Source organism: Alligator mississippiensis, chromosome 1 (genome assembly GCF_030867095.1).
Source record: "Alligator mississippiensis isolate rAllMis1 chromosome 1, rAllMis1, whole genome shotgun sequence".
In the NCBI taxonomy this organism is placed as follows: domain Eukaryota; kingdom Metazoa; phylum Chordata; order Crocodylia; family Alligatoridae; genus Alligator; species Alligator mississippiensis.
The window spans coordinates 70786470-70858201 of record NC_081824.1 but is presented as its reverse complement, the minus strand read 5'-3'; the positions used below and the strand labels follow the sequence as shown (position 1 = coordinate 70858201).

The 71732-nt window shown below is 44.7% G+C and overlaps 1 protein-coding gene and 1 long non-coding RNA gene across 4 annotated transcripts; one reads left to right on the top strand and one right to left on the bottom strand.

The window, feature by feature from the left end:
* Window positions 1-33171: 33171 nt before the first annotated feature.
* LOC132251595 (uncharacterized) lies at window positions 33172-56694 on the bottom strand. The gene is made up of 2 exons (XR_009463609.1): window positions 56608-56694; window positions 33172-35195 (listed from the first exon to the last, which is right to left on the bottom strand). It is a non-coding gene; the product is annotated as an uncharacterized LOC132251595 (long non-coding RNA).
* TENT5A (terminal nucleotidyltransferase 5A) lies at window positions 55877-65816 on the top strand. Of its 3 annotated transcripts, XM_059731511.1 has the most exons (4): window positions 55877-55971; window positions 57134-57264; window positions 58840-59307; window positions 60739-65816. In XM_059731511.1, exons 2-4 carry the CDS (start codon window positions 57136-57138, stop codon window positions 61516-61518), a joined length of 1377 nt encoding a protein of 458 aa, XP_059587494.1. In that variant the 5' UTR covers window positions 55877-55971; window positions 57134-57135; the 3' UTR covers window positions 61519-65816. The 3 variants fall into 3 exon arrangements, with proteins under 3 accessions (XP_059587494.1, XP_059587504.1, XP_006262100.1); XM_059731521.1 differs by lacking the exons at window positions 55877-55971; window positions 57134-57264 and adding an exon at window positions 58110-58255; XM_006262038.4 differs by lacking the exons at window positions 55877-55971; window positions 57134-57264 and adding an exon at window positions 58582-58674.
* Window positions 65817-71732: the final 5916 nt, after the last annotated feature.

Below are 71732 nucleotides of genomic sequence, written 5' to 3'. Positions count from 1 at the left end.
TTTCCAAAATGTCTGTGAATTACTGAAATACAAAATAAATGTGCATGTAGCCTTCACTTCCCCCCCTTACTATTATGTTGAAGATAAAATAGAGGCACATCAGATTAAAAGCATCAGAGTTGATCACACAATAAAAGCAGTAAGTACTTTAAACTTAACAAGACTTCCAGGCAAGTTTTGCATACTCAAAAACCATTCAAATGTTGGAGTACCTATCCAAGTAAATTTGTGAACCTTTTGAGGGGTTAGAAGGACAGAAGCCAAACCCAATTTTCAGACTGCCCTAATTGAAACAGCATTCTTTAATAATATTTAGGACAATATTTCTTCACCTATTAAGTGTAAACCTACAGAAAGAACAGAACCAAGTAATGCTAAGTTACCCAGTCCTGGGGTGCAGGTAGGCTATTCCAGTTGTCATCAGATCAATGGCTGTGCCTCTTAGCCTGTGCCTTATCATGTATTGCTCCACGATGCCGACATCTTGTGGACTGTTCCAATGATCTCCCTTTAGCAACCACGTGTATATAAACTGTATCTTCCATACATTTTTCCTATTAATCCAGTCAGGACTTTTTGTATTATACAAATTATCCAATCAATTTCTGAACATGTTTATTACTTACAGTTTCTTGAAACAACTTGGTAGCTCTTTACCTTAGGAACTATCCTTTCTGTATTGTTTTAGTAATATTTTCCTGCTTATTTTTGTTTTGCAGGACAGGCATACAACCCTTAAAAGTTAATGGGGCCTCAGAAAAACAATTGCCATTTTTACAAACCTAGGGTGAAGCTATATAAAATTCTATGGCCACTCAAGTACTTTAAGAGTCCTGTTCAGCTTATCATAATTGCCTTTTATTATAAGCATTTACACACGTTATCTATGTGAACATAACTAATAAGCAGTCACACAACCAATTTTAGGAGATATTTTAGTTTACTTTTCCCTTAATCATTTGTTACCTAACAAGGTGTCACTTTTAAATGCTATCTTCTGGAATTATCACAGGTCCTACAACATCATAAGACCTTTATTTCCTGAATGCTGTTCACCCAAATGTTTTATAGTTACTTTAATCAAAACAATACAATCAATTTTAGCCTTTTAAAATGTCTTTCACTTAGGGTTTTCCCATTATAACATAAGCTATATGCTTTGACTTTAAATCTATTCTGTGACCAAAGGATTTTGATGTGGCCATATTTTTACTACATACAGCAATTCAGAGTGTATTGCCAGGTAAATTGTAATTTTACATTTCATGATGAGAAATGGGTAGGAAATGGTTTTCCCCTCTTGAACAGTCTTTCACTTCTTTGTGAAAAATCAGAGACTGATTCTCATCCACCCATTCTAGCTGCTGTCCCAACATTTAAGGCACTAACTTAAGATGTAAGAAACTAATGTTCAGTGTTCAACTAATGACACAGTGCTCCAGATATGGCCTCAGCAGTGCCAAATAGAGGGGAAGAATTACTTCCTTTGATCTACTGGCAACACTTCTACTAATGCAGCCCAGTATGCCATTAACCTTCTTCTCAACAGGGGCACACTGTTGGGGCTCTTTTCAGTTTATTGGCCACTGTAACCCCCAGGTCCTTTTCTGCAGAGCTGCTGCTTTGTCAGTTGTATGATAGTGGTCTTTGCCATTGTAAAAATAAGAGTTAAGACTAAAACTAAGAGTAAATAAGACTGTACATTACAGGAATGATATTCAGAAAAATATAAAATAACTGTTTTTTTTTTCCCATTGTAAACTCTTGTTCTTATTGTAGTGTTTTTACAATGGATTGGCCTTAAACTTGGCTATTGCTAAGGGAATGTGCCCCTTTGAACAAACAAACTTTTAATCTTTTTTGTTTGTTTGTAAAGCTTGGCAAGCAAGGGAGCCTAAAAAGCCTAATTAAAGTCAGTTGCAATATGAAGAGTCAAATAATAGGGCAGCAAGTCAAACTGGAGGGCAGAAAAAAAAAGCAAGAGGGAAACTTTAAACACTTGTGTTAGGCAACTCCTATTGACTTTAGTAGGAGTTTCAGGCAATGCTAGGGGAAGAAGAAAACGCATTGCAAAAAAAATTCTTTATACTTCTGAGAAAATATGTACCCCATTAATGACTCATCTGATAAGGAAGGAAAAGTAGGCTCTCTGAATTTGCTCAATGATATTGCTGCCATAATGTATTAAAAGGAAGGGTTTTTTTATAACAGATGCATAAGTTTTATATGAAATACTGGGTGCACGTGTGAATTTCCTTCTAGAACCATTCAGGGCTCTCCTGATTTTGTTTCTCTATTGAAAAGCTTTTACTAAGAAGCTGGTGTTTCTTCTTTTTGAGTTAAACTTAACTCTGTTTTTAAGTAAACTGTGCGTTAGGTAAAGTGTATTTTTAATGGAGCTGTTGGTTTTGCCCAAACTCTAAATGTAAACCACAACATGGGTTATTATGGATCCCATGAATCAAAACCAATAAGATTTTCACAACTCCAGGTGAATTCTCATTTCCAATCTGCAGCAGCAGATACAAGTAATAGGTAACCAAGGCTTAAGTCAATTCAAATACATTGGTTTATTTTGTGATATTTTGGGGCTTTTAATGTACTCTATTAGATGTTATCCTAAAAAGGAAGCTACTTAACATTATTTAATTTCCTGCCATGTAAAAAGGACCTAACTGCAAGCACAAATACCTTGCTCCAAAGCTGATTGGTTTCATTGGGGTTTGGATCAGGCCCTTACTCCCCACTGAGCAGAGTATGCCACATTTACTTGAGTAGCCTGCCTAACTTTAGTAAGGGTGGAGGACTATGCTTCTAATTAGTATGAGCATGCTGCAATAAATCTAGTAATACCCTGCACTTTTATTAATCTTTGAAATATACTATTGGGGCTCATTCTGTGTTACTAGGCTAAAAAGGTTGTTCTGGGAGCAAACAAATGCTCGAGACTGGAATGATGTTTACCCTTGCTGTCATTTGTGCTATGATGCAGTGCCAGCGTTAGATTAGGCAGAAGCAGCTGGCTTACATTTTTTGCCGGTGGACATCTCAGTTATACAGTCAGGCCTCAGGGTTAATTCTCACCGTGAAATTCTTCTACTGATTTTAATATTTTAAAAAGTAAACCTTTAAAAATTCCAAGTCTGCAAATCTGTGAATAAAGGTTGTATTTTGGGAAGAAAGCCTTTTGTTCATGCCCATTGTTCTACTTCAAGTACCTGTGAAGTACTTGGCCAAAATGAGCTAATAGTTTTTTCCTGGGACATTGCTGTGTGTAAGTTAATTGTGGATCACTTAATTGTGGTTCATTCCAGGGGCAAGTGTGTCAGGTTCTGTTCTCTCCCTGGCTACCCACTGACAGAGGAGCTTCAATGCAGCTTGAAAGGGCTATGTATATAACAGGCTGGACTACTCCTGCTTCTATCTGGGAAAGTCAGGACTGCCTCAGATTAGATATCTATTTACAACCCAAATGTTCTGAAGAAAATGGTGAATTTTTTTAAAAGTGAAATATCAACAGAAAACAGTATATAATGGGAAGAGAATAATTCTGTACCTGAAAGATAACTAGATCTAATAAAAAGAAATTAAGAGATAATCATGGTATTATCAGAGCATGAGAACTTCGATATCAAGGGATCTGCTGTTCATTAAATGATGTTCAAAAGCAAACACAAGAGTTCTCTTTAATGTTAGTAAACACTGTGTTATTACCTCTAGTGCAGAGAAAGCTGCATATTCTTGTGTCAATATATTTTTTAAAAACTCTGAAGTGCTGTGATACTAGTATGCAAAAGCAAATATTAATGTTTTTAGATAGATGGATATGGTTGTTTAACAGGTTTCTGTAGCGCAAATATTTGTGCAGCACGTCTTTAAATACACTTAAAAAAAAATTTGGTAATTTTCTTTTCCTCTCTAATCAATCTTCATTCTATTTCTGCAAGGCCAAGGCATTGCTTGGTTCCTTGATCTGTTCTTTTAGAAATAAAGGCAAAAGCAATTTTATTGCTCTCGTACATGATCACATGCTACAACCTTCCTGCTGAACCTTCAGCAAATAAGTTAGGGTAAGATTTTTAAAGGTACTTACGTGCCTAAAAATGTACCTAATCCCTTTTGAAAATCCCATTAGGTTCCAATTAGGTACCTAATTACATTGACATCAACAGGAGCAAGGCACTTAACTGCTTTCAAAAATGTCATCAGGCAATTTCTTGAGGCACCTACATAACCTTAAAAATCTGGCCTCATCTCTAAAATAGCAATACTTGCCTTCCTCATTGTGGTGAATGTGGATGAACCCTTTAATAGTCAATTACACTCATTAATAAATATCTAGTCAGTTTGCAGAATAGTATAGATCTGCAGTAAAAATTCTTTGCCTAGAATGAGGTACGTGTACCTTTGCAAACTCTCATGGTAGTTTTGGTGTGCTTGTGTGTGTGTATGTGTGAGCACAATGCACATGATAAACCTCTAATCTCTGCCAGATTTCTGTCCGGTCTCCAATTTCATTAAATGGGCTCACACTCTGTAAACTTGAAGAAGGAATGGGTGATCCAGGGTATTGATAATGTTTTATGAAGCTGCTTTCTTCAAATCCAAAGCAGCATTTTTTCCCACCTGGCTGGTGGCTTTTTCTGGAATTGAGACCTAATGGAGTAGACTGAAGAGAAAGCTGATCATCCTGGTCCAGCTTCTATAAGAGACCTGACTGTATTACAAAATGAGCTCTGCTCTTGGTATTAATTGGTCCTCATGTAGGCAGTCTCAGCAGAGGCCAAAGAACTGAAGAAGATTACTGTTGTTTCCTGAGTAATACAGGACCACATCATAATAGAAGGAGACAGAGTGAAGACAGCAGGCAATATTGATGACTTAAACGTGCAACCTAAACATTATTGTCAAGGAATTATTGGTAGATTTACAGTATACATATTTACAATTATCTGGTTAAGAGGGGAGTGTTCAAGACAAATACTTGACTGACAATACCCATTGGGTTTGGAGAGAATTGTCTCCAGATCTCTGCTTTCTAGTTTGGAGCTATCTGTAATATTTTATTCAATCTAGAAATTTAGAAATTGGTTTTATTTGCTTTAAATAAGTATTCAAAAAACAAGAAAGCATTCCTGCACGGTGAGACTTGTAGTGTCTCTCTAAGTGGAGAAGGCAGAAGACTTAGTTGCAATGAACACAAAAGTTATTCTCTATTGAAGCTATTGAACTCTTGTAGCCTCTGCAACATTTTGACCGCATGCACAGAAGTGAAGAATTCATCAAGATTAAATAAGTGTAGTGTATCCTGAACAGCTGTGTCATTGAGGTGTTTGTCTAAATCCTGGCCTGAATTCTGCAATCATGGAATGGATTACTGACTAGGCAAGAACTTAGTTTATGTTTCCAATGAAATGGGGATCCTGGTTTTCTCTGTTTAAACATCACAGATTCACTGATAAAAATCTCAAATTATCTTATTAAAAAAAAAAATCTGCAATTAAAATGGAACACCACTATATATATATAGGTATCAATTGAACATGATGTTTTATTGATATATTTACAATTTTAAAGCAATTTGGAATCCTACCAGTGCCTTAATCACTATAATAAAATTAATTCTAAGTACCTATAAATTTAGGTATTTGATTTTGGTTTTTTTATCATGAAAAATCAGAGCTCCCTCTGCTCACCAGGACACAGTTCCAAGCCTCTCACTTCTGATCCACAGCTACCCAGCCCTACTGGTGCCCCTCACTCCCCACCCACAGCGACCTACCCTCCCAGCCCTGCCCAAGGGGACGTCCAGTTGCCAGAGCTAAAGGGTCAGGGACCTAGGTCTGCAGCCCTCCACCCCCACAGCCATGCCCAAGCCCCAGCTGCCACCCACGGGAGGCAGTGGCTGCTGTGGCAGAGCGGACAGTGGAGCCTGGCTCCCCTTCCCTCATGGGCAGTAACAGCTGGATCGCAGCAGATCTGGGGCCGATCTCCATGCCACCATGGTGAGGCACCCCCCGCCTGCCTGGCAGCAGTGAGGGGCACAACTCCATGTCACTGCCCCTGCTGCTGCCAGGCAGGTAGGGTGCACTTTGTCATGGTGGTGCAGGGCTTGCAGCAACAAGAAGCTTCCCCACCTGGCCCCGCTCTGCCCTGCTGCTCTGAGTCCCACCTGCTGGGCTGCAGAGGCCCTGGGGGAAGGCAGCAGGGCAGGGAGCCTGAGCCCACAGTGGGCAGCCTTCCCCTGTCCCTGATCCCTCCCTGTGCACAAATTTGAGGGGCACATGCCCTCCCTGCTCCCTCCAGGAGTACCCACAGTGACGGCGAGCCAGTCCTACCCCCCAGACCTCCAAACGAATTGCCCGCAGCTCCATCCCACTCCCCACTGCAGCCCTACAGCTGCACATTTCAGCCTTGGGCCCCAAGCCCCATGCACCACCCCAGCTTGGCAGCAGCCCTAGCCCCAGCCTCAGCCCTGCCCAACTCCCTCCTCCCTCCCTATGGGGGCCTCAATCCCCACTCTCCCTGCTCCCCACTAGACTTACCTGCAGGAATTTCTTTCCAAGCTGCCTGGTGGCCATGCACATATGCAAGCGGACACGTACACATGGCGTCTCCTGCCTGACTGCCCTTCTCCAGCTCCCATCACCCCTTGCAGGCTGGAACTCTGCCAGCCTGTAGAGAGCTCTTTGCAAAAATGGAAAATACATGTGTTTCTCCATTAAAATGAAAAATCTACATTTTTCTTGGTTAAAAGGGAAAATCCATGTTTTTTTTTTCATTTTCCCACGGGAAGCAGAAAACCCAGATCTGCTAACAAAGAGCTGTTGGATAGACTTATAAACTCTGTGGATCAATTCCCACCAAACTGGCAAGATCATTGTCTGATTTGTTTTTGAGTAGAACATTAAGCAAAATTTGCAACAGCAATTGTGGCTCAGTGTGGGTAATGTTATAAAACAGGGCTTTGGTCACCGGAACAGGCAGAAAGACATAGCTGGCTATGTTAGTTTGAAGTCAAGGAGAAGGCAAGATAAATCTGCACCTTATAGATTAGCTAAAATAGATATATATAGCACAAGCTTTCATGTGTTAGAGGTTACTTCATCTGATTCTCTTCATCTGATGAAGTGAGCTCTAGCCTGTGAAATCTTGTGCTATCTATCTATCTGGAACAAGATACATAGCACAAGCTTCATATGTAAACAATCTTTAGCAAATCTATAAGGTGAAAAACCCATGTTTCTGCCTTCCACCGGAAACATGCAATAAATGCATTGCTTATGCATTGTTATTGCTGTTCTCAAATGTAAACTACATTACTATCAAGACTCAAATCCAAAATAACCTGTCAGTACAGGTTATTTGCTGGCCATTCTGTTAGACAGTGGACCATTTTAGCAATCAACCCAAAAGTTTTAGTTCTGTTGAAAAGTTTTTAAAGCATTTGATTGTTTTTGATTAAAGACAATACGTTGAATTCTCTTTTAAAACTCTCTCTCCCTCTTTTTAAGAGTATTGTGACATACAAACATGGTTCTACAACCTTCCTTACAACTGTTTCTGGTTAAGTACAGACAATCAGAAAGTCTGAGATGGAATTGATTCAATCTATACAGGTTTCTCTAAGCTGCATAGATTAGACCATTAATGAACAGAACTCATGCTCACTCTTTGGTCGGCCAAGGCAGGCATATGCCTGCACTGACCATGTCTAGAAAATGGAGGGCGCTCCCACACTCCCAGCTCTGTTGGGTTGTGACCACCTCAGACCCACCCCCTCACCAGCCCCCTACCTTTGAGGGGGACAGGAAAGGGGGAATGGAGACTCCCTGCCCAGCCCCTGCTGTGCAGACTCAGGGTGGGGGGACAGGGCAGGGGTCCATTCCCTCCTGTACCCTTTTGACTGAGGCAGGGGGACTGACAAATGGATGGGGCTAGGGTGGTCTCAGCCTGGCAAAGAAGGGGCTTCCTCCCCACTGTGCAGACCCCAGCTGGGGGGGTGGGGGCTGGGGTGTGGGTCCATTCCCCCCGTTGCTCACCCCCATGACCAAGCTGAGGAGCAGAGGCTTTGCTGCTTCAGCTCTGTGACAACCCCCAGGCAGGGCTGCTTGGCTCTGCTGAAGCAGACAAACTGGGGAGGAGGTTAGCCCACGTGCCCTGTGAGGAAGGCTGTAAAGCATCCTGGAATGCCAGGGGACTGCGACTTAACTTGTGTCAAGAAGGGCTTTGGAACGGAGGTTTGATAGACTGGTCTAACCTAAAGTGATTACATAGGAGGCTACATCCATCCATGTCTATTTGAAACCAGATTTTGCCATTTTGAAATCAGTCTATATGCACTGAACTTCTGTTCTGTTATAGGTTTAGATCAATTTCCAATCACTTATACTGATTTATGTGTAATTTCTGTCCCTAGCCTCTCATTTGGTTTGATTTATGTGTTGTCTTTATGCACATTAGGCAAAACAGGAGGATTCAGTATAGTTTAGTAAGGCAGGATCTCAAGGCACAGTCAATATTTTTAAAAGATGAAATGACAGAATGAAAAGAGTTTTTTCTGGTGACACAAGATTCTGACTCATGGCTTTTATTCATGTGATCAAAAACATTTAGCCTGAAAGTCTCATAGAAGTCTGTGATTACATTTGAGGCAGAAGAATTTTTTTTTTTCTGGAGAATAAACAAATAAGGCATCCACACTGTAGCAAATGACTGTAGTACTGACATGAATTCTGAAATCACTGTGTGTAACTAAAAGGAGTTCATTAAAAGTAAATTTTATCCTATCAACTTTAAGAAATGCAATGACATAAAAATGCAGCTATTCATTTTTCACTTGCAAAAAAGCTGACTAATTTGCATTTTTCTCTCAGAGAATGGGCTTTCACTGACCAAATGTATGTAAAAAATAAGGGTTCTTTAATTATTAGTAAAAATATGGGAGACTGATTTTATGAAACCTCCAGTACTTTACAAATGTAACCCAGGTGGTATGCGGAAGGTACCCCCTCTCCAATTGAAGGGATGTCAGCAGGTGTGTGTACACTGTGGGCGTGTAGCTGCCTAGTTGCAGGCCAGCTCACTCACCTCCTTTTCCTATAGAGCAGAGCAGAGACCAAGAACACCCAGTGATATTTAACTATGTACAGGTTTAATGATACAGCATAATATATATAACCATGAACTTAAACACATATATCTATATATATCTATATACATATGTTATTTACAGATATAGGTTTACACAGGCAATAGCTCTTTTCAACCCTGAGCTCAGGTACAGGTCTAGTCCTCTGTGACCTTCCAGTTAGTCTGCATCCTCTGTCCCCTTGACAGGGCCCTCCAGGCAGCAAGTGAAGGAGCACTTAACAATAAAATGCAGGTTAATCAACAAAACAATGACAGGGATATCTGGCAGTGATGGGACAATAATTATACATACACAATCAGGTTACATCTGCTGAGTCACAAATATTGACAGATAACACATACAATGAGTTCAGTTATAAAACAGCTTACATTCCTCTCCTGATACAACAATAAGGACACAACAAGAATCCCAATGATATAAGGAAACAGAGCACAATAATGGCACAGCAACTGTGCCCAAAGAAGAAATGGCACCCGGGGAAGGATCCCGTTACCTAATAGAATATTAGTGCATGGGGCTGGTAGAGCTGAAAGGGACCACAGTGGCTGCATGAGGCAGTGTGCATCCCCAACCCAGCATGAGGCAGGAGCCAGGCCCTCGGTGCATGGAGCAGTGAGCAGGGCCATAGAGCTGATGGGACACCGCAGCCATATGAGGTGACACAGGTCCTCATTCCTGCCCAAGGCAGGCACCCCTTTGGTGCACAGGGTGGTGCATGGAGCGAGAGAGCCTTCTCCCGGACCCTCTGTGCACCGACACCACAGGTCCCTCCATGCTGGGGGCTGGGACACAGCCACTTGCTGCTTCCCCAGTTGACAAAGGCATCTTCTGGGCACTTCTGGGGCACCTGCTCCACCACACTGGTCAGCTCTACCAGCTCTTCACAAGTCCCATTGTCATCATTGTCCCCCACCAAAAGCCGCCTGCATGCTCAGCACACGGGCTTTTACTCCCTCTGGAGGCTGTGCCCCAGATTGGGAATGGACCAGTGAGGAAGCCCGAGGGGTTAGTTCCCTCTCAGGTCCTCTCTCTCGCTTCAGCCCTGGGTCAGGGTGGGGCTGCCTTCCTTCTGCCTTTGCTTTCTTGGCGGGGAAGGAAAACTGTCTTCACCAATGGAGCCAGAGCCCTTCAGGCTCAAGTTAACAGTCAGTGAGGCCACCGGCTAGCCTGCAGCACAAAAATGGTCTAAGCATTTTGTGAAATTTATTTTGAAATTTTAGGGAAAATCAAACCCATGTATTTCTCCTCTGCCTGTGGAAAAACTATTCCTAATACTGCAAAAGGCAGGGCTCAGTACAAATAGAGGATAGGCGCCCATCATCCTTAAGATCTTTCTCTTAGGTGAAACTAGTTGCTCCCTTTGATAGCAGGTTTTACCAGAGAAGCTAAGGAGAGAGTAGTCTTAGAAACAGAGAGTGTCTAATTGTGGTGTATGAACACCTCAGTGGATTGTGACAGGAAGGAGTTAGTGGTTTTGTCCAAAAACATGGGCTGTAGTTTGCTCTGCCTAATACTATGCAAAGATTAAGATGCTGTGATGGCAAAATCAACATTACTAGCTGACCTGGTACCCAGAGAATAATTGCTGTAGATGCTTTTTCAAAGGCCCAGTGTTGAAATGGTCATGTTTTTAGGTGGGAATGAATGTATTAAACTCCTTGCAGCACACAGCAGCTGCATTGTTCAATTGAATCAAGGTGTAACTTAAGACACAACCTCCTTTCTCTTTTTGGGTTGAGGCACTGCACCTCCAGCATTTTTTCCCACTGGTGCCTTTTCCTTTGATATCTGTATCAAGCTTGATCTAAAAACTCCAGTATTTAAACATGTTAATTTGAAGGCTGTCCTGGTTCAGGGAAAAAAGGAACCAGTGACACATTGGCATCGCTAGGTATACCATTAGATTAAAGTGATCACAATTTTTTTTCTGTATTTTTTGTTATTTAACTTTTCTTTTACAAAGCAGCAGCAGTAAATGGATACAAAATCAGATCACTCCCAGAGCACAGTTACATGTCTTCATATTATTTATGGCACACACAGCAGCATACATAGCAAAAAACAAATATGTCATTCACTAATGTTAACATTTAACTGGCAGTAAAATACAGATAGCAGATAGTGTGGGTGGACCTCACTAGTATGATCGAACACAAGTTATAGAAGAATTACCAAATAAAAACTAAGCAAGCTAGGGAATTAATGTCAGAATAATTGCTTTCCCTTCCCCCTCATTATGGACTCCATATAGGTTCAAATCTGGTTGTACTTATCACTTGCAGTAAGTCTTTTCAGAGCACATCTCTCCCTTAGACATATGTTTAAGTAGAGAAAGCCATTTGCTGTTGACGTTCAGTGCCTGAAGATTATTCTGTTTATGACCATGAAATGTTATCACAAAAGTGCACTGCTAGCAAGAAGCAATCTGTTAAAATGAGTATACAGGCCGAAGTTACTTAGCATTGGAGGAGGAGTGGTGAGGGAGGACAGCAAAGGAAGAAGAAAGAAGAGGCATTGTCTGTTTTGAACTATTAGCATGTAAGTTTTGGGTTGTTGAAAACAGGCTGTGTTGAGTAATCAGAATCAGTTTTCAATTCAGACTCCCCATTTAATTTAATACTGGCAGCATGCAAGGAGATACCAAAGAAAGTGAAGGCAGAACTAGCCTGATCTAAAGTCCACTGAAGTGATTAGAAAGTCTTTTATTGACTTTGGATCAAGTCCATAATTAGGGAGAAGCAGACAAAATACCAACTATCCTATAGCTCTGCTTCCCAATCCAGACTTTGATTTTTGGAAAAATTTAGATTTTAAATCATGTTGTTGGACAAGTATCTAAGTATTTACAATATTTGCATATTCAAAGCATGTGTGCACAGAAGGAGATAATTGGGAGAGATGATGGGGCCATTTGTGCTGTAGAGAAAAACTTTCACTGGAATAAATGGCTTTAATAGGGTAATATTATATTTACTTTTCTGTTGCTGAGGTGGAACATGGAGCACCTCCATGAAAGGTCCTAGAGGTTAAATAAACCATTGTTAGTCAAAATATGTAGGCATTAAACCCAGGGTTACTTCTGCACACAGGAAATCTGTCCTTCAAGTTTTACTTAGAATTAAGACCTCCATCCAAATGATTTCTTTGCACTTTGGGCCTCTAAAAATAAACAAATACAAAAAGAGTAAAATTGTTTTAGATTAGTGAATGTGCAGTTTTGCTAGGGTTTACATGGCTTGCCTACTTCTATACATTTGATACAATTTCTGAGGTTCGAAGTAATATTCAGACTAATAGCTGAGCTTATATAATATAGCAACAAGTGCCCAAAATGGCTGCTTAAACAACTATTTAAAAAAGCTGAGTTTTGAAATATATTTTTATTTTCCATTTATGTATTTTATCATTTGCTGTCTAGTGATGATGGCATGATTACAGAATAGTTAAATTTCTAAAAGAAAGAGGAGACTAGACTGCTGCCTTACTTCTGAACCTCAGACTGTTTGATGTTGAACTTATTTGCCTGAACTCTATTAAATTTACACCCTAGAAACTGCTTTTAAATTTCTTTTGGAGAGAAGTAGGCTCATTTTGACTACATCAAGGTTTCTGTTTACCCATTTACAGCTCAGATAGTTTCAAACTTATCTTGGAAAAAGAGAACTAGTTTTCAAAGTCCAAGTGCACAAAGTGCAAAGTATTGTGATAACCACTTCAGGCTGTGCTTAGACCTGCATTCTTGTGTCAGTGTAGGATTCCCAATCCACACCCAAGTTAGAGCCTTATTTTATACTGTGTAAAGAGAGTGCTTCTGTGCAGGATCAAGCCCTTGAAGAGGTGAAGCACTAGCATATCAAATCAAATGAATATCTTCAAGGTGAGAGTACAGTACTGCAATGTTTTTCAACACAATCTTTTTTGACCATGAGCACTCCCCCACAGTGTTTGTAGACAGATGTTCTAAGCTTGAAAAAAAATTACCTTGTTGCAAAGCCATGCCAGAACTTGAAATCTACATTAGTTTTAGGTTTCTAAGTTTCCAAAATAATGAAGGGCAAAGGAAAAGGATGGATGAGCTTGTAAGAGAGTGGGAACAACATGGAAAAAAATATGCACATCATGCTAACAAAGCCTGTAAGTATAAAGTTTCCCATGTAACAAGCCCAGGGAAACTGAGCTACAGTGGTGACAGCAGGAGAAATATCATTTTCTGTAACTGCAGAGGATGTCTGTTTGAAGCAAAGTCACCCAAGAAACTATGTCTTCAGAATACCTGAATCCCCTCTCATCCCTTCTTGCCTACACATGGATTTGTGGATTTAATTTAGTTATTTCCTGACAGGTTGTCTCCACATGCTTGGCAGATACACAAAAGAGCCTTCCCACCTTACATTCTGTATGCATCATTTTGAACTATGAACAACTGTAGGCTCTGTTCTCATGGGAATGTAATAACTACTTCCTGAAGCACAAATCACATTATAAAAGGAGGTAGGTAGGACTTGTTCCGTTTTTTCCAGGCTGCTGAACTGGCTGATGTTACTGACAGGAGCATTCTGTATGGACTTGATTCCAAGATGAGGTTTTTCCCAATTTAACATGACAGAGACTCCCCTCATCTTTGAATCAAGTACAAGGTGGTGAGGGGAGCAAGTAGCTGCTGTGACTTTGGCTCCAGGCCCAGCCTTCACCCTGGCTCTGGCTCCCTAGCTGGAGCCAGAGCCAGAGCCACAGCTGCTGTCCCCCTCCTCCACCTTCCCTGCACTACCTGCCACTTGGCCCCAACTCACCCATTTCCCCTCCACTCCAGTTTCCCCCATCTCCGCACCCTGGCAGCCTCTGCCCCTCACTCCCCATGTTCCTCCCCCGCACCCTTGCTCTGGTGGTGGCAGGCTTTGTCTCCGCTCCAGCCTGAGGCCAAGAGCAGCGGTGCAAGTTTTGTGTTGCAGTGGTGGGGAAAGAATTTAAGATGATCCTCCATTAATTATATTCTATAGATGGAAAATTATAACAAATTTATAAAGTTTCCATGTCTAGAATCTAATTATTGGTGGTCATCATAAATTCAGGGTCATTTTAGATTTGGATGAATATGGTAAATTATGGTGTATGTTGCTTGCTCCCCAGAATGCAACAACTCTAATCACACCCATTTCAGACTTACACCTGAGGGGCACAAATCAGTCCTGCAAACTGAAAATTCTCCAATGGCCAGACTTTCAAAATTGTTAAGGCACCCCATAGTATAGATTCAGATAGGAGCCTTGTGCGATTTTCAAAAGTATCTAGGGCAGTGACTCTCAACCAGGGTGCCACCAGGTCTTTTGAAGGTGCCTTGAGATATGAGAAAAGAACTGAGGTGTTAGGAGGTAAGCAGATAAGTACGGGCTCAGGTTTGTTTCTGCCTAGACAATCCCCCATCCCTCCACCATACCCCTCTGCCAGGAAGTAAGCACTGTAATCTATACATTTGTTTTTGAAGTTTGGTACCACTCAATTCACAAAAGTTATGGAGGGGTACCTCAAGCCCAGTGAGGGGTGCCTTGAGTCCAAAAAGTTTGAGAACCACTGATCAGACCATGATTTCAATAGGAGTTAAGCACCTAACCTGTTTTAAGCATTTTTGAAAATCCCATTAGGCATTATTTTCATTTTATCTCAGACTTCCATTCCTACTTATTTCTAAATCCCTGGGTGTGTCTACATGTGCATTTAGGTGCCCCTAAATTTAATGCACATTAGCTTAATGCTCATTAAGGCGATTTAGGCTTGTGTCTACACGTACACGTACACGGGCTGATATGGGTCTAAAGTTAGTCCCAAGTCAGTCCATAAAGAGCATTAATGCACCTTAATGCACCTATACATGTGTTAAAGTGCTTTAGCCATTCGCGCCTAAATATGATACCTGCTGTAACTCGGGTGGTACTCCAGACATACCCCCTCTCCAATTCCAGGGATCAGAGCAAGTGCACAAGCACTGTGAGAGGCATAGGGACCCTCCTTCCTCTATAGAGCTTAGACAGATCACCAATCGAGACTTAACCTTGTAATGAGGGAAACAGTGGTGGGAACATAACATATATAAACCAGAGTGTATAGGGGGCACTACAATACCCCAGGGGGACAGGGATTTAATAAAGGTTAGGCATTCACATTCACAAGCATATTCATTCAGTTGACAAAAGACAGTTTGACGAAATATGATGCACAAGCAGACACAACAGAAGACACTGGTTGACAGAATATGAGATGCACAAAATATGAGATGCAGAATAATAAAAAGATATAGGGCGTAGGCACTCGGGAGGGGGGTGGGGTGCAGGGAAGAGGGAAAAAACACAATGAGCCCTTCCACTCCAATAAGGATTTTTCCCCTTGTCACTTAATTCACTCCTACTTGACGCATCCAGAACTTGAACTCAGGTCTCCCACATGCTAGGCAGAAACTCTACCGCTCAACTCCCAGTGCTAGGATTACTCCAGGCTGCTAGGGCTTTTTCCCTTCTAGGAACCCCATGCCTCATGTCAAGCCACGCTGCCTCTTGCTGGAGAAACTGGAAGCTGAGCTGGGAGGCTTTCAGGTCAGCTGCACACTGCATTGTACAGCCTCTCACTGGAGCCGGGTGGAAAACCTCTGCTGGGAGCCTCTTGGGTTGGCTGCACGCCATGCTGCACAGCTTCTCATGGGAGCCAGGTGGGGAACCTCTCATGCTGGCCGCACACCGCGGTGCCCAGCCTCTCACTGGGGATTCTGGAGCCCAGTGGGGAGTCTCTCCTGCTGGCTGCACACTGTGCTGCCAAGAGCTCCACCGCCGCCTGTGGGTCCCACTCCCCTGGGCTCTATTGGAGCAACTGCTTCTGCCCTGCAGGCCCAGCTCTTCAAAGCTCCTTCTTCATCATCCCTCACCGGTCTCTCCCTCAAGTCAGCTGTGTTGCCCCTTTTATCCCCTTCCAGGTGGCCAGATGGGCCAATCAGGGGACATGGAGGGTGAGTCTTAATTCAGGTCTGGTTTCTCTACCTGGGCCATGGGCGGGGGGGGGAGGAGGGCAGAAGCCGCCCCCCCCCCCCGCCACCCCACGGGCCTGATTGGTGAGGAAAGGGAATCCAAAGCCCTCCAATAATTTTTTACCGTTTCAAAACCCCTGAGCCAAATCACTACCAGCTAGCCCATCATACCTGCTTTTGTGCATATAGCCTAAAATGGCCATTTTTAAGGTGCATTAAGGGCATGCATGTGTAGACATGTGCCCTTAGTGTGCTTTAAATCAGGCTAAAGCACCTTAAATAGGCATGTGTAGACACGCCCCCGATCCTTATTTTGCTCAAGACCTGGTTTAGCTCTTGGCATAGTTTACAATAACCCTGAAGCTCATACATCTATGTCCAGCTGATTCAAGATCCCACTGGGATTGATGGTATCTTCAGCAGTGTCCTTTTGGCCATTTGACAAGCCTCCTGCTGTCCCAAGGTATAAACCACCCATATTGGCTCAGTGTTAACTATATGTCTTTTTTGTGAAAGTTATAGCTAAAGTTTTATGGAAAATTAAGACCTCTTTCCATCTAAAGAATAGGGGACAAGTAACAAAGTGGCTCGGTACTTAAGGAGAGGTGTGGCTCAGGTCCTCCTCCTTGTTTCTAATAATGTTAAGGCCAAGGATTCTCTCTCCTCCCCCTTCTTTCATAAAGATAGGCAATTTATCTGCATGAGAGAGTTTGAACTGGCTATCAGCATATTTCTGGGTGACTCAGAAACTTGAGTTCTGAACCACACTCGCTCTTAAAAGGCCAGTCTGCCCTGTAAATTGCGGATGTTCCTTGTGACTCCATCTTTCCACAGAAATCTTGCTCCAGAGGTGAAAAGTACAGCTGTTTAATTTTTTTTTTTTAATGAAACAATTCCCTTGTTCAGAAAAGACGCTTAATCAGTGTGGGAATATGTTAAGGAAAGTTTCTGAAGTCAGGGATGGAATTTCTTGTCAAAAGGAGATTGCCCCCATCCCAGAATGGGCAGAATATTTATCTGAGATGTGGAAGACCCTGGTTCCAACTCTGATTTAAGCTCTTCCATACCAAGTGTTTGCCCTAATCATTGACTTAGTAAGTCTCAATCTCTTTTGGGCCCATTAAAGCTCTTTTTCTTTTTTATAATGCAAAATGAAACAGCTCTAACAGGAAAGATTCAAAGACATCACACTAGATTGAGCAGTAGCCTGGCTGTCTAGCGCACTCCCTTGAGATGTGGAAGAATGGCCAGAGCCTGGATTTGAACATTGGTTTCCAGTATTCTAGGACAGCATCCAACCACTTGGCTTCTAGCTACTATTTCTCAGAGTGTTGGTTAAATCCTGCTTCTAATAGCAAATAATTTGAAATCTTCAAACATTTTGTGTGATAGGAAAACTGTTTCCTGACCAGTTCTAGGGAGAAGGTCGAGGCATTTCCAGTCTTTGGCCTTTCTGCTGATATTGCCAACAAAATAAAAATGGTGTTGCTGAGGTTTTCTTTCAGCAACAATGGGCACGTCTACACGAGATGCTATGTTGCTGCAGCTATGTGCTTCCTCGCTGTAGCACATCACTATGACGACCTAGAGGCTAAAAATAACCATGCACTGCCAGCTGTTACTGCATTGCCAGTAACAGCTGTTACTGCACTGTCATGTAGTACCTAAGGGAAAGACTAAATTACAGCACAGTAACAGCAGCACTGCAGGGGCACATGTAGACGTGCCCGATAAATAGGAACATAAGACTGGAAGGGACCTCCTATGTGATCAAGTTCAGTCCCTGGTTATCACAACCAATCGCATCATATAATCCCTTTAGTAAATTTATCAACCTCCTGCCGTCATGTTTAGTTAGTATTTTTCTAACAGCATTCACTGAGTTGAGACTACCAATTTATTTTACATAGGTCTCTGAATACTTCCTTGTCAGTAACATTTTCCAAGGCACTTGGATAGATACAAATCTGTAAATTAGCACTAAAAGTCTCACCATATCCATTTTAGGAGCACGATTTAAATATTTTTTTTGCAAGTCATTCATTTTTGTAAGCCAGAGTATGAAAAATACTTATTCAGTGTGAGGTTTAAAGCAAACAAGCTGTGCTATCTAAATGTACATATCACTATCTTTTCTCACAGTGTGGGCATGCTTGTTTACTTTCTGTGAGTGTTTCAGTAATTTCAGTGCTGCTTTTAAAAATGTGGACTCTCAGCAGCAACAGATTACAAAAAATTAAATTGTATTTACTGAGACACTGTCTTTCATACAAACTATCCTCTAGAAATAGTACCCAAAAAGCTGCTATTCTGACACTAAGAGGATCAGCTACCAGGACAAGCCAATTTTTAGGTTTAACAACATCTATTTAAAAGTGGAAAAATCTAGTTTCTACCTTCCTGTTTTAAAAGGTGTTTTTAATGCAATGGAATTAAGCAGTTCTGTTGCACAGTATACTTTTTTGGAATCTGTAATTCTGTCCTCCATACCAACCCACAAATTTTTGCTCAGGGATAAACTTCCCTAAAAGACATTTTAAGGTTAGATGTTTTCCTTTTCTGGTGCTGAATCATCTGCCCCTGTGGAAATGTTGAACTAATGGGAATACCACTAGCCTGAGTTCTTTTGAATATATTTATATATCCATTCCTCCCACTACATATGCATACAATTGTGACATATGAAAGCAATACCAGCCAGGAGATGAAACTTCTCTAGAAAGAACTATTCATCACTTTGGCTCTGTGCCTGTAATAGTGATTTTGATTAATGTTGCTAGAAATCCAAAGATTTTGAGAAGTTAATGATGTTTTTCAATTTTATGAAAACCCTTTTTAGCCAAATATATTTTGACTGAATACTTATCCTGAACACCTTAGAAGAGACTACAGTGTTTTACAGGGTGAATGTTCAGTGGATGGAGGGAGAATAAATTGGAAAAGTTATGCCAGTTTTCATGCCTGATACCATTCATCTGGCAACACTACAGAGATGCAGATTCTTAGCTTATGTGAGCTCACATAGTTCTGTTCATATCAAGGGGGTCTGTTCATATCAAGCTCATATCAATTTACACCTGCTGAGAATCTGGCCCTACATATTAAATGTCATAGCTGAGATGGCTCAAGCTCAGGGTTCTTCTGAATCAGATATACCATTGTACATTACAGAGCACTGGAGACTTGAAAATAGATCCAGTTTTGTTTTGGCAGCAGGTAGAAAAGGTGGGGACATGGTGTGCTGAGTTACTGGGAAGAGGGAGTATTTTTTATCCAACCATAATCAACTTCTTAAGAAATGTGTTCTAGCTTCCTTGGCTAGCAGAGGTGGGATACTGGCCAGTTACTACACAAAGGCTTTGAAGATGGTGGGAAAAATACAAATTAAAACCAGGAAGAGGGAAATTATGATGTTCCCAGATGGATAACTTATGAGTAACCATTTATCCATCCACTCTGGATTTAAAAACATGCATGCTTCTGATGCCTTTAAGCAGTTTAAATACAACAGTTTCCTAACTATTTAGTAGCAAGTGTGTCTTTGGGAGTGCATGGCACTAGTACTCTGTTGTATAACCTGTTGGGCTCTGAGTGTGGTTTAGGGTATTATTTTTGACCTATAAATGGCCACATAAATCAACAGGCCTATCTCTTTGAAAAGTGACTTCTTCCCCACTGCTATACTGCTACAGATAGATCAGTAGAACTACTGCTTCATTTTACTTCTTCCACTATAAAAGAGAGAGAGAAGGTGCAAAAAGTGAGGTGTCATTTTGGGGAAGAAATCAGAGATATGTAAGTGAAAGAACAATTTTTGGGTAGAGGGGAGGTGCTTGAAGACAGCAATTTGAAAACTGTTCAGAGTAGTTGAAAGTGACTGGCAACCACAAGAGAAGTGGATAAGTAGATAAAGTATAGATGACGAGCTTAAAGATGGAGAATAAATATTTACCAGATACCTTTGCTATCCATGTATGGACAATATGAGTTATGTGTATAATATTACGTAGTAAACACTTAACCTGCATTAACAGCAGCCCTGGACTCCAGGAGGGCGGATTTCATTGAGCTAAGGAGACTAGTCAAGAAGGCACCAAGGTCCCAGAGGGGTGGGGAGTTGGGAGTCCAAGAAGAGTGGTTGTTCCTGAAGTAGACAATCCTCCAAGCCCAAAGGGTGGCAATCCCAACACGGATCAAAGGGGGCAAGAGTACTCAAAAGCCCCCATGGCTCACCAAAAGCATCCAAGAACATCTCAAAGCTAAAAAGGAGGTGTACACCCAATGGAAGGGAGGGGCCATCACCAGGGAGGACCATACCTCTGTTGCTCAGGATTGTAGGGGGGCTGTTAGGAAGGCCAAGGCAGAGATGGAACTGGGACTAGCAACCTGGATCAAGGATAACAAGAAATCCTTTTTTTAAATACATAGGGGGTAAAAAAAACAGTTCTCGGTAATGTGGGGCCTCTGCAGGACAAGCTAGGAAATCTGGTGGTCTCACCAGATGACAAAGCTAACCTATTTAACAATTTCTTTGCCTCCATTTTTCTGAGCACGGACCAGGCCATCCCCCCCCACCAGGATCCCCGATGGTCCCAGGGGAGGCACATCCAGGCACAGGGTCAGAGAGGATCTAGTCAGTGAACTTCTGGTGGGACTGGACATGTTCAAATCAGCTGGTCCTGATGATCTCCACCCCAGAGTGCTGAGGGAATTAGCAGAGGTCATTGTGGGACCCTGGCACAACTTTATGAGCACTCGTGGTGCTCTGACAAGGTGCCGGAGGAATGGAAAAGGGCCATTGTGGTTCCTATTTTCAAAAAAGGGAGGAAGGAGGACCCAGGAAATTATAGGCCTGTTAGTCTTACCTTGGTCCTGGGGAAGCTCTTTCTGACAATTATCCAGGTGCACATCTGCGAGGGGCAAGCAGGGGAGTGTATGCTTAGGGGCAACCAACATGGGTTCATTGGAGGCAGGTCCTGTCAGACCAACCTGGTGGCCTTCTATGACCAGGTCACAAAATCCTTGGACACACGTGTCGCTGTGGACACAGTCTTTCTGGACTTTAGGAAGGCCTTCGACACTGTCTCTCACCCCATTCTCATTAAAAAAGTAGGAGATTGTGGTGTTGATGCCTACACAGTCAGATGGGTCACCAATTGGCTGGGGGGGCCACACCCATAGAGTGGTGGTGGACGGGTCATATTTGACCTGGAGGGATGTGGGCAGTGGGGTCCCCCAGGGCTCAGTCTTTGGGCCCACACTGTTCAACATCTTCATCAGTGACTTGGACGAGGGGGTGAAAAGCACCTTGTTCAGATTCGCAGATGACACTAAGATGTGGGGAGAAGTGGGCATGCTAGAAGGGAGGGACAGATTGCAATTGGATCTGGACAGGTTATAGGGGTGGGCAGATGAGAATAAAATGGGATTAAATACTGACAAGTGCAGGGTACTGCACCTAGGGAGAAAGAACCAGCAGCATACCTACAGGCTGGGGAACTCCCTTCTCGTCAGTGCAGAGGCAGAAAAGGATCTCGGAGTCACTATAGACTCCAAGATGAACATGGGCTGCCAGTGTGGGGATGCAGTCAGGAAGGCTAACCACACCTTGTCATGCATCCACAGATGCATCATGAGCAGGTCCAAGGAGGTGATCATCCCCATCTATATGACATTGGTCAGGCTGCAGTTGGAGTACTGCGTCCAGTTCTGGGCACTGCCCTTCAGGAGGGATGTGGACAACATGGAGAGGGTCCAGAGGAGGGCTACTTGCATGATCAGGGGGCAGCAGGGCAGGCCCTACAAGGAGAGGCTATGAGACCTGAACCTGTTCAGCCTCCACAAGAGAAGGCTGAGAGGGGATCTGGTGGCTGTCTATAAACTGGCCAAGGGAGACCAGCAGTCCCTGTTCCTCCAAGCACTACTGGGAGTAACAAGGAATAACAGCCATAAGTTGACAGAGTAGATTCAGGCTAGACATCAGGAGGCACTACTTCACAGTCAGGGCGGCTAGGATCTGGAACCAACTACCAAAGGAAGTGGTGCTTGCTCCTACCCTGGTGGTATTTAAAAGGAGGCTAGATAGATGCCTTGCCAGGGTTGTTTGACCCCAGCACTCTTTCCTGCCCATAGCAGGGGGTCGGACTCGATGATCTGCTCAGGTCCCTTCCGACCCTACCAACTATGAAACTATGAGTAACTGTCACTCATTCCCCATTTAGAAGATTAAGAATATCAACATATATTTGATAGTTGTATGATATATTGTAGTGTCATGTAAGACTCTCCTTCAGGGTTTTATGGCTAGAAAAGTTCTGCTGTATTAATATGGGGACACTTACTGTAGACAACAGAACTGAATACTGTGTAGAAAATGAATGGGGGTAAAAACAAGTAGAGGAATAAATAGAAACTAGAGGTAAAAGAAAATATTTTGGGAAGTGTATTTGTGTTTTGCTTGATTTTTCTTTTTTCCAGTCCTGTGTAAATGAACTGTAATCAGTGTCAAATCAGTGTCATTCAGAATATGCACAGAGAAAAAAAGGTTTAAAGGCACTGGTGAAAATGAAAGCATGATTCTCATAATGCATGCTGTCTGTCAGGTCTTAAGGTCAGAAAAAGTGAGTTTTATATAACAAAAGTGGCAGAAAAGGATATGACTGGTTTGAATGTCAAAGACTGGTATCTACTGATACTGAATACTTACATGTCGCAATTGTTTGTTTTGGAATGTACAAACTATTGAATATATAGAAGACACTACTTTAAAGATTAAATCTCTTACTAATAAACAGTATTTCCTTACCTCTTAACATCATTATATCAATGTGATCTTTCAATTATGCTTTCTATTATTAGAGTTCGACCTAAACTCCTAAACAGATCTATTATTTCCAGTGACCTCATTCTTGTTAGGTTTTACAGGTCAGCAGTGAACTAATCAGGCAGCTTCCTGCTAATTAATCCTATTTAGCTAAAGAACAGTTAGTCTGTTTATCTTATCTCTGCTAAAAGGAAGTTTTTACAGGTTTGGCATCCAATTACTAAAATGAATGACAACTCCCCATCCCACTGTGATACATTTCATGGACATGAAGTCAAAAATTGACTGGAGTACACAACTGTTTTCCTGTTCATCAGAGTGCTCCTTCATGTGTGGAACTATTCCAGTATTCAGAGACTTTGCACACATACTACATCGCACTGTTGAGAACTGAGCATTTGATTGAGCCAACCTCCAAGTGCACCTATTTGTATGTCTTCAGATGAGAGAACAGGACAAACTGATACTTTATATGTGCATGGTCACTTTTACTTTTGATTACTAGTTTACCTGGTATTACTAAATCCTGTTGTGGATACAAGAGAACTTCTGGCATAACAGTATTCTTTGAGATCTAGTTCTTTACTGTAGTTATGGGGCTTTAGTGGATAATCCTTTACACCTCATTTTGAAATCAGATGTAATGGAATTGCAAGGAAGAGGCACCCTCAGTGCTTAATAACTTCCTAGATCATGTGGTAGAAATGCAGTGGGACAAGAAGCACTGATCCATGCAATAGTGTGTGTGTGTGTGAATGTGCACACATATGTGTATGAAGAGGTGTATGTATTTTTTAATTTGTGTTTACCTTTTATTAGGTAGCAGACTTTCCTTCTTATTTTGGTGTAATTCTGAAATGTGCCGGATTTACTAGGAGACAGTGTATATGAGGGAGAGGAAAGGCTGGACCAGGTGTTCTTTATAAAGGCCCTCCATTTTTCTTAACTTTTAAATACTGAAGATATTTAAACTATAATATCTATGCAAGTAAATTTTAAGAGGCTGATTATCTATCTTTCACTTTTAGGATCCCTATGAAAAGAAATGCATTATGTGGTTGAAGTTTACTGTGCATTTGGCTTTGCCAGGAGGAGCAAGGGCACTGTTAAATAGCAGATGCATGTACCTGAGCTTTCTAAAATAATCCTTCTGTGCAGTATATATGTCACTGTATAGAGCTTTAGGATTTAGAGCTCCTTTGCTAAGTGGGTTATTAGCACTTCCTGCAGCTGGTGTAACTTGCATCAGTGTTTTTTCCACCCAGTCACATTAGATGATCTTAAATGAAGGCTTGAAAGACAGTGGTTGCATCTACATGTGCAATTAATGTGAAATGATAAACTCTGGAGCACTCTGGTTGCATCTATATGTGCAATTAATATGAAATGATAAACTCTGGTGTACTCTGGGCCAGAGTACACCATTCCCAGGTGCAGCATTTATACATGCACCTGGGGCAGCAGCACTTTGAGACAGGGTGGAGGAGGCCCAAGCTTGCAGCAGAATTAGGGGTTCAGCCCCGGGCTCTGGGTAGCAGTGGTGGGGCTGGCTGGAGCACAAGAGTGCCGAATGTGTGGAGCTGTGTGGCTAGGTGGCAGGCAGGGGTCTGGCCCCCTGCTGCCTGAGCTGACTGGGTACCATTTCCACCAGTGGTCACTGTCTTCACATGCATTTGGTTGCAGTTAAATAGTTCACTGTGCCCCAATACTGGTGCATGTGTAGATGGTGACGCTTTACTGTGGAGCTAATTAGTCTACTCCACAGTAAAGCACATGTGTAGATGTAGCCACTGATACTATCCTACCTGCAGGATGAGTATAGTAAGTATAGTAAACCATTGCAAGGAAGTTTGCTTATTCTATTAGGGTGCAAGAAGAATAGGAATGGGAAAGGAAGTCTATAGTAAAAAACTGTAAGTAAAATCCCCTACTTAAGTGCTCAAAATCATAAGCCTCTGTCTGCGAGTGCTGAGCTATCTTGGTACAATGGTTGCCGTTATTAAATAGGAAGTTTCTGTCTCCCTGTAATTAGAACAGGAAATACCTGTGAGGATATGGTGGTGATGTAACTGATAAACTTTTTAATGATGGCCACTGTGTTTGCATGAGCTATGGTAAGTAGGTTGATAAAATCTTAACATTGACAAGTCTTAGCAACCAGAATATGAAGTATGTTATTTAGAAGGATGAAGGGAACTGGGTAGTTGCTAAGTACATAAATAATAGGTTTAGGCACTGGCTACCCTAAAAATTATTTCAGATAGGCTACCATCTACTTTTTTCATCATATCTCAGTGTGTAATGCGGCTCTGTGCAGGCAATAGCTACAGCCCCTTGAGCCATGACAATGTTGTGTAATGTAAATAATACATAATGAGACTTCTTTAATTGTGCAAGTTAGCAGGCTAACAATAACTTAGTCTTTAATTGTTAAGGTATAGAATCATAGAAAATCAGGGTTGGAAGTGACCTCAAGAGATAATCTAGTCCAACCCCCTGTTAAAGGCAGAACCGTCCCCAACTAGATCATCCCAGCCAAAGCTTTGTCTAAGCAGGTCTTAAAAACCTCCAAGGATGGAGATTCCACCACCACTCTGGGTAACCTGTTCTAGTATTTTACTACCCTCCTAGTAAGAAAATTCTTCCTAATATCTAACCTTCCTACTATCTAAACTTTCCTTGCTGCAACTTGAGACTGTTGCTGCTTGTTCTGTCATCTGCCACCACTGAGAACAGTTTAGCTCCAGCCTCTTTGGAACCACCTCTCAGGTAGTTGAAGGTTGCTATTACATTTCCTCTCAGTGTCTTCTTCTCTAGACTAAATAAGCCCAGTTCCCTCAGTCTTTCCTCATAAGTCATTTCCCCCAGCCCCGTCACCATTTTTGTTGCCCTCCGCTGGACCCTCTCCAATTTGTCCACATCCTTTCTGTAGTGAGGTGTCTAAAACTGAACACCGTACTCCAGATGTGGCCTCACTGGTGCTGAATAGGAGGGAATAATCACTTTCCTTGACCTGCTAGAAATACTTCTACCAATGCAGGCCAGTATGCCAGTAGCTTTCTTTGTAACAAGGGCACACTGTTGGCTCATATTCAGATTATTGTTCACTGTGACCCCCAGGGCCTTTACTGCAGTGCTGCTGCCCAGCCAGTCAGCTCTCAGCCTATAATGGTGCATGGGATTGTTCTGTCGTAAGTGCAGGACTTTGTACTTGTCTTTGTTGAACCTCATGAGATTCCTTTTGGCCCAATCCTCCAATTTGTCTAGGTCACTGTGAATCCTAGCCCTACACTCCAGTGTATTTCCCCCCAGCTTGGTGTATTTCCCTTGCAGACTCGCTAAGGGTGCACTCTATGCCATTTTCTAGCTCATTGATGAAGACACTGAACAAAACCAGTCCCAGGACCGACCCCTGGTGTGCACCACTAGATACCAGCTGCCATCGAGCCATTGATTACTACCCTCTCAGCCTGATGCTCAGGGCTGGCCTGCCCAATCCTGTGGAACCTGCGGCCGCAGGGGGCCCCACAGCCAAGGGGCCTCCTGCGGCCATGAATACTCCAAATCAGTGCCATAGCAAGGCAGGGCAGGCAGTTGCCACCACTCTGCATTGCTGCCACTACTGCCAGATTCATGTCCAGCCACTCACCACCCCCCGCCCTCCCACCACCAGCTTCTTCAGCTGCTTGCCACCCCCCACCACTGGCTTCTTCATGTCAAGGCGCCCCAAAACTATATCTTGCAGAGGGCCTGAAAAAATTGCTGCAGCCTTTTTGTATCCACTTTACAGTCCATTCACCTAGCCCATACTTCCTTAGTTTGTCTGTGAGAATGTTGTGAGAGAGTGTATCAAAAGCTTTGCTAAAATCAAAGTATATCACATACCCACATCCACAGAGCCAGTCACTTCATCATAGAAGGCAATCCGGTTGGTCAGACATGACTTGCCCTTGGTGAATCCACTCTGGCTGTTCCTAATCACCTTCTTCTCCAAGTGCTTAGAAATGGATTTCTTGAGGATCTGCTCTATGATTCTTCCAGGGGCTGAGGTGAAGCTGACTGGTCTGCTGTTCCCTGGTTCTTCCTTTTTCCCTTCCTTAAATATGGGCACTATGTTCGCTCTTTTCCAATCATAGATTCATAGATTGTGAGGCTGGAAGGGACCTCAGAAGATCATTACGTCCAGCTCCCTGCACCAAGCAGAAAAGACAACAGGATTTCTCTTGATTGCCATGAGTTTTCAAACATGATGACCAATGGTTCTGCAATGTCATCAGCCATGTGCCCTCAAGTGCATCCTGTCCAGCACTATGAACTTGTATATACCCAGCTTTTGTAGGTAGGAATATCAAACCCTGTTTGAAAAGTGATCCATTTTTAAGTTTGAAAAATATTTTAAGTTTGAGTCATTATTAACATTATTTAAAACTATTAAAGAGAAGCATAAAGGGTACCATATCATTGGTAGGGCAAAAAAAATTATAATAGTAAGTCTCTGACTCTTAATCTTGTACATGAAATTTGTGTTGAAGGACCATAGGAAGTCTCTTTTCTTTGTAAAAGAATAGACCACTTAAGAAAAGAAGAAAAGAACCGGAGAAAAAAAAGGGAGGCACAAAGAAACGTGAACAGTATCTACTGTCACGAGTTTAGTTTGTTTGGCCTTATGTTTGAAGGACCACAATGTGTTCCTCATTAGTAGGGAGAGAGAGGAATTATGTACTTAAGAATAGTGTGGGTTTGTCTACAGATAAAAAGGAAGAACCAAGTTTTTCTAAAAAGCTAAAGAATAATTTAAGAAGTGACTGTTTTCCATACTTAAATATGGTTCATTATAGAAGAAAAAATGTGCTATTTTTCTGCTTTAGAATTTTCTTTCTCATATTCACTCATCAGATTGTCAATGAAAGATTTCTGAAGCTGCTCTTTTAACCACTTCCTAAGATAAACATTTGAAAATTAAAAATAAGACATTTGTTAAAAATAAACTAATAAAAAATCACCAGCAGCTCAATGTCATGAGGAAGGTAAGGTATATGAGTAGATTTTCCTTTTCCACTGAAACATTTGATGTAGGCCACTGCCAGATACCAGACTCATCTGGCTTAGTATAATATATGTCATAACATTTATTTCTTAAAATCATTTACACAGGCTGGGTCCCAACAGAGCTAGGTACAGTATAAACACATGACTGACTGTCGTGAAATGCAGTAAATATAGGCTTTTATTTCTGTAGTGTGTATTTTCTGTGCTTGGATATTCTAATTTGACTGAAGGAAGCTTAAAGTTTACTTCTGCGCTGTAAACTTTCTATAACAGACTTTTGTTGAACAATCTGTTTTGGAACATACATATATACAAACATTCATACATACATGAAGCACAAAACCCCTAAGCCTTTATTCACCTGCCTTTGAACACACTGGGACAGTTAATTTTAACTTTGCTCTTCATTTGCACAGCAGCAATAATCTCATGTCTGCTAAATTAGGATGAGCTGGTTTAAAAGCTCAGTGGGAGCTATGACACAAAGCCCAGAAGAAATGTCTAGCTGATCTCTGGAACATGTTGCCTTTTGTAACAGGACCATAACTCTTTAAAACAAAGCTGTTAGGGATTACATTTTATTACAAGCAAAAATGGATAAATTATTACCAGTCCTTTTTTCTTTTTTCAATCCATTGTATTGATTTTACCTTTGATAATGACTAATGCTGATTAAACTAACTTTTTTTTTGTTCATTAGGTGTAGTGTTTTAAAGGACTCTTGGTAAGTTAGTGCTTTTAGTAGGTGAACACATAAGCAATCAAAGGAAATGCCTGTCAGTAATGTAAGTTGCTGTAAGCACTAAAAGGATCTTCCATTGTGCCATGTGTGCTTTGGGAAAGAAGCAGCAAGGAGAAGCTGGCCAGACAATGAAACCAGCAGAGTGGCTGCAGTAGCAACCAAGACACTGGTATGATAGTGTGCCTGTGGTGGTAGTGATTCTTTTTCTTCCCTGCTCCCCAAGTCAGCGACTAGAGTTTCTGCCCCAGTGGCCCCACTCTTATTATGCTATTGAAGTTATATATCCCTTTCTCTTTGCCTGTGTCCACCTCAGCACCTTAGATTACAAGCTCTTTGAGACAGTGGCTATCCAGTCCTCTGTGTTTGTACAGTGCCTAGCACAACAGGGATTTGACCCTAATTGGTCTGTAGCCATGACCCAAACAATCATGATCGATTATCATGAAAGACCACTTCTGCAAAAGTGAAGATGGTTGCAAGTGATAAAATGATGCATGCATCAATTAATGGGAAAAACAAGTCATTTTGCCTGGAGGGGATCAGCTGTTTAAAAAGCTTTACTGATTTACTTATGTGGACAATGTAATTTAACACAGATGCAGGGACAAGGCATGGTATAAAACCAGTTACAAGGCATGTGCTACTTAACAGCAGTCAAAGTGCAGTTTCTCAGAGCAATTAAGGGTGCGATAAATTTTACAATTATTAACCTAAAATGACAGAAATGTGTTACTTGTCACAAGCAGAAGCATATAGCCATTAAGCCATTACCAAAAACAGATAAGTACAATTCTTTCTATCCTTCAAAATACCCTCTCAGATGGAAGGTTGAACACCCAGGAGCAGTACCTGACCTGGAAAAGCTATTCATTAGACGTTAGGAGCCAAGAGGCAGCATGACAGCACAGGGCTTCTTAAACAGATATCCTTTAATTTCAGAGACTGGTGGCTTTTGGAGAATATTCTTCCCTGTTTCTTCAGCATGAAAGATGTCTTTTGCGCTATCCCTGGAGTAGAGTTTGCTGAGACTCCACAAAATTTTTTTCTGTGGAGGGGCACAAATTATGAAGGAAATACTACATATCTTGAGCCAAATTCCTGTCTCTGTTATTCCAGTACAAATAAAACCAGAACTTATGTGGAGTGTAGCTGAGGTTATTCCTTGAAAAGTTATGTTAGGACAACAGGTCTCATGAGCAAAATTATTTAGCATTTCATCTGAAAGTGAAACAAATGTAGCATTGATGTATAACACAGGTGCTCCTACTTTTTGGTTTGCATGCCCCTGTTAATGTTTGTTGTATTGCTATGATTCCCAGTTACACATCATAAAAAATAACACTTTATGTCCCTACAGCAGCACTGTAAATGCATCAACAACTTAAATGATTATGCAGAGTTGATTACCATTATTTTTCTTTGATTTCTTTCATTCATATTGCCTTTTCCCCTTCTACTTTCCCATTCCATCCTTTCATATAACCCAGTGGGGCTCAACCTTTTTGACTAGCAAACCAGATGAGCAGTGCCAAAGCCATCCAGGGGACAGCTAGATCTGGCTGATGGTCCTGATCTGGCATGGGGCAGCCGTGGGAAGGCCCCATTCAGCTGCGTGGAGGAGTGCAAGGTGCATCCCAGTTCCAACATGGCCTTTGGGGTGGGGGGTGGGAAGGGAGGATGTGTAGCCCAATCCCATATGGCCTAGCCCCCAACCCAGCCTTGTGGGGAGGGAGAGGTGTGGCCCAGTTCCATGGGGACTTTACCTGGCCCGGGGAGGGGGAGGGGGTGGAGGGGCTTTGGCCACCCCAACCTGGCCCCATGTGAAAAAGGGAGTATGACCCAGCCCCATCCAGGCCAGAGGGAGGCACGTGGTGCAGCCTCATCCAGCCTCAGGAGTGACGGGAGGCTCCAACCTGCCCCATCTTGCTGTTGGGGCCATGGGGTTTTGGACTTTGGCAGTGGGGGAGGGTGGCTGTGTTTACTGCCACCACTCCCCTACTGCCAAATCTCCTGAGCCATGGGGAGCCCTCAGGGCTGGATACTTATGGCTCCATGGGTTGTGTTTGGCCCATGGGCTGGAGGTTGAGCTCCCCTAATGTAACCTTTAGAAATTCACTACATACCCCCAGGGGTTCGTTTACCATAGTTTGAAAAACAATGTTGTACAAAAAATCCTTGGGAGTTAGTTCTGACACACAAAGATCATAGTTTCATAGTAATTTCATAGTAGTTAGAGGTCAGAATGGACCTAAATAGATCATCTAGTCTGACCCGCCGCCACTGGCCGGAGCACACGCTGGGATCACACGACCCCAGACAGGTGTTCATCTTTTTGTGAATTTACCCAAGGTAGGAGCAAGGACCACTTCCCTAGGAAGTTAGTTCCAGATCCTAGCCACCCTAACAGTGAAATAGTGCCTCCTAATCTCTAACCTGAACCTATTCTCCAGCAGCTTCTGGCCATTGTTCCTCATCACCCCAGGTGCTGCTGGGGGGAATAGGACCCTGCCTATTTGCTGCTGATCTCCCCTAACGAGTTTGGAGGCAGCCACCAAATCCTGCCTCAGCCTCCGCTTGCTGAAGCTGAACAGGTTCAGGTCCCTCAGCCTCTCCTCGTAGGGCCTGCCCTGTTGCCCTCCAACCAAGCGGGTGGCCCTCCTCTGAACCCTCTCAAGGCAGGCCACATCCTTCTCAAAGTGCGGTGCCCAGAACTGGACGCAGTACTCCAATTGAGGCCAGACCAATGTCGTGTAGAGGGGAAGTATCACCTCTCTGGACCGGCTTGAGATGCATCTTTGGATGCACAACAAGGTGCGGTTGGCTTTGCTGGCTGTGGTCTGGCATTGGCAGCTCATGTTCATCTTGGAGTCAATAATGACTCCAAGATCCCTTTCTGCCTCTGTGCTCTCAAGGGGGGAACTCCCCAGCCTGTACGTATGCTGTGGATTCCTTCTCCCCAGGTGCAGCACCCTGCACTTATTCACATTGAAGCCCATCCTATTACCATCCGCCCATTTCTGTAGTCTGTCCAAATCTAATTGCAGCCTCTCTCCCTTCGAGCGTGCCTACCTCTCCCCACATCTTGGTGTCATTGGCAATCATCCCCATAAAAGGGGTAAGAAGAAGTGTACTACTATATTTGTCTTGGTATTGTTATTTTGCTTGACTAGATTCATTTCTTCATCTCACAGAATCATGGCTGCAATTTCTGTAATTTTATTTTCCCCAAGTGAGAATTGTACATAGTCTATGTATTAAAAATGGGTTTCTATAGGTAGCATCCAAATCTGGATCCAGAAAAACTGATAAATTCCCATGATTCTTCTCCCACCATCCCATGATCTGTCCCTTTCTGGGTCTAGTTGGTACCTTTTTCAAACTGCTACTACCAAGGATGAATGAAACAGCACTCTGGGTTGTGATGCTGGTTAACACAAATATGCAGTGGCTTGTGAAGATGTTTTGTTTGTCTCACTGTTGAATGGTTGAACTTTGCAAGCCAACCCTGGCTCTACTGGGCAGCTTTGGCAGTGATTTTTGGCAGCATCCCCAGCAACTAGCCTGCCTCCAACTTCACTGAAAGGACAAGGAGCAAGACAAGGAGAAAGAGGTGGAATTGGAGGAGGAGGACATAGACCAGCTGCTTCAATGAGAACTTTTCTTGGAGCAGTTTCATTTGGCTCAGTGCCATCATTTCTGGAACTGTGAAATAAATATGAAGTTGGGAAGAGAATTTAGGTGAAGACATCTCCTGCAGTGACAGCAGAATTTTAGGATGACTGAGGGCACTTTTCTTAAGATCTGCACTAAATTTCCCATGCAGCTGCAGAGGCAAGTACATCACCATGAAAGATTTTTTTGTCCAGTACAACATGGACATTGCCACCTAGAAGCTCATTCCCTCTGCCCTCTTTATTGCTACACTATTGATTTGGTGAAGGCAGATCAATTTGTGGGGGGAAGGAAGGGGGCTGTGGGGAAGATGTGTGATGGTATTTAGAAGGTAATGTCAGTGCATCTCACAAGTCTTGGCAATCTTCAGGAGGTTCCTGACAGCTTTGCTGATACTGTTTCCCATTTGTATTGGCTCTTTGGATAGAACCCATGATTCTATTTTTTTGCCCTCTGCAACAAGCATGAGATTGCACAAATAGAAAGGGACTCCATTGTGCTGTGACACTGGGTTGACTGTCCTGGGAGGGTTTGCCTGAATTCATGGAGGATGTGAAGGAGTCCTGAAGGGTTCATGATGCCAGGATCATTAGAACTTCTGCCTCTTTTCTTTTATGAGAAAAAGTAGATTTTCCCATATGACAATTAGTGTGGGGATTAACAGTGTTGACATTCCCCTTTACCTTTGCTACCCTGGCTGATGAAAACTCTGAACAGTTACATCATAGAAAATAACTTTTTACTAGATTTACTTGCATACAAGATGAGGTCTCCCCCCAATTGGTATGGAGAAAAAAATCCTGATATCTTATGACTGCATACAAGGAAATCTCACTAAGCATGTTGTTTTTCATTAAACTGCTGTGAAAGGCAGCATGTGCTCAGCAATGGAAACCAGTTATGAAGTTGTTTAAATGCAGCCAACACTGAGCATTACTATAAAACATATGGCCCACATCAGGCAACCATGCTGATGGGAACCTACCACAAGAATCAGTTAATGTAGCCCAGGTGAATAAGACATATGGCAGTGCCCATTAACACAGTCCCCATTACTGCTGACTCTTTTTTCAAGTTATGGTGAGACATGACATTGAATAATGTTCACTAAGAATCCCCCCTGCCACCCCCTCTCAACCTGGTGCATATGATTAGTGTGGCCCCAATAATCCATGAAGTGAAGCTAGATCAGATTGTCCGGCCTGCACCTAATCTACATAATAAAATTTTGGAGTATCCCAGGTCTTGTGATAAAAACACCTGGTCCAGTCATGAGTGGGGACTAATTAGAACATGGATCCTTTATGGGGTGATATCTGAAGCGCACACATGCATACTGTACAAGTAGGTACCCAAGTGCTGCTCAAAAGTGTTTATGGGGTACCTGTTTTAAAACTTGCAGCAATTTCAGAAAAAGGTAACTTGCCTCAATTCTGGATCAATTAAATGCATGTGTACTATATGTAAAACACTACATCTATGTTTAATTTCAAGGTTATTGCTTTCAAATTTGCTCCTCACTTCCATGTTCTCAGAGAGAGCATGGTCTAATAGTAAGGAGGGGGGAAGTGGCTGCCAGGGGAAAAAGCTGGGGGAAAGCAGAAAGCAAAGCGCTACATGATCCCCCAGATTCATTTTCCTTGCTGCGGAGGTGGGGGGGGGGGGAGGGGGGGGGAACAAATTCCAGATAAACCTCTGATAATTAGATTCTATACCTGGAAAATTATAAAAAAAATATACATTTTCCATATATAGAATCTAATTATTGGGGGACTGTCTTGTGACCAGTGTTGTCTGCTATACACATAAATACTGTAATTGCCCTGTAAGCAGCTCCATGATGATAGTCAGATGGTGCTGCCTCATGCCTCAGAGAGGCTGCTGAGCCGTAACTGTCTTAAACTATAACTGCATGCTGTATGTTGTACAATCTTTGGCAGAGCAAAAAGAGACAAAAGTCTGGATTTTTAGAGCCCTATGAACAGCCACTGGGATATACTCTCCAAAATGACAGTCACTTAGGGCATGTGATTAACAATATTTTGTGTTCCTATTTTAAGGACGGGGGCTAATTTTGAATTCTAGTACCATATGTTTTTATTATGCTTTGGATAACTTTCAATGGATTATGTCTTGAAAATATTATGGATTATTTCATGAAATATTTTAAGTGTGGGGACTGTGTTTTCACAGAATGGGGTCTGCTTCATTCATACTTTGTGTGCTATTACAGAACATTTTATGTTGTGGACAATGTTCATTCACTTTATAGAATATGGTTAAGCTCTAGTTGTTTTATTGCCTATTTCAGCTAGCGTACTGTCCATTTAGGACTGTATTCTGTGATTTGCAGGCTGTGCTCTTTATGACAAAATTTACATAAAAACAATGGTTAAATAAAACATTCTGTTTTGCAAAAATTTAAGTACAAACACAGGAGCTATGAGAAACTGTGCAAAAAATAAAGTATTAGAAACAAAAATAAAAGTAAAGTGGTGAAAATAGTTAACATAGTTTGAGATAATCTGTTCACACAGCTTTCAACAATTTACAGTTGTTTGTTGCCACAGATTTTCTGCTTGGTCGCCCTTGTGGAATCTCAAAGGCTGGAATGCTAGAGCAGGAATCACATCTGTGATGGGATCCAAGGTGCTGATCTTAATATCCTGAAGGAAGGAGCTGTGGTTGAGTGTCCTCAAAGAAGAGTTCTCTGGGGTATGGGACTGGAGTTGTAGTTGCTGTAGTGCTATGCCAAAGGAGAGAGATTGGAAACTTTAATAGAGCTTGCTATGCTTTCTAGCAATGCTGTTCCTGAACTCCAAGAGTTGCATCTCCCTGTCATTGCAAAATTCTATTTGGCCTACTCCTTGCTTCCAGGAGGTCCTTTTCTCTCTGTTTCTGGGCTGCCTCTGTTCTTTCTTATTCTTAGCCTTGAGAAAGTGTCCCTGATGATCTGTTTTGGCCATCTTGTCCCATATAAAATGAGAAAAGCAACATGCCTACATTGTTTCTTATTCGGTTTCTGTGGTATCAAAGATTATATTTATCATGCCACCCCCTCAGAGCCTCTTCCTATACATGAAGTCTCTAAAGATGGTACATCTGTTTCCACCTTTACTTCCCATCTGCTTAGGACACTGATGTAATGAACTATCTGTGCACTCCTAAAATGTCTGCAGAGACTGGCTGGTGATAGCAGATTGAAATCTGAAGGGCTGTGTGTTTACATGCCAAAGCAATAAGTTAGTAGGCAAGACTTTTAGAGCATGGGGTGAACCAAGTTAGAAGTTGCATTTGTATCTGTGCAGGTAGTTTTTCATAAGCAGAATATTCTTTCCATTTTCCTTTTCTATATGGCCTGAATGACTTTGCGATTTTGGGGGGGGCGGGGGGGGGGGGTATTTGCAGTCCTAATGTTGAAAAATGGGTCATTGATGCAAGGGACCAGGAAGCAGAGAAAGTGCTTGTTTCTGAAAGTTAAGGGAAGACATGCGCTGCTGCTATTCACCAGAGTGCTCTTTTCTGGTATTTTGCATGACTGACAGGGCAAAACTACCTATACTAAAACAAGTGACAGGCAGAACTCCTTTGTATTGATAGAGTAGTAATTTTACTTAATACCACTTTATACCCCTCCTAGAAATGTATGTTAGCAGTAAATGAAGTAGTTTCACAATGATAGTTCAGCACATTTAGCATTAACATAACTGAAACCTTACTATCTGCACTTCCATGTGTTGCAGTTTTGTACAAGAAAAAATCTGTAAGTACTCTTGCATTCATAAAACACTATGTTTTCTGTGTGGGAGAATGAAAGAAGGATACCTGCTATGCTAGAATGTTTTGGAAGCATACTTTATAAAAAGATTGTTTCCTGATTTGTATCCCACCCTCTGCACTCCATAAACACTTTTTTATAGTAAAGTTTTCTTATTTAAACCTGACGCTCCAAAGGGTAACTCTTAGGTTGGTGGTCAAGATTTCTGCTGGATGTGGTTGGAAGAGGGAAGCAGCAAAGTTTATAAAGTGTATAGGAGGAGGGCCTGTAAGATCGGTGCTTGAGGAGATGTTGTTTGAAATGACCTCCAGCATTGTTGCCATTTTGAATGTGCCAAAGGGCAGTAGGTTACATGACTCCAAGACAAAGTAAAAAGAGAGGGTGGGACAAGGTGTTCCATGTTGGGTTGTGTAGGTGTCTGGTTGGAAATAGAGAACTTGTAGATATGCACAGAACTATATGCATATCAAGATTTCATAGATTTCATAGATTTCATAGACGTTAGAGCTGGAAGGGACCTCGGAAGATCATCGAGTCCAGCCCCCCGCCCAAAGGGCAGGACGTCAGCTGGGGTCATAGGATCCCAGCAAGATAAGCATCCAGTTTCATCTTGAAGGTGTTCAATGAAGGCGCTTGAACAACCTCCGGTGGCAGGCTGTTCCAGACCTTGGGGGCTCGGACAGTAAAGAAATTCTTCCTTATGTCCAGCCTGAAACGATCTTCTAGTAGTTTGTGACCATTCGTCCTCGTCATCCCTTGGGGCGCTCTGGTGAACAAACGTTCCCCTAGATACTGGTGGTCACCCCTGATAAACTTGTAGGTGGCCATCAGATCACCCCTGAGCCTGCGCTTTTCCAGGCTAAAGAGCCCCAGGGCTCTCAGCCTGTCATCGTAGGGTCTGCTTCCCTGACCTCTGATCATGCGCGTGGCTCTTCTCTGGACTCTCTCAAGCTTCTCCACATCCTTTTTGAATTGTGGAGCCCAAAACTGGACGCAGTACTCCAGCTGCGGCCTCACTAAGGCCGAGTACAGGGGGAGAATGACGTCCCGGGATTTGCTTGAGAAGCATCTATGGATGCAAGCCAGTGTTTTGGTCGCTTTACTAGCCGCAGCATCGCATTGCAGGCTCATGTTCATCTTGTGGTCAATGATGACCCCCAAGTCTCTTTCTTCCATAGTGCTAACCAACATAGCACTGCCGAGCCTATAAGGATGCTGCGGGTTTTTTTTCCCAAGGTGGAGAACCTTGCATTTATCGGCGTTGAACACCATAAGATTCTCATCCGCCCACTTGCTAAGCCTGTCCAGGTCAGCCTGGATCATCCGCCTGTCTTCTGATGTGGATGCTTTGCCCCAAAGCTTGGTGTCATCGGCGAACTTGGCCAGTCCGCTTCTGACTCCAGTGTCCACATCATTAATGAAGATGTTGAACAGTATGGGTCCAAGGACAGAGCCCTGGGGGACCCCACTGGTCACAGGACACCACGATGAGTGACTTCCATCAATTACTACCCTCTGGGTCCGACCCCGGAGCCAATTTTCCAGCCAGTGGATCGTGGGGGACCCAAGGCGACAATTGGCCAGTTTCTCCACGAGACGATCATGGGACACCAGATCGAAGGCTTTTTTGAAGTCAAGATATATGACATCAATCTCATCTCCCTTGTCCAGGTGATAGGTCACCTGGTCGTAGAAGGAAATGAGATTGGTCAAGCAAGACCTACCCGCAACAAACCCGTGCTGGCTATCCCTTAAGATGTTGGCGTCGGCCAGTCCATTAAGGATGGCCTCCTTAATAAACTTTTCTAAGATCTTCCCTGGGATAGAAGTCAGGCTGATGGGCCTATAGTTAGCCGGATCCACTTTCCTCCCTTTCTTGAAGATAGGCACCACGTTGGCCTTCTTCCAGTCTTCGGGCACTACACCAGAGCGCCAAGAGTTTTCAAAGATCCGCGCTAGAGGCTGGGCTATGATGCTCGCCAGCTCCTTGAGTACCCTGGGGTGAAGATTGTCAGGGCCGGCTGACTTGAAGGTATCCAGCTTCTCAAGATGTTCCTTCACAAAGTCAGCATTAATGGAGGGCAGGGGATCACCCTCACCCAGACTTCCCGGCCCTGTAGCAGGCACAGGCGTCCCATGGGGCTGATGAAAGACCGACGCAAAGTACCTATTTAATAGGTTGGCTTTTTCCTGGGCGTCAGTTGTCAGTTGCCCCATCTGGTTCAGCAGGGGTCCAACGTTGCCCCTGCTTTTCCTCCGGCTCCCCACATATCTGAAAAAGGACTTTTTATTGTCCTTGATGCTCAAAGCTAGCTGGAGTTCAGTTGCAGCCTTGGCTTTCCTGGTCTGCTCCCTACAGGACCGGACCAGTGCAGAATAATCCTCCTTGGAGGTGACTCCCATCCTCCATCCTTTGTAGGCCTTTCTTTTTAGCCTCAGGAGGTCTGCTAGGTCCCTGGAGAGCCAGGAGGGCTGCTGTCCCCTCTTGCTGCCTTTCCTCCGAGATGGAATAGACTTAGTTTGTGCATTGAGGATCGCTCCCTTGAGGAGCAACCACTCTTCTTGAACTCCCCTCTCCCTGCGGTCACAGTCCCTTAGGGCCTCAACTGACAAGCCTCCTGAGCTTGTCAAAGTCGGCTTTCCTGAAGTCAAGGACTTGCGTGTTGCTGACTGACTTGCCAGCTTTTCGGCGAATGGTGAAGGTGATCAGCTCGTGGTCGCTGTCACCCAGCTTCCTATCGATCACTAGGACGCCGACTAGGTCCTCCCCAGTAGCCAGCACCAGGTCGAGCAGCGCCTTGCCTCTCGTTGGCCCATAGACTTCTTGAGTCAGGTAGAGGTCATCCACGCACGAGAGGAAGCTCTGCGACCGCTCAGATTTTGCTGAGCGATCCTCCCACGAGATGTCTGGGTAATTGAAGTCACCCATGACAACCATGGTCCTGGAGAAAGCTGCCTCAGCCAGTTCCTGGGCAAACTCCTGGTCTAGCTCAGGACTTTGGGTGGGAGGTCTGTAGTAGACTCCCACCATTGTGTCCCCTGTGCCGTGTTCCCCACGGATTTTAACCCAGAGGGTCTCCAGCCGTCCACCCTGGTCGCCAATATCGGCTTGCAGGGACGCGTAGCTTTCCTTAACATAGAGAGCTACACCCCCGCCCCTTTTCTCTACACGATCCCTCCTGTACAGGGTATAGCCATCTATCCCCGTGGTCCAGTCATGGGTGGAGTCCCACCAGGTCTCCGTGATCCCTATGACATCGTAATTGTTTGCACTGAGCAGGACGATGATCTCCTCCTGCTTATTCCCCAAGCTCCTGGCATTTGTGTACAGGCAGGCAAGTGCCCCCTGGGGGGCTCCTTCCTTGCCCACAGATTTTACCAGGGCTGGGGCAGGGGTGGGCTCCCTTGAGTGCCATGATCCGCTGGCTTTGCAAGGATTGTTCAGCGGGCCAGCAGTGGCGGTAGTCCCCCCGTCCCCCAGCGGGCTTAGTTTAAAGCCCGGTGGAGCAGGTCAGCCAGTCTGGCTGAGAAGAGCCTCCTCCCTAGGGGAGAGAGGTGGAGACCATCTCTTCCCAGCAGCTCGCTGCCTCTCTCGCCAAAGAGCGGGCTGTGGTCATGAAAGCCAAAGCCTTCCTGACGACACCAGCACCGCAGTCTTTGGTTGACCACATAGATCCTCCTGTCCCTTCTCAGCCCATAGCCTGAGACTGGGAGGATCGACGAGAACACCACCTGTGCCCCCAGACCCTTAAGCCCCGCTCCCAAATCCCTGTAGCGCCTCATGACCTGGCTGGGAGTGCTCCGAGCCGTGTCATTGGTGCCCACATGAATAAGGAGCATGGGATAGTGGTCTGTGGGTTTGAGGAGCTTGGGGATCCTCAAGATTGTGACTCTGAGCTACCTATCTCCCAGGTGATCATGATTTTGTGCGTGCTGTAGTGGAGATGGCAGATGGAATTCAAAAAGGTTATCAGCCAATGTCACTTGCCATGGTGGCACCCAGGGTGCAATGGGAAAAAAAGAAACACTGCTTATATCTCCTAGCATTACGACCAGTTATTTATATTAAAGGCAAATGAGCTAAACCAAAAGATTAGTGGCTGAAGTCTTCTTGGCAGAGCAGATTGAGTGGGTGTGAACAGTGCTAGGAAGCTTTTCAATCATGGGACTGGAAGAGTGGGTGTACAGGACCAGCTCAGAGACATTTCTAGTCCTCCAACAATCTGGCTTGTTTGTTAAATAACAAAGAACTCTTGGCTTTCAGCTGGCTCTCCATGTTCATATTCTGTGTCTGTTCCAGAATCAAAGCTGTCATAGCCTATCCTGGAGATATCTGTCACAGACTATAACACAATTTTGTGGTGGCATCCTGTGACAAAATTCTGTTGAGATCTTCATAGTAGTGTGGGATGGCAGCTAGGGACACCACCAGAATAATACAAAGTAGAGATGTATCTGGACAAACATTAGTGTGCATTAACTTAATACACAGCAAGCTCACTATAGTTTGAGGGCATTTTTACATGTGGTACCGATGCAGTGCCGGGCACTTTTAATTAGTGAGCCATGCTAATTAAAAGCACCAGTGCATCACATGTATCAGTGCCGCAGCACATCCCCCCACTGAGAAAATAGTGGCAGAGTTTTCTGAACTAAAGCACATCCAACATGTTTTAGTTCAAAGCACACTGCTGCCATTTTCTCAGCACAGTCACACTGCACTACTGATGCATGTGATGCGCAATGCTGCCAAAGCGCATCAATTTGCATACTCCAGCAGGCTCAATTAATCAAGCCTGTTCTAACACTCGAGATTTCCAGCACATCAGAGCAGGCTCTCCACATGTGTGTAAGTTCCCAGAGATAGAAAAGAAGATATCATTAGTCAATGCATATTAAGAATTATACCTTCTGAATTCATATAATTTCATTATGCCACAACTGAATTTAGTACGCACTCCCTCATTCACCTTCCTTGGTTAACAATCATTAGGCAAGAAGTAAGATACACACTTTTAACTCTTGGAACAACCTACCTAGGAATAAGCTTTGTCATTTGAGGTCTTTAACTTGAGAACAGATAGTTTTCCAAAAGATGCTCTATCTGAATCAGAAGTTGTGGTTTTAATTGAGGCATCACTGGGTGAAATTCAATGGTTTGTATTTTGCAGAGCTCAAAGTAGATTAAGACCTAAATTTAGTGATTTGATTTTGTCTGAATGAACAGTAACCCAAATTCCCTTTTGGTTCACATTTTTTTTACACTGTAGTTCATTGTTCCAAAAACCAAGGTAGCTTGTTTAAATCTGAAATGTCTTGTTTCTCCAGCTTCACTGATCATGAAGCAGAACAGCACTGAATTCTCCCAGAGTATTCCCACTTGCGCTTTTAATGCATTGTAGGATAAAAAAAAAAAAAAACATTGAAAAGTAAAATCAACAATAAAGTTCTATCAGTCATCTGAAGTAGGACTGTATGAATCATGATATGTTGTGGCTTTGTCTTCATATGTGGGCAGAAAAACTGAAAGTTTCAACTTAATTGCATACAAATAGAAAATGTAACTTTTTAAAGAAGAAAATATCCCACCTCCCTAATAAATAAGAATATTTGAATTTTAATATAGTTGATTTTACCCATTCTCATAGATACAATGGAGATGGCTTTAGGCAGCAGTGCTGCACAATAACAAATCAAAATGTCCTAGTACTACTGTAGTAAACCTAAGTGTAACAGAGTCCCGGCTGCGACTTTGTTACTTAGAAAAGTAACAACTGAGGAGGAGTAGCGCAGCTGGGAAACAGGAAACACCATACCCCGGGAAACCAATAAGGACCCAGAAGGAAGAATAAGTGGGAGAGAAGAATGCCCAGAGTTGCCTGCGGGCACGGACTGAGATAGAAGTCGGACCGAGGAGGTTACTCAGAGGAAACTGAGAAGCACCGACAGGGATAGAGACTGCTATCACCTCTGATGACAAGAAACCAGGATCGCCACAACCCAAGAGGTCGCTATCTACCTGAAGAACCCACTCCAGTGGTGAGTCATGGGGACGAAAGAGGGAAGAGGTGACAGGCGGCGGTCCCAAGGTGGTTGAGATCAGCAGAGGAAAAGAGAGAGAGAGAGATAAAAGCGGAGCTAGCAGAGAGCTCAGGAGAAAAATGCTCCGTTAGCAAACTCAAGCCGTGGCCAGGGGGAATCCCTGGTTCCGGCGTTAATTGACCGCTAATAGGAAAGTTAGCGGCAGACAGTCAATTAACTGCTAACCTACAGCCTGTAACCATCCCCAAGTAATTTCTTGGTGGATCCTGGTAATTGGCCCTCGGGCAGGGCATTCAGGGTCAAAGTGAAACCAGCTGTAAACAATAAAAGGCTCGTTAACCTGATATCAAGACAGTGTGGTTCTTCCCGCGGGTACTGACACTTAAGATCTCTTCCTCCCCAGAAATTAGCAACGATCAAAGTCGTGGCAGGCGGGAATCGCGGGAAAAGTCAGTCCCAAAGGCAAACACATTAACACTAAGGTTAAATTGTTTCCTTTTGAGAAGAGCATGAAGTAATAGGAGTAGAAGAAGAAACCCAAGCATTCTTATAGGAGTTAGATACAACTTCAAGGGCTGATCTAGGGAGGGTGCATTTGCACCCCCAGTTTAATCCCTATCCCACCCAAACCAAGGCCAACTGCCTGGCAGTGGCAGTGGCTGTGGCAGCAGCATTTCTAGTCCAGCAGTACTGAAGGAGTCAATTGACTTCATGGCTCAGTATAATATACCTGATCCTTTCTAAATTCTTCATTCCACAGATATTAATGACCCTCTCTGTTTAATGGCCTTGATGTTCCTCCATTCAACCCATCCTTTGTTTTGCAGTTCTGCTGTCTGTTAGCTTCTCCTGAAGCTCCTATATCACAGACTTGTAGTTTTTTCCAGTGAAATTATATTTGCTTTTGCTTCAATCATGAACTGAATAATACAGCCCAGACTCCTAGCATATTAATAAAGCTTCTAGTTTATTTTCAACCATGGAAAAATGTGTTTTATATATAAGGATGCACCTCACCACCTCCACCCTGCCCTTTTCAAAATTCTAGATCTGCCTATGTACTATTGCACTTCACTCTGGAAATGAAAAGAGCGCTATTAATAGTACCTCTGTTTTTGCTCATATCCCCAAAGTGATCTGACTTATGACCAACCTCTGTACTGCCTTGTTTTAGACATGATCCTGAAATTAATGCCTTTGGGAATTAATGGTGTCATGAAAGAAAATGTCTTAAATTGCCATGTTTGAATGATAAACTCTTTGGGTGTGTTCAGATGAGCACGCATGTGCCTTATGCCCCTCCACAAACCCCTTTGAGCCGGGGTAAGAGGCACGTGCGGGAACAAAAAATGTTGCAGCGCAGGGAGAAAATTAGACCCCTGGATATCCAGGGGTCTAAAATAATCAAATTTTAAAAAGCGGAGCAGGGCATGGTCCCGGACTATGTCCTGAGGAAACCGGAGGCTGGGTCCTCCATGGAGATACTCTGGCTGCCAGAGCGTCTCTATGGTTGGCCCCTTGCCCTGGTGCTGAAACATGTGGCCGGCCAGGCCACATGTTTCAGCACCAGGGCTCCAGTGCCAGTGAGTAAGGTGTCTGGGGGGCTAGAGGAGGGGGGTGGGGACCATGGGGGGGACCCCCGATGGCCCCATCCACTCCCCCTGCCCCCCCGACACCTGCCCTGGCTGGCCCCTCCCTGCCAAGGCCCCCAACCACTGCCCTGGCTGGCCCCTCCCCCCGCCAGCCCTCCTGAGGCCCCCAACCCCTGCCCTGGCTGGCCCCATCCCCCCAAGCCCCCAATCCATGCCCCCCCACCCCATAGTTTTAAACCCCCCCACCAAAAAAACCCTGGCACTTACCTGCAGTTGGAGCTACAGTCTGGCTGACTGGGGTGCTGCCCGCACACTACCAGGCAGGGTGACAGCCCCAGCAGCCCCAGCCTGGGCCCTGCTGCCCCCCCCCACTGTCCTGTGCTGCCCCAGAGGGCTCTCCCAGGGGGCCCTGGAGCCCCCCCCCCCCTGCTTCTAAGGTAAGCAGAGGGGTTTTTTTCCCTTTTTTTTTTTTCTGTTTTTTTTCTGGGGGTTTTTTTTTTTTTAAAGTGATGGTGCCTGGGGTTATGAGGGTAGCCTTGGGGGCCTGGGGGTGTAAGTTGGGGGGTTAAGCTGGGTGGAGCAGCCATTTGGGGACCTGGGGGAGTGCGGGGTTGGAGCTGGGTGGGGCAGCCATTGGGGGAGCTGCAGCAGCTTTTGGGGGTTGGGGCTAGGTGAGGCAGCAATCGGGGGGCTGGGGGGGGCATGTAGGCCTTGCAGGGGGAGTGGTAGCCCCTGTGCAGGCCATTTGGCCCCCTGTTGGGGGGGGGATGAACCCCTTGTGGGGGGGCCAAACCCCCTGTTGGGGGGGATGAACCCCTTGTGGGGGGGCTGAACCCCCTTTTTGGGGGGCTGAACCCCTTGTGTGGGGGCCATCGCCCTGTGGGAAGGCAGCAAAATATGTATTTATGAATTCATGAAACATATTTAGAGTTCACTTTATTATTATGATAAGAGACTTGCTTTAACACTGTAAGATATATCAATAAAACATTATCCAACTGATCGCTGTCTCTGTCTCTCTCTCTTTTTAGTGGTCTTTTGTTTTACTTGTGGAGGAACATGGATTTGTGGGTATTTTAGAGAGTGATTTTGGGGATTTTTTTTATCAGGGATTTTTCAGTTTTCCAATAGAGAATACCAGAATTCCTGCTAGGGAGGCCAGTGGCAGGACCCTGCTTGCTCAGTGCTGGCACCTTGGACCCATCTGGCTGTGGCTGACCTCCTGGCCAAATGGGGCCAGGAGGACATGCTTTGACCGTTGAAAGCAGGCCACCACACCTGGAACATCTTCCGAATGATAGCTGCCCAGATGGCCAGGCAGGAGGCACACGACAATAGTGCTGCACAGAGGCCAACCCTGCAACCTCAGTCCACTGGCAGCTGGCTCAGAAGGGCAGATGCCTCTGCTGGCTGTGCAGTCCCCATCTGAGTCTGGCAGGTGCACAGCAGGTCACAGCCAGGCAGCAGCCCCCACTGCCAAACTGCTGCAGTGGGTAGAGGGTGCAGGGAACTCTCAGGGCTGCTTCAGCAGTCCAGCTAGCACAAGGGGTAGTGTTGCCAGGTACCAATTGGCTGGCCCCCAGAAGCTCCTGAGAGCTAGTAGCCCTGAGCTACTTGCCTGAGAGGCTTTTTATGTTGCTGAGGCCAGGACAGGGCAGCTTTTTATACTGCTGGAAACAGCACAGGTGCTGGCCCTGAGCTCTAGCTCCCCCTGGCTTCAGATCCAGGAGGAGCCAGGCAGGGTTATTTTGCCCCAAGTGGCACAATTTGCTCCACACCAAAATGCATGTCCAAGCATGTGCGCTGAAGCAAAAAGCCCCAGCTCAAATTTGCACCGATTCTATTTGAGCTGCTGCAAGTGCACGTGCTTGCATGTGTGGATGCGTCCTTTGGGTCTGTTGCAGGGTCAGCGTCCCAGCCCCTGCCACACTCCCGCGGGACTGGCCATGCTGGCTGGGAACTCACTTTTGTGTCTCCAGTGCATGGGGAACCACAGCTGCTGGCAATCCTGGGAGCATGAGGACATGTGATCTGGGGAACTGATTGGCCCACAGTGAGAGGTGGGCAATTTAAAAGGATGATACCAAGAGAACTTGGTGTTTCGCATCTCCAGCCTAGAAAAATCTCACAGGAGCCTGCAGGATGGGAAAGTCTTGAAAAAGAAACCCTGTACACCAAACCCTCGGGAACTGCTGGGACCAGGACAAGCCTGCATGAAGATCAACCTGCTCTCCCTGACAGGTAAGTAGACGTGGATAGGGGGAGTGACAGCGAGGGTTGTCCCCACAGAAATCCCCAAGCTGAGACCCTGGGGGGGGGGGACGGGGGAAGAACAACCATGGGAAATGGTTTGTCCAAACCAGTTGAGGAAAAGAGGGAGAGAAGAGAAAAGTGATGTGTTCCTCCTGGAAGAATAGGAACCAAGAGACAAACTGAGGCAGACAGACTAAAGAAGAGGGTTATACTGTTCTGCTGGGGAGGAGAACCAAGCAGGGACCCAAAGTCTAAGGCGGAGCATTCCTTGGAAGAGGAAGAAGAAATCTGAGTGACTCATTTGTAAACGTTGAATTATAAAAGAATAGAGGGTATTGAGAGCTATGGCCAAGAAGCTCCTTCTTTGATTTAATTCCTCCATACTGGAGAAGAATAACAGGAAAGCAAAAAAAGGGGGAAAGCCTTCCTGAAGATTTGATTTAAAGTTAAGAAAGAAGCTGAACTCTGTTCCCAAAAGGGGACAAATGAGGAGGACTAGTTCAGAATGCCTGGGGTCAGCAGGCGAAGAAATGTGAATGAGTTCACTGAGATAATTATTGTTTGATTTGATGAGAGTGATTATTAGGGCTTTGCAAAATTTTGATGGGTGTTTCGTTTTGAAGCTGTTTCGACACATTTTGAACTCAAAACAGCGAAATTGAAATTAAACAAAAGGCTTCAAAACAAGTTCAAAACAAAATGAGGGCATTTGAAATGACCAGCTGGGTGGCACGGAAGTGGAAAGGGATCTTGGAGTCCTAGTGGATTCCAAGATGAACATGAGTCGGCAGTGTGATGAAGCCATCAGAAAAGCTAATGGCACTTTATCGTGCATCAGCAGATGCATGAAGAATAGATCCAAAGAGGTGATACTTGCCCTCTGTCGGGCGCTGGTCAGACCGCAGTTGGAGTACTGCATGCAGTTCTGGGCACCGCACTTCAAGAGGGATGTGAATAACCTGGAGAGGGTCCAGAGAAGGGCCACTCGTATGGTTAAGGGCCTGCAGACCAAGCCCTACGAGGAGAGACTAGAGAACCTGGACCTTTTCAGCCTCCGCAAGAGAAGGTTGAGAGGCGAACTTGTGGCTGCCTATAAGTTCATCACGGGGGCACAGAAGGGAATTGGTGAGGTTTTATTCACCAAGGCGCCCCTGGTGGTTACAAGAAATAATGGCCACAAGCTAGCAGAGAGCAGATTTAGACTGGACATTAGGAAGAACTTCTTCACAGTTAGAGTGGCCAAGGTGTGGAACGGGTTCCCAAGGGAGGTGGTGCTCTCCCCTACCCTGGGGGTCTTCAAGAGGAGGTTGGATATGCATCTAGCTGGGGTCATCTAGACCCAGCATTCTTTCCTGCCTATGCAGGGGGTCGGACTCGATGATCTATTGAGGTCCCTTCCAACCCTAACATCTATGAATCTATTAAATGTTTTGAAAGTTTCAAAACGTTTCAAGTTTCGAAGCCAGGTTTACTTGGCTTCAGCACCAGTCCCAGCCGGCAGCGGCAGACTCCTGTTACCCAGCATGCAGATCTGGGGATCCGCACTGTCAAGAGGAGTTCAGCACAGCCCCGAAGTCCTCCCGAGGGTACGGGCCTGTGGATCTGCACACCTGATAACAGGAGGCTGCCGTTGCCAGCAAGTGTCATGCGTTTTGCTCTGAACAGTTTGAGGTGCAGTTTCCAGGAAACCTCTGCACCTATCTCCTTGAAATGTGGCAGGCTTCATGCCCTCAGAAGGGGTTACCATCCCAAAAAGTTTCATCTGAATCAGACAAGAAATGACAACATTTTAGGCATTTTCATGATTCCCCATGATAGCCTATGGGCGAAACATCAAAACATGTGAAAACAGCAAAACAGTTTTGATGAAACAAAACAGCATATTGCTTCAAAACAAAATAACAAAACAAAACACTGTCCCTGCGAAACAGCTAAATGTATGTCAAAACAAAACAGTGCTATTTTGCACAGCCCTAATAGCAGCCAGACCAGTGAAGCAGAAGAACAAGACGCTGTGAGTTATCGACTGGAGAGAGAGAGAGACCAGGAATAGTCTCCACCTGCCATCCATGGAGAATAGTGACCATCATCCCAAGAGGAAAGGGACAGGATGTAGAGGAGGTAGAACCCTGCAGAAGAACCATACCTGGGTCAGGTGGACCAACCAATCAAGATTATCCATCCTCCCATACGTTCATTTTCCATCAAGACATGGCAGACGAATGTGAGGTAGAGACAGAGGTCAGTATAATCCGACATGGTTCCGAATGTTATGCACAGTGGTGCATTACCAAGGAACCTTGAAGCCATGACCAACGCCAGGAGATAGTGACACAATATGGACCCAGGGGCAGCAGGCCTTGGCCCGCCCTAAGATTGGCAGCAGGCACATGGGCTGGTGATCCAGTTGGTGCAAGGACAACAAGCCCAAATGGAAGAAATCATCAGGGTGAGAACTAAAGAGGCCAATGCTCGGATCATGCTCTTGATGAGACAGCAGGAGCTGAGTGAGAAGATTGATACCCAGCAGGCGGCTGTCATTCATGCTACCAGAGGCTAAAGCTGCCAAAGATGACAGTGGAAGATAATGTGGAGGCTTATTTAGAATCGTTCGAGAGGGCAGCCTTGTCAGGAGGGTGAGACAAGGCTCAGGGTGTGGGGCAACTGGGGCCCTTACTAATAGGCCCTGTCCAAGCTGACTACAGAGCCATGTCAAGGCATGAAGCTATGGATTGCATTGGCCATCGTGTACTAGCTAGAAATTTCCCCAGAATATTACCGGCAGCAGTTCTGGGCCAAGAAGAGACCTTGACTTCTCACGCAGCTCCTGTGCAATGTAATAGACCAGTGGATTAAACCAAAACGCAAGTCCCAAACCGAAATCCTGGAGATCTTTATGCTAGAACAGTTCCTGGAGGACTTATAGGAAGATATGCAAAGGTAGGTTAAGCGGCATCAACTTCAGATGTTAAAGAAAGCCTTACAACTAGCAGAGGATTTTGCCACCAAAGGGGAAAACAAAAAAAGGAAAAGCCATCAAAATAGGGCCGGTTATTATGAAATGGGTAAAGAGACCCATTGCCCTGACTAAGAAAGGTGAGGCCTCCCTGGGCCCAGCCTATCCATTTAGAAGGTCAGAATCCTGGGAGCTAGTGTGCTATAGATGCAGGGCCCCAGGACATATCAGCCAGTATTGTACCTACTGGATACATGAGAGGCGACAAGGGGAAGAGACCCCACAACATCAGAATGAGAGATTTCAGGGGAGCACTTATGGTGAAATGATGGATTGCAGAAGAGTTGCCAGTAAGGACTGCCCGAAAGTTGCCCTGTCCCATGATGTTAGGGAAAGACTAGTCCTACTTCCCTGAAGTGCTCAGCCAGGCTATGTACAAAAGATGGGGTATGCACCCCAGGAAGGAAGTAGAGGGGCAACCGAAATGGCTGACGGGCAATGGGCCAGACTCCGCAGAAGAGGAGATAGGGTAGGATCTGGATAAGACCATCAGAGAACATTCATTTTGCGTCAAGACATGGCAGGCGAGTAGGAGGCAGAGACAGAGGTCAGTATAAACTGACAAAGTTCCAAAGTGGAAGGCTATTGCCTGCTCACAGGGTCATTTTAGGGAATACCTCTGTAATCATATGTGTGTACAGCATTTAGTGCAATGTGACCCTGATTGGGGTGCATCAGAGTTTACATCAGAAGAGAGCCACACGCATGATTAGAGGTCAAGAAAACAGGCCTGATGAGGAGAGGTTGAGAGGCACGGGACTCTTTAGCCTGGAGAAGCGAAGGCTCAGGGGTGACTAGGTGGCAGCCTATAAGTATATAAGGGGTGTGCATCAGGAACTGGGAGAACGTCTGTTCACCAGGGCACCCCAAGGGAAGACAAGGTCTAACAGTAACAAACTGCTGGAAGATCTTTTTAAACTGAACATAAGGAAAAACTTCTTCACCAGCCGAGTCTCCAGAGTCTGGAATAGGCTCCCCACAGAAGTGGTGCAAGCTGCTGGATACTGTCACAACCCAAGGGTGTGTTTTTTTTGTTTGTGTGTGCTTCGGCACTGCTGAATTATTTCCCGCCACTTGTAGCTTTCTTTGCAGGGTGCATTTCTGAGCTGCAGAAAGGAGATGCACGTTGCAAGGAGTTCCCGCCATTTGTATTCAAATTTGTGCCCCACTATTGGCCAGTTCTAAATTATTTCTACATGGCGGCTAGCGATTGGCTTGCTAGCCGTATAAAAGGCTTGAGTGGTTTCCGCCCAAGTTGGAGGACTCCACGAACATTAGGAGGAGGAGACTTCACATCTCGTGAAGATCTCAAAGCGCTGCGGAGCCTATTGGACCCAGCGTGTATGTCAAGAAGGCTACAGGGGTCTGATCAGCCTCTCGCCTCTCCCCGTTGCCGCCTAATCCCTCAACGTACCCTTCCCTGCGCGCAAGTTCCACGGAGCCTAGCAAACTTTGTGTGAGTGAATCCAGAGCTCTGTCCGAGTCCTTAAACTGGGACTTAAGCGAAGTTTTCCTGGAAGTTTTCCAGCCAGCACCGCGACCATCTACGGTGTAAGTAAACAATCTTAAATCAACCATTAAGCGTCCGTGCCTAATTCTAGCGTGCCGCCTGCCTTCCCCAACCCGGCGTGTCCGGGCTGCTGGCCACAGCCGGCCACGTGAAAAAAGGGCCTCGGACCGCTCCCGGCCCGCACAGATACCTTTAAGAAACATTTGGATGCTTATCTTGCTGGACTTCCTGCCCCTTGGCAGGGGGCAGGACCCGATGATCTCGCAAGGTCCCTTCCAGCCTTAATGTCTATGAAATCTACAACTATGCAAATAATCTTATTTTATGTAATGTGTACTCTCTCAAAGGATTTGCAAAAAGACACTGGCAAACCTGATAGAAAATTGTGATTATCTGGCCTACTTTACATACTACCTTTTTAAAACAATGCAGCTTTAGAGACAAACATTGACATTCTGCCCTGGATAAGTTTAAACACCTTTACAGTCAAAACTGACTGAAAGGGAAAAGACAATACCATGGTAACATCATGAAAAAAGTTTTCCTATTCATGTTTGCAAGATTTTTTTTAGATATCCCTGATTTCCATTTTACTCGAACATTAAGTTGAATCACCCTTTTGTTTCTAATGAGGAACATCAGCTATTCCAGTATAAGCTGTAACTGTTTTCTGTGTCACGCAAGGAAGTATTTAGAGTTAATGCACAGTAGGGCTAATCATAGCATTGGAAAATGTCAGTGTATGCCTTTATGTGAAAAAGACTGCAGAAAGACAGTATGGAACCAGTTTCAAAATTAGACTTGTGTGTAATGTGAAAAAAGTTTTGAGTTCTTTGTCCAGATTAATGACCAAGTAATGCCCACAACTGATTTAGAGGAACATTGTGACTGGATCAAGTTTTCAAATGTGTCAAGTATAGGCTGGGCATGTTCATTCTGAAAGTTGTGTATTTCATAGTACTGGCAAAAACATCGTTAGTTATTCTAGCAATAAAATCTGTGCACTGCCTTGTCTTTTTTTTCCTGTGCAATATTTAAATTATACTCTGCCTCTCCCCTCCCCCCCATTTCCTGCAAAATTTCTGATGGAACCTAAAGAAATGTTTATTCATTTATTGTATTCTGGACAGATACAGATAGCAACCTAAGTATCTCCATGCTCTAGGCTATCAAATGACTTCATCAGATAAAAAATAATAATGAACCCATAAACTGTCTTAGTAAGTTCAGGTGTCAGTGGAGAATGGTAAAAAATATTCTTACCTACTGAGCATGTTTCCTGAAAACAAATTATGTTGTACTCTAACCAAAAATATTAGAAAGTTTGAATATGCCTGGTGCCTAGTTATGTTTATCTATATTGTAAGAACAATATTCTGGCCTTACATGTTCAGGTGTTCTCTCCCCCCTCCATGCGCAGGTGTTCAGGTGAACAAGAAGTAAGAAATTAGCAATTCAGTTCCTGAGCACTCGGCCTAGTTTTGACAATGATTTTTTTTTCTATGAATGAGGTCTAATCCTTTAACCTGGGCACTTCTGTTTTGGAACTATAAAATGATACTTTCTGATATCAAAGCATTGTTAGCTATTTAGTTAGGCACTTACTGCTGCTAGCCTCACTTGCACTGAGTTGTCCTGATCCTTTGATAGCTTTTTGGGTCTAGCCTGTAGATTCTCTAGAACCAGTTCTATAGAAAAAAGAACAGGAAGGTTGGCTTTTCTATACAAAAGTCTATGGAATTTACCTTTCACACTTGCTTTGGGACCTACAGTCCAGATGCAAATAAGGGCATAGATACCTAAAAACCAAGGCTTTTGATGTTTGTTATTAGTTGGTTCTATGCAGTTCTCTGTTTAACATGGGGGGGAGTTCCCCAGTTGCCCTTCTGAGGTGCCTAACTCTCCCCATGCATTGTATATAGAGCTTGGGTGCCTAACTCAGAGTTAAGGATTGTTTTCATGGGAAGTCGTATCTAAAATGTAGCCGTTACAACATCTGACTTTTGGTAGGCTTGCCACAAATCAAGCCCCACGTCCTCCTAATTGCCACTCCAATCCCATTTCCCTATACAACCTGCTCTGTTTTCTCTTTCCTGCCCTACCTGCCACTGCTATTTGCCCTCTCCCTGATCTGGCATGTCACACAGAGGCTGCCTATGCCACTTGCGGCATATTTGATGCAGGCTGGCCACCTCTGCTTTAGTAGATCTAACCAAATCTTGATTAGAGACTTACATAAACAGCCTAATAAGTGGAGGAGTTGAGCACATGCAGCTTCTATTAAATTGAATGGACACCAAAGCAACACATTTGAAAATTTTTGGCTGAAGTGTCTTCCCAAGAACAGAGAGCCATCAGTTGTTGAGAATTAGATCTCTGAAAGTCCCTGGCATGCAGTTGTAAGCTCCCTCTAGTAGACTAGTTGCTGCCTCTCTCAGTCTGAATATTTATTTTAAATAAATAAATAAGCTGGCAAGCCCTACACAAACTGCTGGCAAATACACAGAATGTTACTGCTGTCTGCAAGCTGCATTCACTTTTACACATTCTGATTTAAAAAGCTTCCTGGCTTTTCTTTTTTAATGCATTGGCTGAAGCACTCAAAATTCCTTTTCTGGCCAATTTAGTTGCCTTTCAAATCTGTGCATTTAGATTCACAAATGAAGGACATCAACCTTTGGGTTCAGTCATCCACTCATTGCATACAGAGAACCCACAACAGTGATAATGCAAGTTGTACATTTGGGGTAGCTGCAGCATTAGGCCTTTTCGTGCATTTTTACATCCACAGCATGCTCAAGAACTTTGAAAGGAATTTGTCGTTGAAGTTTTTCTATAATAGTGAAACAGGATGGAAAGGAATGAATGAAAAGCTAGTAGTTCTACTGTGCAAACTATGGGCTAGATAGAAGATATGTGTTTTTTGGTGTGAGGAGGTGGATAGTCATAGAAAATCAGGGTTGGAAGGGACCTCAGGAGGTTATCTAGTCCAACTCCCTGCTCAAAGTGGGACCATCCCCAACTAGATCATCTCAGCCAAGGCTTTGCCTACCTAAAAAAAAATCCCTAAGGGTGATTCCACAACCTCTCTGAGTAACCTGTTCCAATGCTTTACTACCCTGAGTGACAAAGTGTTTCCTCATATCTAACATAAACTTCCCTGGCTGCAACCTGAGATCATTGCTCCTGTTGTCATCTGCCACCACTGAGAACAGTCCAGCTCCATCCTCTTTGGAACCAGCCTTCAGGTAGTTAAATGCCCCCTTCAGTCTTCTCTTTTCCAGACTACATGGGTGCTATACACAAGCACAGAGGCTGCTCTGATGCACTGTAATTACAATGTGGGAAGCAGACTCAAGTAATTGAGTCTGCTGGAGTGTGGTAATTACCATGCTCCAGCATCCTCTCACATCTCGTGTATCAGCATCCCCATGCTTAAAAATGGCGGCGGGGGCACTTGAACTAAAGCTTGAATGAGCTTTAGTTCAAGCGCTTCCTGCCACCATTTTTAAGCGTGGGGATGCTGATACATGAGACACTGAAGCACTTTAATTAGAGTGCTTCTTGGAGTTGCCTTAAAGCGTTGCTCCCCTCCCCCAAAGCATGTGTGAAAGTGCCCAGTAAGCCCAGTTCCCTCAGCCTCTCCTCATAAGCCATGTTCCCCAGCTCTCAAACCATATGCATTTCCCTCTGCTGGACTCTCTCCAATTTGTCCACATCCTTTTTGTAGGGGGGGAGGGGGGCAAAACTGGACACAGTACTACATATGTGGCCTCAGCAGTGCAGAGTAAAGGGGAATAATTACTTCCCTCTATCCGCTGGCGACACTCTTAGTGACGCAGCCCAGCTTCAAAAAGAATTTGATTGGATTCAGTTGAACTTGTTTAAACTTTCACAACCCCTTTTTGATTTTTTTTGTGGTGCTGCCACCATAAAATAAGATCACAAGGTAACATCTCTGCTTCTTTCTAAATGACAAGCTCACGCTAAAAAAAAAATCTTAGCTCGACCTTTTCTGCACTTGATGGGAGTAATTTAGCAAGCTCTCTTAAAAGCCGATCCACCGGCAGAAACGATTCCATATATAGCTCTGGAACCCGAAATTGCAAGTTTGTAAGACCAAAAAATTTGCATCAGCGTGGACACAGAAGTGAAACACCCTGCACATATGTTGCGTTCTCAGCCTATTTTGTGCTTGGTGAGGGGAAGAAAAGGCAGGGCTGGGCTGTGTTGCAAACACTGCCTCACCACAAGGCAGATCTGATTCCCCTCTGAGACTTCTAGGGTTAGCAGCTTTGGAGGCAACAGCTTGACTCCGGTCAGGAAATAGCACCTTGCAAAGAACCCCAAGGAATGAGAGGAAAAGGGGATCCCTTCCTCAGAGCCAGTTGCTGGGCAGCAAGGGGAAGATGGGGAGCAGCGTGGAAGCGGGGGGGGGGGGGGGGAAGGGGGTTAAACCAGTTTTAGAAAGGACCAGCTGGATCCTCATTTCCCCCTCAGAGTTTGAAAACAGGGTTTAAATTAAAATGCACAGCCCTACAAGGGGGAGAGGTGGGCTTAGCCAGGGGGGCAGAGCGGCTGCCGTCAGGGAGTGTCCCTGGGGCTCCACCGAGACGCGGAGTCCGCGGGGCTTGGTTGCAATGCACGTCGCTTTGGAGAGAGGCGAAGATGATTCTCCGAGCAGACAAAAGCAGCTCCACCCCCCGCGAAGCAGGCGGGGTGGGGTCGCCTCTGGCCTGCAGGGGTGGCGACCCGCGCTGAGTCTGGGCGGGCCCGCAGGTGCAGGCGGCCCAGCGTCCGGCAGGGGGCGTCATTGCCACGCGGCTGTGAGGCGAGGAGGGGGCGGCGGCGGGGAAGGCTGCGTCGCAGCTTGGTTGTTGCCCAGGCCCTGTCCCCTTGGCAGGAGAAGGGGGGGCACGCTCGCCCGTAGGGCACTAGAGGCAACGGAGCCGGCCGGAGCGGCTTCCGGGACGCAGGGCAGCCCCTCCTTCGCCACGGGTCCGGTGCTCCCCCAAGACCATGCGCGGGCGCCCCCCGCCCCGGCCCAGGGGCGTCTCAGTCACTTGCACGGCCCCTCCCCCCCACGCGCCTCTCCAATTGACCCGCTGCCCGCAGGGGGCGGGGGAGTCGTGACGGCGGAGTCAGCGCTGATTGGTGAAGCCCCGCGCGCGTCACAATCCCTCGGAATCTCCCCGCAGCTGCTGTGTGTGACGTCGGGGTCAGTCCGAGCCCCGGCGTTCGACCTTCCCCCCCCCCCCCCTTTTGGCTGCCCCGCTCCCCTCTGCCCCCGGGACCGCACGAGCAGCCTCCCCGCAGGAGTCCCGCCCATCCGTAAGCAGGAGCCCCTCGGTAGCGCCCACGCTTTTCGGCTCTCGGGTGGGGAGAAACACTGGTCTTAACGAGGGTGCGGCGGGTTCGCTGCCAAGCACCGGACACCGCAACGCTGCCTGCTCGCGTGGCCTGGAGGGAGGCAGGCTGCAGAGAAGGCAGGGGGACATTTACCAGTGGGGCAGGTCGCTATGGGGCACGGGCGCCTCTGCGTGATGCGGGCTGGGGGAGTTTGGTGCAATGGAAAGAGCGGTTCTAGCTCTATTCCCCCCCTTCCCCCCATGCCTGTGCAACGAGATCTTCTCGGGGGGGAGAAGGTAAAAGCTGGATCTTGCTGGATCCTGCTGGTATTTGGCTCTTCCAGGCGGTTCCCTTCAAGGTAGGGACTTGCCGCCGCTGCTCCAGGCAACGCGTAAAATGCGCGATCTCATGCATGCCGGAACTTGAGCGCTGCAGGCACCCGGATTCAGCCGGGGGGATCCTGCTGGATCTAGCCAAATTGGTATCCGGAACCTCCCTGCGTATTTGCTACCGCAGAGAAAGAAAAAACAAACAAAAAATCCAACCGACCGGGACCCTGACACATTGCAGCGCGTAAGTAGCTGTGAAAAAAAAAAGAGAGAGAGAAAGAATTGGCACCTCTGCCTCCGCTGTGAGGGATCTGCCTGTCCTGCCGGAGCCCTCCAGTTTGGAGCCCTAGTTTCCAAATGCCGGCGAATGAATAGCGAGCTCGCGTTGCACGGGCATCGTCTGGACCCCGAGGCACCCCGGTGCATCACCGCTTCCCGTACGGATCAGACGATCGGATCCAGCGGGGACCCTGGCGATTTTTGACCCCAAGCACCAGCTTGTCAGATTTGAATGGGAAGCAGTGGTCATTCCCCCTTCCCACTTTGCTGGCCAAATCACCCAAACCCTCCTGCCTTTCCACCCAGTCGCGCTGAGAAACCACATATCCGGTGCCTGGATCCTGCTAACTTTTATCTCTGTTATCTAAACGGTGATAACATAGAGCAGCTTCTGCGTGTAACTGTGCAACTCGTGCACGGCTCCTACAGCTGCAAGAGCAGAATGGTGTAGCAGCATGTCAGCTAATAGGTGGAAAGCTATTTTTTAGGGCAATCACCCCTTCCCCATCCCCTATTCAGTTCCATTTCCTCTGCAGAAATGCACCGCATCCCGGCTCAGTGGCAGTTACAGAATCCCGGAGGCAGCACCTGGAGCCTGCTGGATCCTACTTTTCTCTTCCTCTCTCCAGGCCCCGAAACGATGCTGCGTCGCAAAGAACAGAGCCAAGTGCGTATACGACAGCTTTTTGTTGGATTACGCAAACACTGACCACAAACGTCACAATCCCCAAGCGTTTACACCTAGTTCCTTATATCCGTCGGATCCTCGATACATGTTGGCACCTGTCCTATTGAAAAAACTCCTCGAGCTCTGGATCTGAACCTAGCAGGCACGCATTTTGGGGGTGCTTTTTAAAAAAAAAATCTTTCACTTACATTCCCAAGTTTGACCTTTTAGCCAGGGCAACCTAGCTTGTCTCTTCCATCAGAGATGTCTATGTATCCAATCGACTAGAATGATCAGAGCAGTCTAGGAGATTTAGACACATTCGGATGGGATTAAAATGAATAGACTATAGAGAGAGAGAGAGAGAGAAAATGTTTATATATATACATATATATATGTATACACACACACATATATATATATATATATATATATATATATATATATATATATATATACACACACACACACACATACACACACACACACACTTTTTTTCTCTCTCTCTGTCAATTCCCTAGGCTAAAAATGCACAGGTTTGAGGCTCGGCTCTTGACCGAGCTTTGAGGTTTTGAAAAGCTCGGTTAAGAGCCGAGCGGCTAAAACCACATACATGGGGATCATCAGCATGTGCTAGGCGGCTGCCTTTGCCAAATCCCAGTGTCATGGTAGAACATTTGGCTGCGCCTGGAATGACCAAGAGGACAGCTCTGGTTTCAGCGGAGCACAAGGCATTGGATACAGCTCGAGGTGATGTAAAAGGCTAGCTAAAAACGTGACTGACGTCTGATTGGGAAGGGAGAATCTAGGTGGAAGGGGGGAAAAAAAAAAAGGAAGCTGCTGGATCCGCGTGCTGCTGCGTGGGGGCAGCCAGGTCCTTCCTCAGTCCTGGAGCGCACGCAGCCATTTTCGGAGCGAGGGGCCAAAACCCCGCATGGCTCCTTCCCCGCCCCGCGGACGCACATATGCACCTGGCGCGGGGACCGCGGAGGTAGGTCCCGTCCACGGGGCGTCTCCGGAGGCACGGAGGTGTGCACACACTCGGGGGCAAAGCTGGCGTGCAGGTGCCCGAAGTTCTTCGGCTTGCCGGCCCCCCACTCCATTGGGCCGCGGCGCGCTCAGGGCAACCCCCGCGACCCGGGCCAGGGCACAGAAGGCGGCGAACAGCTGTTTATGCAGATGAGGGGGCGGGGTCGGCATGCAGATGAGGGGGCGTGGGCAGGGCCCCGGAAGCGCGACGGAACCCCGTATAAAAGCTCCCGGGGACATTTCCCAGGCAGAATTACTAAGGTTGCGGCGGTGGCGGGAGGGAGGGACAGACGGACGGACGGACGGACGGACGGACGGACGGGGCCGGCTGGGGACGCAGCCAGCAGCCGGGACTAGACGAGAGCGAGAGACGCTGCCCAGGTCAGGAGCCGACCCCCGTCCAGCGGCTGTAGCGCGGGCGCGGATCTCCTCGCTCGGGGCGGTGCGGGGCGGGGGGCTCTCGGGCAAAGAGGTGGGGTGCCGGGGGACGGGGGCAGGGCTGCGCGGCCCCTGCACTGGGCTCACCGCTTCCCCCTGTGCCGCCAGGAGCCATCGCGGAGGGGGCTCGGCCGGCGCGTCCCGCCCGGGGCCATGGCTGACGAGGACGGTGCCCGCAGCGGCGGCGGCCGCGGGGATTGCAGCGCGCACTGCAACGTGCTGAGCTGGGAGCAAGTGCAGCGCTTGGACCGCGTCCTCGGCGACACCATCCCCATCCACGGCCGCGGCAACTTCCCCACGCTGGAGGTGCAGCCGCGCCAGATCGTGAAGGTGGTGCGGAGCCGCCTGGAGGAGAAGGGCATCGCACTCCGGGACGTGCGCCTCAACGGCTCGGCCGCCAGCCACATCCTGCACCAGGACAGCGGCCTGGGCTACAAGGACTTGGACCTCATCTTCTGCGCCGACCTCAAGGGGGAAGCCGAATTTCAGACTGTGAAGGACGTGGTCTTGGACTGTCTTTTGGATTTCTTACCCGAGGGAGTGAACAAGGAGAAGATCACCCCGCTCACCCTGAAGGTAAAAAGCTGCGCCTGGGTGTCTCTGCTTTCAGACCTGCCCCACAGAAAGGCTGTGGAGATCCACCCCCCATCATGGGGGGGGGGGGCAGCTGCCCGCAGCCTGGTGCAGGGGGTCCTGGCCACGACCCTCAACAGAGCCTGCCAGAGGGCCCCCAGGGCCCTGCCTCTTCCCCCAGCCACAAAGGACGCTCATGGACAAGTCGGGCCGCAAAGGGACCTCCAGAGGTCATCTAGTCCATGCTTCTTAGCCATTTTTGTGACAGGACCTGTGACAGCCAGTCCCGATCCAGTGCCTCCCAGAGCGTGGGGCGGCCCCTCACAGGCTGGAGCTCTGCCGGCCTGCAAGGGAAAAGCCCCAATTTCCCACCTTTTTCTTTTTTAAAGGAGAATCCACTTTTAAAGTTTGTTCCCAACCCTGTCTTGTTCTTGCAGTCCGCTTCTGTGTCGTGACCCATGGGTTGAGAAACGCTGATCTACTCCGCCTCCATGCCTGAGGCAGATTACCTTTCTCTCTTTCCCTCCCCCCCCCCCCCCCCCAAGCTAACACAGGTGTAGTTTGTAGCTGTGTTGGTCTAAGGATATAGGCAGATGAGGTTCTTTGGGCAAACCTAATATCTTTTATTAGATCAACTAAATAGTTGGCAAAAATATTCTTAACAAACTTTTGGGTTTAAAAACCCTAGACCTAAGACTTTCTTCCTTCCTTGTCACCTTCCTGGGTCCACTTACTGGCCCGGTAGAGATTCCTCAGGCTAGGCTTTGGAAACCCTAACAGGGACATATGTATAATTGAACCATTTGCATTTCTGTGTGCCTGCCAGAAGCAAATACTTCTTGGCAGCAAGTACTTCTCTGAGATGGACACAGAGGCGCATTTTCTTGTTTCTATACAGGATTTTGCATGCTATTTTTCCCTTCTCACTTCTGCTCTTCACCACTGCGGGGGGGGGAGAGGCATGCTTTTAAGGCAGGCTTGTTTTGGAGCTTGTGCTGATGGGCAGACTTTGATTAGTTCAGACACTTTTTGATTGTTGGTTTTTTTGCGGGTTTTTTTCTGGCAGCTTATAGATCTGTTTTTATATTTCAGTTGTAATTTTTCCCCAAAGCTGTAGGAGCCGATCTTTGGATGTTTGCTATCAGTTTTACAAGGCATGCATATATTTAAATGTGTTTTTAAGAAACTTTGTTGCAAAAGGCATTCCCAGTATAGCACAGTCTCACCATAACTCCCTCTTCTCCAACCCTTTTGTGACTCCAGTGATGCCAATTCTTGCATTGAAATATGTCTCCTCTAGCTCTTATCTGCAAGCTCCATAGAGTCCTTGTGAAAAGCTAGAGCAGGTTAGAGGTGGGGGAGAATATAAATAAAGGCTGTGAAGGGAAACTTTGTGTCAGTGTCTTCATCTACTCTTTTCTTTTAAATTTATAGGAAGCTTATGTGCAGAAAATGGTAAAAGTATGCAATGATTCAGACCGGTGGAGTCTCATCTCCCTGTCCAACAACAGTGGCAAAAATGTGGAGCTGAAATTTGTGGACTCCCTGAGGAGGCAGTTTGAGTTCAGTGTAGACTCCTTTCAGATCAAGCTAGACTCCCTTCTGCTTTTCTATGAATGCTCAGAGAATCCAATGACTGAAACTTTTCACCCAACTATCATTGGTGAGAGTGTCTATGGGGATTTCCAAGAAGCCTTTGATCACCTCTGCAACAAGATAATTGCCACCAGAAACCCAGAAGAAATCCGAGGAGGTGGCCTTCTTAAGTACTGCAACCTGTTGGTAAGGGGCTTCAGGGCTGCCTCAGAATCTGAGATCAAGTCCCTTCAGAGATATATGTGTTCAAGGTTTTTCATTGACTTCTCGGACATTGGAGAACAGCAAAGAAAGTTGGAGTCTTACTTGCAGAACCACTTTGTGGGATTAGAAGACCGCAAGTATGACTATCTCATGACCCTTCATGGTGTGGTGAATGAGAGCACGGTGTGCCTGATGGGACATGAGAGAAGACAGACTCTAAATCTTATCACTATGCTGGCCATTCGGGTCTTAGCTGAACAAAATATCATCCCCAATGTGGCCAATGTCACCTGCTATTACCAGCCAGCCCCATATGTAGCAGATGCCAATTTTAGCAATTACTATATTGCCCAGGTTCAGCCAGTGTTCACATGCCAGCAGCACACATATTCTACTTGGTTGCCATGTAATTAAGGACCATTTGAATATACCTGGTGGGGAGAACATTTTTTTTTAACTAATAGAGAGGGGTGACACACTCCTTACAATGAGGTGATTTGTGCAATGATGATCTGTTCTAGGTTTCAAGCTTAGTAAAGCTTGTGGTTCTTCTAATAAAAATAACAGGAGCATGATCTAGAAAAGAACCAAAAATAATTGGATTCTACCCCAGAGCACAAGAGGCCTGTCACTAAAAGCAAATGGCTTCCCCTGAAATAAACATGGGAGGAATGCATGATGGCAATATGGGTTGGCGATACCTTCTCCCATAGCTTTGGCATAGAGAAGGTTGGGAAGTCTTTTTAAATTTTATTTTACTGTTTCAAAGAATGGGATCTGCAAAAAGGGAGACTGTGGGAAGAAAACAAAACAGCAAAACCACAACATTTATATATATTTTCAGGAATTAAAAGTAGAGGCATAATGCAGAGAAGCTGAAATAAAATGTATATTGGAATTACTGCATTTGGGGCTTGCAGCAAGTGCTGTCTCTGGAATGATCGTGTAGGATGTATAGCTTGCTTGAATAGAATGCTTTAACAGAAACAGCTTGCTCCAAATGAACAGTAGGAGATTGGTACAGTTATAAAAACAGGGAGGGAGGAGGGAAAGTATGATGACAAAGTCCATTTATTTCCAGCTGTGTGCATGCTTCCCTTTTTTTAAATGTGAACCTGTAAGAAAAGCAGCTGTAGCAAACAAAATATGCTCAAGGACCAAAGATTTCACAAATAATTATCCAAGCAAAGAAAATACAGTAGAAATATATATATATATATTAAAAAGATGTTACTATATTTGTACACACCAATAGCAATCAAAAGTGCCTGATGCCTTCAGAAAATTTAAAGTGAGAAAAATATAGTTTTGTGGTTTAACCATACATTTTGTTTTATCAGGGACACGAGAATTAAAAAAAAAAAAAAAAACAACAAAACAAACAGAAAAACATAAGCTTGTGAATAAGTGGTGGAGGAAATGCCCTATTTTTTTTCTTGGCAAATACTTGTATAAAGTTAATGTTCTTGTCAGTGTGATGTTATAGGTACGTACGTGTGTGTGTGTGTGTGTGTGTGTGTGTGTTTGTATGTGTATATATGTACATGTTATGTGTATATACACACACGAGCTATATTAAATATGGTCTAGGAAAATGTAGCAATTAAGGAATGTTTAAATAAAGTACAATGTGTTTTCCAGGTTGCAACAGGATGTCATAGGACAGTGGGCACCTTGCAGTGAATTTATAACCCACACCTGAAAATTTGAAGTAAATGAACCAGTCAGGATTAGGTGGGATTCAAATAATGTCTTTGGTTGCAAGAACAAAGATTACAGTAATTCAGTGGGTTGCTTGTGAGCCATAACAATTTCACAAATGGATAAATGTTTGACTAGCTGATCCTGTTTTAACTTTTTTTTTTTTTTGTATTGTAATGCCATTTTGACATCTAACCCACTAATGTTGTGACTGCATACCTCCGTGGTGTATAATTCAGTGGAACGTGGATCAAAGATAGGCTATTTAAATCCCCTGACAGCTAAAGAATATTGTATTAGTTGGTGATTTGAACACTATTTGTTAATATTTAAAGGAATATTTTAATAGAATGCATTATGCATTCCAGGACCACTAGAATTTTAATAAATGTGAAATGAACCCCTTTTTAAGTGTTGCACGATTGCTTAAAATTATATTTTATATAAATATATATATATATATTTTTATTCAAATATTAAACATCTTTGATCTGGTTGTCACACTGCATTTACAATTTTAGTACTGTACTTTATTTAAATGGAATCACTTTACGTTGGAACAATATCTCTTCACTCTTAACTTCCTCTCCCAAGAGACCAGTAGGGGGGGAAATCAACCTTTACTGTTGTTTTTCACTTTGGTGACATTTCTGGGCAGTTTTTTTTTTTTTTTTTAATTCTTTTTCTTCCAGCCATTGGTCTTTGAAAACCTAATGACTAAACAAAATCTAATTTTACACTTTGTAATATTTTGCTGTTATGGTAGAAAAGGGAATCTTGGACTATAAAAAGGAAACTCAATATTACCTGTACCATTGTAGACCTTAAATTATGTTGTGGGGGAATTGGGAAGAGTGAGTGGAAAGAGGAGAGTGAAGGAACTGGTATTCTGGCAGTGCATTCTCCCATTTTCCATTCAGAGCTGCTCAGACTCCTGTTTGTACCACACTTGGTACCTTTATCTCTGAAGGCAATTTAACAGGAACCTGATTTGTTTACTGAAGCACCTTCCCGGTGAATTCGTCAGGAAATGTAAAAGCTCTTTCACTGCTACTCATTTGGTTTACTTGTAGTCCTTGTCAACACCTCCTTTCCCTTGCTCCCTTCCTTCCCCCTCCCTTGCACATTGGCTTCCTCCTGCCTGTGGTCAGTACAAGGCCTTTCTTGATTTAATTATTTAAAAATAAAAGGTTTCTTTCCCATGGCCCCTTCCTTCAAGCTGTAGATCAAGATTGAAATGTACTTGTCAAAAGCAGAGCATTGCCTGTAGCTGTTCAGAGGCCTTTCTAACGGAAGCAAAGGGAGGGCTGGGGAAATAGGATCAGCTGGTAATGTGGTATGTCCTCGCTTGCCACAACTATGTGCAGCAAATAAATGAGTCATCCGCCTTTAAAAGGGTTTGGGAATCTGTAGCTGTGCCACAACCACAAAATGCTGATAATATATATGACACAATGTATTTTCTTCCTTTTGAGGAGCTTTTTTTCCATTTGCTTTTTAAAAGTTTGATTTATTTCTTCTCTTTGCTTCAATTTTACTATGTTTTATGACTGACAGCAACCAGTTATCTTATAGTGCATACAGCAGGACTCTGAGCTAAAGTGCATCTTTCAGCATTCGCATTTTGATACATATATAATATGTTTTTATATATATTATATAGGTATTATGGACCTATTTTGCATATGTAAATGAACAAGTGGTGGAACGGGCAGGGGTTTGTTTTATAGTAAGTAGTTAAAAAGGTGTCTGTTAATGGTGGGAAGGAGCCATGAGTTCAGACCAAGAGGGAAATAAGAACATCTTTTCAAGGCTGGTTTGCTTCTGTGGTTTGCACACCTTCCCCTTTTTATAAAGCTGGTTTGTCTTTGTTTTTTGTTTTTCTTCTTCTTTGCTTTCTTTACCTTCTCTTCAGCACGCTAATGCTTTTACAGCAAGAAAGCACTTTGTACTTTGTAGGTTTTACTTTCCCAACCGGTCTGAGGGACTGAAGATTAGAACTTGTTAAGGAGACAGTCTTCCCTTTTTAAAATGCTGACTGATTTAAAACGTTGACCCAACTACAGTAAAGCTGTTCATTTGATGGCTGAATTTATTGCTGTGTGTTTAACATAAAAAGAATGACACAACTGAGAGCTCAACATTAGATTATTTTCTTATGTATATATCCTCCCAAATACAAGAACTTTCTCTTGAAAATGTAAGGGGGGAGGGAGTACATCACCATGAAGTTCAGAATTTTCTAATTCCTCTTATATTTATTTTATCTTCTTTTTTTTTTTTTTTTTTTTTAAGCAAAAAAAAAAAAATCCTCTTCTTTTCCTTTCTGTTGCACAAGAACTTTCATGTAATTCTTACAAAGCTTTGTAGGAGAGGTGTTTATGTGAATTGTACAATGTTGAAGGCTCATACCAGTTCAAAAGATGCGCTTTTTTATTGTTGTTGAGAAAATGAAGTGTTGTTAGATGAAGCTGCACAGAAAAGAAAAGGAAAAAATGTAATTACATATTCAGCTCCTATTATACTCTTCTGTATGGGTTTGTTTTTTGGTTTGTTTTTTGTTAAGCAGACAATTTCCACTGCAAGAAAGAAAATCTGCATACTGTTTCGCTGTTGTAATAATGGTTTGTTAACTAAGTAAATAGTCAAAAGGCCTGCAAATTTTCAAGACAGCTTGGCTAAAGCACTGCAAGCTCTTGCAGTCTGTAGGAGGCTGTGCAGATTTGCTCTCCCTTGGAATTTCATACAACTGTTGCCTTCTGCAAGGCATCCTGTTGCAGCAAACTGCTCCTTGGATTGCTGTTTTGGAACACTTTGACTACAGGCTCTGTCACACACACACACACACACACACACACACACAAAAGAGCTGATGGAAAACAGACTCTTCAAGCTAATGTGTTTGCATCACTGCTAGAGGGAACAGGTTGTGAATTTTGTTTACTGCATCCAATATTTGGATTTTTTTTTTTTTTTTTTGTAAATAAAAAGAAGTTATTTTTTTCTATTGATTTGTGTCTGCTGTCTTCAGTATCTGAAATAAGCGGGGTTTGTTCCTAATAAATACTGACTAGCTTTCATTAAAAAGGACAAGCACAGCACTTTTCTGTGAAGTGCAGCACTTGGCAGCTTTCTGATTGGAGCACAATAAATTTTTAAAAGTCCTGCCTTCTGCCAGCCAAATTTGACTAGGTTCAGTCAGCTACGAAAGCACCTAGCTAGCCGGTGCCAGAAATACTTGGCTGGACACTTGCTGAGCAGTGTAAATGACCTACAATTCGGAGCCCCAGCAAGCTAGCAATTCTGATGAATCAAAGCCTAAAAGGCTGTGTTTTTGTTGCCACCTTTCCTGAACCCCTAGGCCATAATATTAATAATACTTAGCATTTACATAGCATTTGACATTTCCAAAGCATAACACAAACAGCGAGGCCTGGGTTCTTGTGCCCTTACTGATATTGAATAATACCTTGCTTATTTATTTCACTAGGCTTACTTGAGGAATATGGTACTGTTCAGCATGAGTAGGGGTGAGGTACTTTTTCGGAATGGGTAGGGATAAAATTCTGGCCACAGTAATCAACTTCTGTGTATGCTGGAACCCATATGCTCATTTGATTTTGTGGGCCTTTGAATCGATCCGATTCTTTTCCCCACATTCAACATTTAGTCTACTTTCCTCGTCTACAATGCAATCACTGTCAGCTAAGGTGCTTTCTGTTTGCTGTGTTTATGGTGGAGATGCCTCTGGTAATGAAAGCTAATTTCCTCAAAAAGGTACTTCAAGTCAATATAAAGTTTTAATTCACAATGCTCGTGGCAGTACAGTTTTTGCTGATCTTCCATTACGTCCACCTCCGCTGGCTTTTTTTTTTTTTTTTTTAAACCAGGGTTTTCAGTGACTCTCCTATTAAAAAAAATGTTGACTGAAAACTCTTCAGTATGTTAGCTGTTACTAGACTTATTCATACGTTGCTCAGTGCTTGGAGGACGCACATACTTAAGTGCGCTAGCCTGAATGTGCTTACTGTTAGGATGAGAGAACCTATATTCTTCTATAAGAAAACAAGCTTCTTGGAACTGCTAGCTTTTCTTTTCACATGAGCAGGCTCTATTGAATAGGATGCTCATTCAGCAGAACGCATCTCTACATTTTTTATGCATGTAAAATGATTATCAGGCTGAACTGATTGTTGCAAAAGGGAGCAAGTGAATAAGCTGAATCTGAATACAGTATTGCATTTTTTTTCAAAAATCACTGGAATTAGAAAAACAGGAAATCTGATCTGGGGCCCTCATTACTATTAACCGCCTAGTCATTTTCTGACAGCCAGACAGTTATAAAGTTGAGCACATAATGCCCTCAAGCACTTTTTGAAGATCCAAACCTAAATGGATACGCTTGTACTTTGGAATGGTGCAGGGTCTCTTTCTGCCATCCAACAATACTTTAGAGATGGGAAAATCCATACAGCATAAAACTCTGGCTGACTGAAGGATTCAGGTCTTCTCTCCAAAACAGAAGTGATTGGGTGAACGCCGGCTAAGGACAGACCAATATAGTTGAGTGCTATGTTTTGGCAGGTTGTGTTTGGGGCATTCAAAGACTGTGGAACAGAGGAAAGAAAAAAAGTGGGTGTGGGTGTGTGACTTATCTGGCCTACAGAACTAAGTACTCTGAGCAGTCGGATGGATTCAACAAAGAAAGGAGAGAAGGACTCAGCCCTCCTGCTGCATTTACCTCACTAGCTGGAGAGGAAAGAACATGCAGAGGGGAGAGGCCACCACTTTCAATGGTAAGTAATGTTTTGTAAGTTGCCCTCGCTCCAGACAGCTTTATTTTACTTAAAAGCAAAAACAGAAGCTCTGTGCAAGCATAAGGCTGAGCCTGAGCTACCCCCAGTTCTGACTCCTTAAGGATCCGTGGTGCCACAGAAATACGAGGGCTCCATGAGTTTGGGAATAAGCAATTTCAAACACAGAAACAGAACGTTCCCTTCAGGATCCCCTAATAAATCTATATATTGATTTTCCAGCACACTGTACTTCTTATTGGTGCCAAAAGTTTGTGGGGATCTGGTCCTGTTATCATAAAACTACCAAAATGCAACCTTTCTTTGTTTTTAGTCAAATTCAATACATTTGCCTATATATGTGTCTGTGAATTATAGTGTATATGTGCAGTAGCTTCCAATCCTGCACTTTGCTGGAGTTTTCATTTATAGACCCAAATAAATGTGTCAAACAGTTCTGTATATGGATTTTTAATCTTCATATAGGCAGCCAGGGCACCATAAGACAAATTTGCATTTCAGTGCTGAAACCAATGCTAGCCTGCAAAGCCCTGATAAAATACTAGGAGCAGAAAGATACCTTACACGTGACAGCATACCCTTAGAACACGTAGAATGATTAGTTTAGGAGTGCAAAATTTTAGCCACCTCAATCAGTTTGCTATTACATCATCCTGCTCTGGGTGGTGGAGGCTCAATCGATGCTGTAAATTATCCTTTATGTGCTAAATATTGTGTATCTGTAGTTAGTGAAAAGCCATGTTATAAATGGACATTTTCCCATTCTTCAGAGTGCAGACTGCAGAACACCCAAATTGCTTTCTAGTATTCAGAGACTAAAATAGACTTGTGTCCCTTTATTTTCAGGCCTGTGACACAGGAAGGGTAGTATTCTTTATCCTTTCTTACATCTAAATGGCAGCTTTCAAGCAGCATAAAGGGCATTTTTGGCACTTATACCCTGGTAGTGATTCTGTTTCCTGTGCAGTATAAGTTCAGACTGACATGTGCAGTAGGCTCTGCACTGGTTAGGTGTGTAGTTTGAGTCTTTAAATTATGAAAATGTAGCTAGTTAGAAAACCATGACTATATGGTGTTGGACAGAAGTGAAGGAGGAAGGCTGTAACGGGGAACCCTAACCCTGTTACTAAGAGGCAGGGTGGCCCCTTTAAGTCCAGAACCTTCCAGTCATGGCCGGCTGGTCAAGTAGGGGTTAAGGCTCAAGCCCTGCCAGCCGGTCAGGTGACAGGAAGAGGAAGTCCAGGATTCTACAAATGGTGAGTGGAGAAGGTTAGAGGGGCAGCAGGGAAGCAGATTCTCAATGACTATGGTGTTGTGGCTGCAGTCTCTGTTAGAAGACTATACCATGCCCAGAGCCATCCTCATGATCACCTAAAGTAAGCAGGCATGTTGCTTTCCTTGTTTGATATTAACAACTGGTGGTTTGGGTGAGGCTATTTGGGGAAGGAGGAGGTCTCATTGGGGGCCCACTGCAGTGTGGGGACCCCAGTGCCAGAGAGGGCGCAGCCTCTTTTGGGTGCACTGACCCCGGTGCCAGAGAGGGTGCAGCATTTAGGGGTGAGTAGACCCCAGCACTACAGAGAGGCAAGAGCCCGAGTGAGGTTGGGGTTTGTTTGTTTTTTTGACTGACAGGCCTAGCTAGAGAGAGAAAAAAGGGATAGGTCCACAGCGGCCTAGACCCCAACATAAAGAAGAATTTTCAAATACCATCTGTGAGGCTTGGGCTGTGGTGTAGGGGAGGAACAGAGCTGCAGATAGTGCCCCATGGCATTGAGGCAGAAAATGGGCAGCCTCCTACTTAATTACATCATTTGACTAATAACCAACAAGGCACGGCTGGAGAGAAAGTGAGCGGTTGGCCCACAACAGGTGGGCAGGGCTATAGTAAGATCAGCCCTGAGAAGGCCACCTGTTACAAAGGCCCTCTATCTGTCTGCCCCAAACCTAGCTGTGGCTGAGTAGCTAGGCCTTAGCTTATTAACCTGAAAACCAGGATTCTAGCTCCCCTCTTACTTTGAGTGGCTTAAATATGCATTGCTTTCACTTCCTAGCAGTGTGCTCTAACTTGATTCTTGCTCTATCCAAAGTTTAAAAACAACTGCCTGGCAGTGGCAGCAGCATTTTTTTTCAGGCAGCTGTGAGGGAGGCAAAAGGCTTCATGGCTCACTATAACCTACCTGATTCCTTCTAAACTCTTAATTCCACAGGTGTTTAAAACGCTTTCTCCTTTTTAATGGTCATGTTCCACTAATCAAGCTAACCTTTCTTCTTTAATTCTGCTGTCTATTGGCTGCTCCTGGTAATGTAGCTCCCATTTCACAGCCCTGCAGACTTCTTTTAACTCTTTCCAGTGAAGCAATATTTGTTTTTGCTTCCATCTGAAACTGAATAATATAGCCCTAGACCCCAGGCATATTGGAGAAACTGGAGAAAAATATGTATTGTTTTATATATGATGATGTACCTCACCATCTGCACACCCTTTTTCAAAAGTTTAGATTTATCCATGGCTCTAACCCAATAATGTTCAGGCTTTTAGGCCTGTGGGATGGATGACTAGCATAGGATCAGTTCTCAGATCAGGACCTGTGCCTCCTCAGTCCTATGTGCTTGATCTAGTGCTCAGGGCAATGCTGTTTGCCTGCAGGGCTCCCCGTGCGTTTTGACATTTTGGCAGCTGGGAAGAGGCAATAAACATTGCCACCATTCCCCAATTGCCAAATTTTCAACTCCACGGGGATCCCTGCAGGCTGAATGACACAGCTCAGCAGGCTGGGAATTGACACCTGCTCTAACCACTATAAGTCATGTATTATCTATACCTAACTCCAGCTCTCCTTTTGAAGCTGGACTCCCTGGGTAGCCAAGAAAGGGAGATATGAGGCCTGGAGGAAAAAGATACACTAGATGGTATGTTGCTCAGTGAGATAGCAGCAGCTGCTGCTGCGAGGGGAGTCGGCTTTGTGTTCTAGTTTGGACCCTTGTTCCCAGAAAAGCAGAAACACTGATCTTCATCTCTTTTACCCTATGACTTCTAAATGTAAATGGATCAGTCCCATAGGCTAGGGACAGACATTCAAAAAGCCTGAGCCTGAATTGATTCAATCTTTGCATGTTAGTCTAACCTGGCTAGGCTGACGTGGCTTCTAACTGCATAGACACCCCCCCTAGACTGAAGAAATGCAGGCACATGCCTGCAGTTTTTCAGGCTAGATGCTGGAGGTGCACTAGAGCAGCCCTCCCTTCCTTTCCACAGTGCTGACCTGAGGCAGGGACTAGCCAGGCCCTGGCAGAATGGTCTAATTAGGGAGGGGTTCCCTAGCAAGGAAGCCAGCAGAGAGTTGATAAAAGAGCATTTAGTTACACAGCAGGGAGTTACACGGGGAGTTGTTAGCATTTATCAGCCCATTAACAAAACAAAAGCCTCTCTCATTAGTTCAAGCTCTTCTCGCACAACTTTTTCCAAGGAAGGAACAGAGGGACGTTACCAGCTACCTGTTGATTAGCTCCAAAAATCCCTAAGTGGACACTGTCCTGTTTGCCTTTGTCCTGTCTCCTAGAGCACAGACCAGATCATGGCCAGAATGTGGTATGCTAGCTAATGCTGAGACGTGTCTGTGTAAGGCAGAGAGGAGGGGGGAATCCTTGGTTGAGCAGAGAGTGGTGGGGAGAGGGGGAGCAGGAGGAAGCCAGGCAGATGCCACTTTACCTGCAGTCTCAACCACTGCTCCAGTCAAGGAGTGGAGGGGAGGGGCCAGGTGTGCTGGGCTGGAGCAGAGAACGGAGCTCTGCCCAGAGCTGCAAAGCATCTAGGATACTGCGGAACTCTGGTTTCACTTAAACCAGGAAGGGGTCTGGGACAGACATTGCAGAAACTAGTTTGACCCAAATCAGTTAAGTCTGATACTACATTCAACCAGGTTTATCTCAAACCAATTTCAGCGACTTTCAAATTGGTTTATGTGCACTGAACATCTGTTCTGTTACAGGTTTAAACCAGTTTCTGATCACTTAAACTGGTTTATGTGTAATGTCTCCCCCTAGCCCTAAGAAGCACTTGAAAAAAGACTTTATGGTGCCTAACATGGGATGTTAAATCCAGGTTCAATTTGT

Bases quoted from the DNA above. Each gene is read 5' to 3' on its own strand.
- TENT5A (XM_059731511.1), top strand. From the start codon at position 57,136: ATGCACCGCATCCCGGCTCAGTGGCAGTTACAGAATCCCGGAGGCAGC. The intron at 57,265-58,839 runs GTGCGTATACGA...CTGTGCCGCCAG, and splicing joins GTCGCAAAGAACAGAGCCAA to GAGCCATCGCGGAGGGGGCT. The intron at 59,308-60,738 runs GTAAAAAGCTGC...TTAAATTTATAG, and splicing joins TCACCCCGCTCACCCTGAAG to GAAGCTTATGTGCAGAAAAT.